The following is a 72,089-nucleotide window of genomic DNA, read 5'->3' as shown; positions in this document are numbered from 1 at the left end:
TCTGAGCTTCAGGTTCCACAGGGCGATAAGTAAAGCCAGATAGAACCTGAGCATGGAATAGAGGGTGCCATAGGAAAGGAACCACAAGCTTAAGGACTCTGCTACTTTTATAGCAAGCACTTTTATATGCTCGGGAGAGAGAGCAGATGTGTCATAGGACCTGTGATTCATTACCCTGCTTTCCAGGATTGCCACTTCAAGGATTCCCAGTCCAGGAAAAATGAGTAAAAAGAGCAAAAATTTAATAGAGGATAAATCTGCTTTAGTACGTAGTTTCAGGGATTAAACTGGTGAGCTACGATGTATGAGTAAGAGATAAGCTGATGATGTGCCATGGGAGCTTAGAAGACATACTGAGAGGTGACTGGCCAAATAGAATAATAGCAGAAAGTTATCAGCTCATTCATCACATGAAATACACTGAGACAACTTGGAGTCCATAGCAACATCCCCACCCTAAAACAGCATGTATCACGGATGGTCTATACATACACAGGCATGTATAGGAGTCATTGGAGTGTCATACGTTGCGACCAGAGGTATTAGACTGGAGTTACAGGGGGTAGAGGGAGTGGCTGAGTGTAGAACTGATAGGCTACTTCACTGAAAAACACTGGAGCTTAGGCTGAGTGTATGTGGTTGCCCAAAGCAAGTTTCCCATTGCAAGAGGATGGGGGAGTAGGGGTAAAGGCTTGGCATCTATATTCACAATGTAATGTCCTCTAACCAAACATCTTGGGTGGCTCATGTGGGTGTCGTGTAGGAGGTTCTCTGCTAAACCCATCCCTGAACTCTCGCTGCAAGCCATCAAGGTTGTCACGATCTGTCTCTCTTCTTTGAAAACCTTAACAAATATTTTTAGTATATTTGCTTTAGGAAAAAGTGTGGTGCATTATGTTTGGTTTTTACATGCAGCTACTTTCTCAAGGATTTTGTTGGACAGCAGGGAGGTCGGAAACGGAGGGGCACTAATGACATTTAAAAAGAACATCTTTTTATTTTTATTTTATTTTTATTTATGATAGTCACAGAGAGAGAGAGAGGCACAGAGACACAGGCAGAGGGAGAAGCAGGCTCCATGCACCGGGAGCCCGATGTGGGATTCGATCCCGGGTCTCCAGGATCGCGCCCTGGGCCAAAGGCAGGCGCCAAACCGCTGCGCCACCCAGGGATCCCAAGAACATCTTTTTATCTTTTGGGGTTTTATAGCAGCTTTGGTTACTTGTTTATCTCCTGAAATTATAGCTTCTTTTTTTTTTTTTTTTTTTTTTTATGATAGTCACAGAGAGAGAGAGAGAGAGAGAGGCAGAGACACAGGCAGAGGGAGAAGCAGGCTCCATGCACCGGAAGCCCGATGTGGGATTCGATCCCAGGTCTCCAGGATCACGCCCTGGGCCAAAGGCAGGCGTCAAACTGCTGCGCCACCTAGGGATCCCCTATAGCTTCTTTTTTATATAGAAATCTTAATTTCAATTCCCTGCAATATCAAAAGCAAAACAGAGACCATACTCCTTCAGATGAGCAATAAGCAGCAGGCTAAATGAACTCTGCATACTTCCTTGATGTTTTAGTGGTCTGTAGTTAGTTAATAAGTTGTTATTCATTTTAAGGAAAAAAAAAAAGACTACAACAGAAATTCAGGTGAAATAACCAAAAAGGAAAAAAAAAATGCTACAAGTCTCTCAGATTTGTTTTCCTGCAGAGTTATTTCCAGGTCTAGGATGTTTCTGTCAGTGCATTTTTTCTATGGAGATACATGTGTCATTCTCATAATTTTGTACATACAGGGTGACATCCTAAATGAGTTTTAAGGGTCTCCTCTAGACTGGGCCTTCTGTACAATGCTGCCACCAGTTTATTAGAAAAGCATGAACTGAGTAGTTGTTTTGGTTTGAGTCTCAAGATAAAATAATTACGAGTCTCCAAGACATTCCACAGATACAATTTGATAAATATGTCCATATTTGTTTACAGTATGTTAGATGACTTTGTTCATATACTGAAAAAAATAAATCTGATACTAAGAATTCCAAAAAGAAGCAAAGAAGCTAAATATCAGAACCATGAAATAAGATTTCTTAACTCCTAAGTATGCTTTTATCTTGATTCTCACTCAAAAGAGCCTTGAACATGTTAACATTGTCCCAGTCATAGATAATTCTATCTGGCATGCTTTACTACTTATCCAAAAGCCACAAGGTCTTGAAATACCTTAATTTGCTTAAGTTTCAGAGCATCTTCTTTCAAGTCTTCCTCCAATTGAATATCTTAAAGTGGAATGTCTTGTACAATAGGATGAACACCTTCAAAAAAAACCGCATTGCATAAGAAAGGAGTAAGCATTGCAAATATTTTCCATTTGTATTTTTCGTTAAGTATTGTACAAGTTTGGACAATAATTGTAATAAACTATATTCAAGGCCATCCATACTTGTTCAAAGGCAAAAAACTTCTGTAAGAAGGAAAAAGAAACATCTAATTTTCTTATGCACTGGTTAGAGGCCAGAGTGGCAAAAATTTGCATAGGAAAGTCTTTCCTTTTTTTGCCCAGGACAGAGAGAAGTAGACGAATCTGCCTATACATAAGATAGAGAAGTTGATCTCAAGTGACCTTGGAGGACCATGTAAGACTATAGAGAAAACACATATGTATTAGAGAAGATGGCTGTGACATAATTTGTTCTTTTAATTTCATATTTGAGGAGACTGACTCACATTTATGATCAAGCTTTACCTACCAGTATCTGTCACCTTAATCTGCAAAGAAATTTGCAAGTTGCAATCATAGAAATTGCTATGTCTTGGGTCTACCTCTCTAGTTTAAGATAATTTCAAGGTCTCTCTCCCTTTCCTAAATTGTCAATATTGGAAGGGATCCAAGGTTTTGATGAGAGTAAAATTTGAAGAGAGAGACTCTTACTTGGGCCAAAGAACATTCGGTTTAAAATAGCTCATCCAACAGGTATCAGTATTGCATTTAGCACATCTGAATCTCAACAAGGTGACTCATATCCACCTGAAAGAATCAAATTGTAAGTTTTGTCGCAATACGTTAGAAATAGGCCTTTCTAAGTCTCAAAAGCTCACTTGTCTTCAGACAGAGTTCAAGAAATCTCAGCTTTAAGGGATAGCCCTGCAAATGCAGATGACATTGAATACTGTCACACAAGAGGTGACGGAGGAAGATGCAGAAGGCAAGAGAAATGAAAGATAACTAATCGTTTAATTCTCTTTACAGTTTTTCTAAGAGTGGAGCCTGCTTCCATTCCTTGTCATTTTTACCTAGAGACTCAGTACTAAACAACTAATGAAAGATCATATCAGGAATGTTTTCTCCCTAGGAGATGAACCAAAGCTGGCTATTAAGCTTTAACTATAAAAGATTCTAAAGGAAGCTAATATCAGCATCAGCACTCTGTGGTGACCAAGACAAACAAAATTATTCTAAGGGCAAAAAGAAATATGAACCTTGCTGCATAAAGTGGGCAGTGCATCTCTGTGGCCACCGCTATAATTAGTTTACACAGGCATGCATTCTAACTGATTAGCAATATAAAGCCTAATTTAATGGCATACATATCCTGATGCTAATCAAGCTTGCTGATACATGTCTCAAGCATTATCAGCATGAAGAGAGATATTTTGCCAAATGTACAAGGGTGAGGAAATAGGGCTGTTGTAAACTCAGGGTAAGAGAGTTGGAAAGGCATCTGCATCTGGCCTCTTGCTAGCCTCATACCTCCTTTGCCACAATTTTGCAAATGTGATGCCCCTACCCTATTCGTCCGTGGTGCCTTGCACAAAGTAGGCGCTCACCTTCGTGCAGTTGAATGTAATGGTGAATAGAATGGAGTCAGAACTAAAAATTAGGAATCTCTGATTTCTTAACCTACCTTTTGCCAGCAGATTTGTGAGTTTCGAAAAACCCAGCTAACTTCTTTACCTCTTAGTTGTCTCATCTGTGTAATAACAGGTTAGACTCTATAAGCCCTGAGGGCCTCTCTTACCCTAAACTGTGATGAGCTATCCTTAGGAAAGATACCCGTTCAAGTGTACCTCTGCTGTACTTGTCTCCAAGCTTCCATGCCATGTGAATTTTTCCTTCCTTCCTCTCTCTCTTCTATGTGTTTTTTGATGGAGTTGACTCCCCTTGTTATTCCCGGGTTAGCATATGGTCAGCCCTGGCCAATCCAGGCTTCAAATACCTCCAGCCATTGTCATGTGTTCCAGTCAAAGCCAATAGATACAGTGATACTTAGGACTGTTGGGACAATTCTTGGGATGTAAGAGACAGGAACTGCTAGAATTAGATTATAAAGCCAACAGGCAGAAGGCTGAGCAAACAAAAAGGGAGAAACTGAGTATTGACAGCACCATTTGATCCCCTGACTCTAACTTCACCCAAAGCCAAAACAACCTGTAAACTTTTCTATTATGTCAACCCATGAGTTTCTTTTACACTTATGTCTGCTATAGGTGAATTTCTGGTCAGTAGAAATGGAAAAAGTGCTTACCAGTAATACTTATGCATGCCCTATAGAGTCTTCCTAACCCTTTGTAATCCATGAATATTTGGCAATAACAGAATGGACTAAATGGATCACCTGTCCGATTCATCTGTCACTACAAAAAACAAGGTCTCTATTAATGGGAAGAGAAGTCTGCCTCAAGTGTGTGTTTTACTAATGAAAGTAAGCTATTAATCCCTATCTCTAACTAAGGAAGATAAAACTCATATGATGAATCTTTCTCCAATAGGCTTGGTCTCCAACCCCCTGATAGGTTTCCAAAGACCACAAAGAACAGTTCAATAATGGCTGACTTAAGGGAAAGACTCCACTATTTATTGTGTATTTTTGGTATTCTGTGCAGTTATTGAAATATATAGTTGCATGTTATTTCATGTTTCCTTACTATTGTCCTTCTCTGTCCTCTCTTTCAGACATGTTTTAGCATATTTTTCATTTGATTCCCAGGTGTATCCTCTACCCTTCTTCACCTTATACCATGTTCTATGTGGTTGGCATTTATGGTCTTATGATCCATGAAGTTCCTTGCTTTCTAGCTTCAGGTTGGGTTTGCCCAATGAGAGCCACTGAGATATGGGCAGGTAGGATGGAGGGAAAGATACCTCTTGCCCCAACCCTCTCCCTTTGAGTTATACACAAAGACCACATTCTCAGAGCCCAGTTTTCACAATGCTTTCTCTAGTAAAGGGGTTCTCAACATTAACACCACTGACATCTTGGGCCAGATATAACACTTTGTTGCCTGCATCTGTTTAACAGCATCCCTGGCCTCTATCCACTAGATGCCAATAGCATCCCCTCAGTCATGGCAATCCAAAATGTTTCCAGATGTTGCCAAATGTCCCCCAGGAGGAAAAAATGCCCTCCCTTCACTCACCCCTACCATTAAGAACAACTGGAAGCTACTCTTCTCAGGTTTTATTAACAGTTCCCTCCCTTTGCCCCTTCAGGCCTAGAAGTAATAACATACCCCTCACTGCTAACACTACAGTGGGTCTGTCTCTATTCTGGTTCCTTTGCTTTTGTAAACAGCTCTTTTACTAAAATTGTCCTCAGTTGTCTCGGTTCAGTGTGTTAAGTGTTTGCTATTGGGACACTAACGGATATTCTTCCCCGATCCTACCAAACTATTTACTGTCCACCTCTTAAAACCTGCTTACTTTCTTTGCATCTTTGTACAAGTTCTGCTTAGAAGAGAAATAGAGGTGGCATTGATTGCAAGCTTACCACATGTCAAATATGGTGAATGTGGCTTACATAATTGTGGTAAATATTAATGATTGGCTGTCTCATCACCATCCATTTTCTCTTTTCTAAAAGCACTTTAATTTGGGTTCAAGTATCCACCCCTCCTAGACATAACCCATGTGCTTCAGGCAGAGCTGACCCTACTGCTAGCTTCAGATTGTTTGAGGGTTGTTAGGACTCACCATTGTAAGAATAATCCATTAAGCCTTCAGTGATAAGCATTAATTAAGACTTTGGCTCACAAATAAGCATGTGCCACAATTTGGCCAAATGAGACCTGAAGAGCAATTTGATGGCAGTTCTGGGAGCAATATTTCCTCACACCAGAGAGTTGCCTATAATGGCCTTTTTTTCTCTGAATTTTCCTTATGCATTATAAGGTCTAGAACTCTTGCAACCATCTCAATAGTGGTATGAGGAAGAAGTCATCACAGGCAGGAAGGTAAAATTAAAGAATTACAAAGAAATGAGGCCATCGATTCAATCCTACCTGACCGTTGCCAATCTTCTGGACTTTCTCAATTATGTTATCCAGTATATTTGTTCATTTTGAAGGGACTTTGGGTTAGGATTTCTGCTGCTTGTAGCTAAAATCTTCCTATCACTCTAAGAGTGAGATGTATGTGTCTGACGCTGACAAGAATTCTCAGCTGAGAGATGTTAAGCAACTTGTTTAAAGAGACCAAACTAGGAAGTGTTCGAGCTGGACTAGATCTGCTGGATCACACGGTCTTTCTATTCCACGCCTCTCTATTTGACCCAGCCATCTTAAATTATTCAGCTTCCAGTGCTCACACAGAAAAGACACAATTAGGTAAGTTTTGATGAGGGGGAGGGGGAGCAGTTATATAATCCAGGAGTCTGCAGTAGTTTCCATGAGTTTAAAGGACAACTAAACTAAATATAGAGTTGCCCTCCCCTGGTGACTTGGCCCTTTGAGGCACTTGCTGGTTCTGCAGGGCTCTCTGTGTCTTATCTACCATCTCCACCACATTGCCTTAGAACAGGCCAATGGCTCTCAACCTTGTGCTTCCCTGTGGGGGCCAAGAGAACATCTACATTTTTTCCGTGTCACATGAAACTTTGCATAATTATGTCTTGCTTCCACTTTTATTCCATCCCTATATTTCAGTGGGAGGCCAGTGTACAGATCTGCTTTTAGATTTCCTCTCAAAATGACTACCACTCTCCCAGATGCCCTCTTGGGTTTCCAACACAGAGAAGGGAAGGTATGTAATCATGTCTGACCAGTTGCTTTGCCGCATTTCTTAGCCTTTCCTCCTCACTCCCACATGGAGTGGAAGGGCAGGATTTACACTTCCTTTTGTTTGTGTATTCACATCTCTGACTTTGACCTCTTCCTGGGACCCTAGAGTGGATTGGGTATGGAGAGAAAAGCTACTTTTTTGAGCATATTTCTCATGAAGCATTACAGAAATAATTCTCCCATCCCATTACAAATGTCAGCACATTGACCGTATGGAATTGTTTTGAGAATAAAATGAGATTGGATAAAAGCTGTTGATAAAATGGAAATTACAATAAAAAGTAAGATGTCATAGTATTATTATTAAGTCACAAAGGAAACAATCCATGTAGCCCCATATTTCAATTGCAATATACATCTGTACTGAAAACAAATTATGGAGTTAAAAGATGCCAACTGTGTACTACTACAGTATGGAGCAAGAAACCAATCAATAAATTATATTAGTAGATTCTTAGTAAGTCTTTGACTCATGAAGTAGCATTTTAGAGTGAGACAATCTCACAGATTTTTAGTCAATGGTTCTCTGCCTTTGCTGTACAACAGAATCATCTGGGGAGGACAGAACTAATGCAGATGCCCTGGGCCTACGTTCAAATCCACTACATTAGATTAAATGTTCCTTCTTGAGAAGAATGACATTACATGAAAAAAAAATGAAAGAAGCTAAAAATTGTTAATATAAAATTTTTGGTATTAAAAGTTAGAGCCCTTCTGGAAAATCAGGACTTCCACATGGATAGGTTAACTAATGTAAAAACCTGAGATCACTTGCCCACCTGGCAATCTTATTTTCAGGGCCAGGGAAATCAGAAGTGATTCTATTTAGACCGTTTCATTTTTTGATGTGAAACAGGAAGACTTTGCCAGATTTGTCCAAAGTTGTCCTCCAGAGCCCACATTTTAAGTGCCCTGAACTCCAGGAGAATTCTCAAAGACAGCAGTCGTGTCTCCCCCAAATTCCCTGCCCCATGACTCTGGCATTTCAGTATCAGTATACACTTCTCTGCCCTTCACTCAAATGAAAGCACGACTTCAGAGAAATGTGAAGTAGTTCCAGTTCCTCCTCACACTTCAATTGGCCTAAAACACCAGCTGATCAGAAACACAGATGCCTAAGATAGAAATAGTCCTGTCTTCCTGGCTCCCAGGGCCAGAAGACAAATGGGTGGGGGCCAGAGCCGCGAGGGAGGTGCTGCTGGAGCCAGCCTCCTAGCAGCAAAGTGAATCACCGCTGCCATTCAAAACGTGTCCAAAAGAAACCAGGGTTTAGGGGGAGAGGAAGCAGGTTTTTTTATCCCGCGACTCTGTAGAGATGGTGGTGACAGCAGCTGTGCTTCCTCCCTTAGAAAGTCATTTTAGCGTTAGATTTTCCCTAAGGAGGAAGCAGATGGAGAGAAGCTTGACTTACACATATGTGACTGCTGCTGGCTTTCCTACTGCTGCTACTGACCCTGGATTATACGGAGAAACAGGGCTTTGGAGGGGGGGCGGGGATCATTATTTAAGGGGCTCTTTTTGGACCTGCAGATCTAAAAGCCCCAAGAGTGCATCAGTACTAAGGGGTTAACTGTGTGCTCTTTGAAATTCTAAAGCTGTGGCAATAGGCTATCATTTTACGTAAGATGATGATGTCTCCTGATTCCCTAGTAAACAAGAACAGCACAGACAGCTGTGACAGGCGAGATGACCATGAGGGCGAACAGCACAGAGTTCCTGGCCACAGAGTGGTTGTAGTCGAGCCCTCTAGCAGCACGATAAATTAAATCATAGGCTCTGTTCCAGCATAGTAACCAACATATTTCCTTTTTGCAGACACAGTACTTCTCACCCTCATGTCATCCTACAGAGAAGCACTGGGCGTATTACTTAGGAAAGCGACATAATTGGGTGAAAAAAGCAAAGAAGAAAAAAGTCTTTCTTCTTCCTGACTTTGCTTCCAAAGATTTAAGCCTAGAGGACACAGTGAACTCCTATAATGGATAAAACATTTGCTTCCTTTCTGAAGATGCAGAGACAGATTCTCTTTTTCTGAAGCAGGGAGGAGAGATGAAAGGGGAAAGGATGAGAGCAGAGAGTTTAATGAGAAAAAGAAGAGAACACCAACTCCATGAAAGCCATGTAAACTGAAAAGTATTCTTAGCGAAAGACAACCATGACATTGTTCAGGCATCCAAGAGATGAATGGGGGCTGACTTTACATCCTCAAACTACCAGGCCTGCAAAACACTGCATGCTCCCGAGATCACACTAGTACTTCCTGCCACTGGCACCTGCATCTGTGAAGGGCCTCCCTTCACAGGCAACTAGCACTTTGTCAAGTGGATACCCAGCATTTGACATCTGTCCCAACCCAGAGACTTTGCTTTTACCCTTTGATGTGCCTCACATAGACACCCCTTTGCTACATCCCGAAGAATGAGATGGGCACTGGTACCTAGCAGGGTGATAATGGGCCATAAAAAGTCTTCACATCTGTTGTTTAGCAATCCTTAAGAGGACAAAACAAAACTTGGTCAAAATTCTCCCTGAGCAAGGAGACTAGTCAATATATCCCATAGAAATGTTAGAGAAGAATGATACAAGCACAAGTAGAGTAGAATGGGAATGGGGGCGGGGATGTCATTCATGTTCCTGGGACAAGAAAAGTAACTGCTTCTTTGAGGAAATGACACTGAACTCTAGTCTAGGATGACAGGAGGCTTCCACATGGGGAGTGCAGCAAGGAAACCATGGTATCAAACTGTGGAAGGAGCCACGATGTCCTTCGACAGATGAATGGATAAAGAAGATGTGGTATATTACTCAGCCATCAGAAAGGATGAATACCTATCATTTACATCAATGTGGATGGAACTGGAGGGTATTGCTGAATAAAATAAGTCAACTGGAGAAAGACAATTATCATATGGTTTCACTCATATGTGGAATATAAGAAATAGAGAAAGGGACCTTGAGGGAAGGGGGGAAACTGAGTGGGGAAAAATTAGAGAGGAAGACAAACTGTGACTCTGGGAAACAAAGGGTTGCAAAAGGGGAGGTGGGTGGGGATAAAGGGTGACTGGGTAACTAGCATTAAGGAGGGCACATGATAAGATGAGCATTGGGTATTATATTAGATGTTGGCAAATTGAATTTAGATAAATTTTTTTTTAAAAAGGCATGGCATCCAGAGAAGTAGAAGAACCAGAGAGTTGTATGACATAAAATTCAAAGAGGGAATATAGAAGGAGTAGTCACATCAAAAGAAATCAGAAATTCTCTCTAGGAATTTGATGGACAGTAAAAAGTGATTTTTAGATTTTGCCATTGAATTTAGCCATAGGAGAACATAGGTCAGAGCACTGCCAGTGGACAGTAATACTGGAAGATGGATTGTGCCATACTGAAGAGTGGACTAGAGGAGAGGGAGTGAGAGAAAGTGAGCCATCCACATGGAGAGCTATGGTTCTTACAGTGTAGACCAGCAGCATTAGCATGACCTGGGAATTTGTTAGAAATGCAAATTCTCACACATACACACGTATCCCCCAGCCATCAGTCTGGGTTTTCATGAACCCTCCAAATGACTCTGATGCTTGCTAGAGTTTGAGAACTATTGGTTCTTGTGATGAACTTGAAGTATTTATTTAATTATAATGAGGAGGAATTTATATTGCATTTACTTAAGAATATGGGGAGTGATTACATTAAAAGTATCTTGGTAACCAGTGAAATATCCATTAATGATTTCTGATAATGGTTAAGGAAGCTTATGCAATAAGCAAGATTAATAATAGGTATATAAACCCAGAAAATTCCTGAAAACAGGTGACTGAGGAGTTGAGAAGCCCATCCCAAATCCAGGCAAGGTGACTCAGGGGAATTTCAAGATTGCAGACTTATAATTTGTTTGGTTCAGCTTACTCATTTTTGCCTTTTCTAGAAACAAAATGTGACTGTATATGCCAAGACTTCTAGGCAGAGTGAAGGGGCAGAGAGAGTGTGGGAAGCTGGGAATACTGGCAGGAAGGTGAAGGGGAGGCAGCAGTCAGGACTGGGGAGGGAGAAAGTAAGTGGTGATGAAGCCAAACTAGCAAGGGCTGAAACAAAGACAGAGCAGCTGAAAACTCTAATTAGTGTCAGGAGGAGTCCCACGTTGTGATCTCAGGCCAGGTCACAAGTGTAAAGAACCTGAGCCAACTGAAATCTCTTCTGGGCAATGGGGCTAGCTGTAGCATCACATTCTCGGTGCCCAAGACCCTAGAGTTACCTGCCCAAATGGCTCCAACTTCAAGAGTCTATACGGTTCTCCCTGGGGTCTCACCCCCTTAGGACAGGCAGAGGAATGGCCAATGAGTGAGTGACTGTTGGTGGGATGGACTGAACGCTGTGTCAGCAGAAGTCTTTCCCAACATGGATGTGAGACCCTTAACAAGTAAGAGAAAGAATCAGGGATGAGGACCATAGGATGGAGGCTGGGAGCCATGAAGCTGATTCCTTCCCAGAAGGAAAGTGAAAAATTCTAATCCTGTACTGGCCCTCTAGGTCATAATGAAGGTATATCTGTCAAAGTAGGAAGACAGGACATGTTTTAATTAATGATATGCTAATTAGTCATTTATAAACACTTAGATGGAATGTAGGCCTTGATTTGTACTCTTGCCCTAGGCTCCATACAAGTTAGAGGTGAGCCCGCTAATACTAGGAATGGTTTAGTCATAAATATTCTGGTCATGATAATAAATATTGTCTATTGTAAGTTAGTATAGTGGCCTTCTTATTTGTAAATAAATTTGTGGTGGGTTTCCTGATTGTAAACCACTTCCCCATCATGCAATCTCATGAGTTCCCTAGTCCTGTGTCCTTGAGAACTAGATCCAAACCATAGGGACCACATGAAGACAATGGCACCCACCCGATTTGCCTCAGTGCTATGTGGCATCTTGGATAATATTGATCTTGTCTCTAAGGAGGGTGAGAAAGAATAGCAGAAAAGAAGGATAAGCTAAAGGAGAGCTGAAGCCAGACATAAAGAATTCATCTTTCTAATACATAAAAAGGAAAAATGTCAGCTATTACTCAGTCTCATTTCAAAGGTTTAGTATTAATGGCAAAAAAGCAAAAGTTCTGATGCATCAATTTGGAAAAAGCTGTTATCAAGTACTAAGTGTCCCCTAAGTGAAATTATGGAAAATTGGAATAGAAATTCAATATATTGCGCAAATAGAAAATTATGTAGGAGGCATAAAAGAAACGTGTTGGAATCTACCTAGGCTCTAAAAATTAAGAATATCCTACTGAAACCATTTCTTTACTACTTACCAGAGACCACTCAAAGTGACTACAGCTGACAATCTATGTGGGAACCGTGGTGTCTTTAAGGCCAACTGCATTTGAAATTGCCCCAGGGCCTGAGGCTGGTGGTAATGCAGATCGTGACAACTCTTACAATCACAGGCAGATAATCTGCCCTATTCTCCTCTGGGGACTCTCCAAGCTGAGATTGTTTTTAATGGGAATTGTTTATTATAAAGATAGACAATTTTAATACTTTTCAAAGCTGAAAGGAAGCAATCTGAAGTTGTAACATGTCAGAATAATATGTTGGTCTCTGGCACACACACAGCTTGAAAACACAATTTTTCCACTTGAGCTAAAAATCACAAGGAATATTTTAGACCATGGCTCAGTTTTTTATGGATAAATATTCAAGCACGAGTAGCCACAGACTGAAGGAATACCGTCCATACTTGTCAACTCTAATTTTTAGAGAGATCCCAAATATCATCTACTCCACCCTGTGCCAGTTTCATCCGAGAGAGTAAGTAGAAGGTAGGGAAGAAGAGACGTAACAAATAGAAGAGGGGGCGGGTGGGAAGTACAGACAATATGGTGACACTAATAATATCTCCCACTTGGCTATAACACTTCCCTATTTAAAGGATTTTTACATAATTCTGTTATTTGCTTGTTACAGGCAGCCCACGAGGTTGGTGTTACTTCATTGATTTTGCTGGTGGAAAAAATCTGGGCCCAGGGACACATCACTTGTCCAAGATCAGCCAGAACAGCTGTATGAAGATTAGGCCAGAATCAATGAAATAATTCCCATCCTACAGTCATAACATTAATGATGATGATATTTAACATACTTTGATAGACTGCTAGATATTGGGCATTATAACACTGAATCTTCCAAACCAGTGGATAGGAATTGTCATTGGCTCAGCTTCACAGACGCAGGGATGAAAGCGTAGCAACTTGGCTACACCACCCAGGTAGCAAAGAGTCAAGGAGCCAGAATTGGGGGCTGGAACTTGCCTTTGCTCTTCATCCTCACAGTCCCATATGCAGTGTAGACAGGTAAAATTCCTCTGCCCGTCTTGATTTTTCAAACATGATGGAGGAACAAAATGGTTACATTTTTCTATTCCTTCACTTCAGTATTCTTTCCTGCTTTGTTCTACACGAGTCAACTTCAAATCCTTAAAAAAAAAAAAAAAAAAAAAAAAGGTTTCTTGATGTACTTGGGCCAAGCACACCTCTTTATGTCCCCAACTAAGATTTCCAACCATGCTTCCATCGGCCTACGTTTCCATCCAATATATTTTCTCTATCCCCCAAGCAATTAAATGCGGGATCTTTCAAAAAATGCAGTCTTCTATTCCACTCTAGACACACTCTGAGCGTGGGATCAAGTCTACCAGTTACCTACCAGTATCCAGCTCTCCTTCTTCTAAAAAAAAAAAAAAAAAAAAAAAGAACATTGGTTTTGTGCCCCACTCAAATACTCTATTTGCAAGCATTCTCAGAGTAGGGGTGGTCATCAGGCCGAGATCTGACTAACAAGATGTATGTAAGGTGACTGGGACTAATTGGGAGAGTTTTGCTTTCCTGATAAGGAGAAACACTACTCTTTCTCCTTGTAGATTTCTTTTTCTTCCACCTGCAATTCTCAGGGAAGGCCAGAGATCAAACATGTGGGATTCATGAGGTGACCATGTGGGTAAGTCAAGGGCCAAAGTGGAGGAGCAGACTGGGAAAGCACCTAGACTTTGATGTCACCAAGAGCCGCTGCAATGGTCCTGGATGACTGAACCCCAGTCTGTTCTCTGTGAAAGAAAAAGAAAGCCTTATTTGGATAATTGACTATGATTTGTTTTATGTGGGTGAAAACAATCTTATCTGACACAGTGCGCTAATGCCGACATAATAGTGTAACCGCACTGGTACAAAAACAAGAAAAGCAAATCTCATAGCAACAAAATCAACAGCAATTATATCAGAAGAGTACACACTGTGGTTTCAAAGGTGTGAGTTTATGCTCCAAAAATGAGAAATCAAAGCTGGTTCCTATGGGCTTGCGGGGGGTAAAAAAAAAAGAGACATTTATTGACAAGAGATACAATCAATAGAGAAAACAGAGACGTTAAATGAAAACACAAGTGTAAAAAGTGATGTACAATGTACAACTAACATGTTTATTTTACTCATGTGAAATTTTTCTACACGTTTAACCCTACATACCACTAAAGCAAAAATCAATAGACTAAATTATCTGGCCAGAATTCTGTAAAGGCAAAATTATGAATTTCAGAAATGCTTTCACTGGTGTCCCTAATTTCTTGCTACTTCTCTACCAATTTCTAATAGTCTCAGCCCCAAACCTCATGACTTTTCTTTTTTTTTTTTTTTAAGATTTCTGTATTTATTTGAGAGAGAGTCATATGCACAAGGAGGGGTGGGGCACAGATGGAGAGACTCTCAAGCAGAAGCTCCATGAGCCTGGAGCCTGTCACGGGGCTCGATCCCATGAGCCATGAGATGGTAACCTGAGCCAAAATCGCAAGCCGGAGGCTTACCCGACTGAGCCACTCAAGCACCCATCATGACTTCTAACTTAGTGCCTTTTATGTTTGCCCTGTCAGGCAAGGACAGCACTCAAAACTCATCTTTCAGAGCTGCCCCATTTTTCAAAACCCCAGGACCCTGCACTTTGCTAGAAAGGGCATGGATGTGCCAAAGTACCCTAATGGGTTAATTGGAAAATATGCCCTTCTCCCTACTTACATAAAGTATCCATAAACACTTAACAGCTGCTTCTGGTGGGTCATCAGGACACAGCTGACACCCTGACACCCCCATGAACCTTCCAGCTCCCCTTATACGACCCTCTGTAGGGATCTGCTTATTCCTATTTGCAGGGCCAGCCCTGTCGCCAGAGGAACAGGCCATCACACAGATGATAGCTTGGCAAAACAGCAGTCATCACTGACCCCTGTGCCACAGACAGACTCCTTCGGCGTACCCCAAAGGTGCCCTTTCCCGAACTTTCCCTAGTGAGCTCTGCATGGTTCTCCGGTGGGCACTGTGTGACTCTAACACTACCTTGCTTTGTATTTTTAGCACCTGGTCTCAAGCCTGGAAACTCAGCGGCTTCTATCATTCAACGCACCATTTTCCTTCACTAACTTTTGCATCGTGTTATTACACTTGTTTGCGGAGTCCCTTAGGATATCTGGATTAAAATGGCTATGAGAGAAACTTTCATTTCTATTTAATTGAGAGTTACTGGTCAGACAAGTGTTCTATGTAATTGTTCACATGGGATGCTGAAACAATCTGTACTGTGTTTTCCCAAACCTAAGCAGATCTGTATGATTTTCTTTAACTTTGATATGCCTGTCTTTTCCAAACCAACTCTGAACTAAGTGACCCCACCAGTCCAGTTAGAAGCTCTAACTGGGAAGAGAGTGTTTGCTCTTGAGGTCTTTTTGTGACTTCAGGCTTTTGCAGTTGATTAGTAGTCGAGAAATTTGAGCACTCTTTTAAAGTCTCTAAAGGATGGATGCTTTTTTAAAATCGAATAATTCTAATTCCATATGGTTCTTAATGACTTTTTACAACAGCAGCTATTTTATCCATTGTTCCCACTTGCTCCTCACTTTAGAGAATGAAATTCAGCATTTGCTCAAACGAAGTAGCCGACGAACAATTACACGTAATGTGTATTTTGTCTTTTTCTGTCTCACAGCATATTGAAGTTATGGATTCAGAAGGAATCTCTTTGCAAATGTGGACAGCAGACTGCACTCTGTCTTTTCATGCTGTCATATTCCTTTGTTGATATCTCTGTTTTAAGATGAGTTTGCCCCATGCATCACCAATTGTCTTTTGTTTTCACGCTGCAGGGAAGACTGGGCTAATCCATATGTCACTATGAAGCTTCAGGCCTCTCTGTTTGACAGGTAGCGAGCCTGACAGCAATCTATTGAAAATGCATTTTAGACAGCAATCTATTGAAAATGCATTTTAGACTATCATTTTTCCAGTCTAATTTACTCTTAATAAAATGACTTTGAAGACAAGGGGTCCACTCTGTGTTGGTTTGCTTCTTGCAGATAATTGCATTTTGAGAAAGACACATTGACAGTTTTCACAAATACAAAAATGATGAAATTCCCTTGGGAATAAAATAAGATAGCTTCACAGTAAATAGCATCTTTTAGCCTAAGTGATCCCAAAGCACTTTGGGACCTGTGGACATTCAGATGACTCCTCGGGGTAGGGAAACAGTCAAACACTCATCCAAGATCTAGAGTGAGACACGTGTCTTTCTGTGCAGTGGGAAAAACACAGCACCCACCCCCGTGCACCCGCACCTTGGTCAAACAACGGATATTTATGTACTTTGTGTATATGTATGTGCGTGTTACAATCGGTGGCAAAATTTTACAAAAGAGTACACATATAAAATATTATAAAAGTACCTACGTAAAACTAATAACATTAAATCTATTTTTAGCATGCCTTCCTTTTTAAAATTCACTTCATGATGCTCACTTATTCATTTCTCCCTTCTAAGGAAGAAGAAAAATAATAAAAAATTAATACCTATTGCCCCTTTATCCATTTTCAGTCACCCTAGCAAAATCATTCCTTACTTAGTACCCCCATCTCCAAATTTGAAAAACAAAAACAAACAAACAAAAAAACTGCTTATAGCTACTTCCTCACATGAAACTTTGTCAAATGGATACTTGATCGCCCAATAAAAAACTTTCATTTATAAAGCGTTGGGGGTGTTTTCTAAGCCATTGAAATAATAATAAAGAAAAATAATAAATAGTAATAATAAAATAATAAAAAACCCTCAAAGTTTCTTAAACCGCACATATCATCAGCAACAGAATTGTTAATGATGTTGCTTTAAGAAACAACTATCCTGCACTCAGAACATGATATGAGACGGTATATTCTAACTTTATAGTCTTAATAATTTAGGCGGCTCCCCATACTATTTTTGCTACATCAATGATAACTAAATTTTTGAAATTGAAGAAAAATGACACTAACATTTTAAAATAGGAGAAAATGGTTTTACTCTTCTGTTTAGGATGCCACCGGATGCATAGATTGGTTTTCACTTTTCTCAATTGTTATTTTGATAGGAGGGAGGTATTGCGTTTCTATTCTTCGAGATGCTTGGTTCTGTAACAAGTGGAGCTCTAGCGCTCATGAAAGAACAGGGAAGCAAGCACCGAGTGCAAATGACAGGGTCCCTGGGAATGTGATGTCCATCACAGCCTGTTGTTGGCCACAATATAAAGAGGAAAAACTCAAAAAATAATGATCTTTTCCTGAGAAGGTCTCATTCTCTCTCTCCGTCTCCTGAGAGAATCCAACACCAAATATTTCAAGAAGTTGGAGTGGGAATTTTAAATTCTGTTGAACTTGCACGTAGAGTCATCATCTAAGCATTTATTTCTCCACGGCCTGGGTTCTTTTCCTGGAAGGTGTGGAGAGGGCCTCTTACTTGGAATGTAATGTTTTGGTGCCATCTGGTGGATAATTGACAGTTTAGCAGCTTCACTTAAGAACCTAAAGAAATGTTTCCGAGGAAAGGGAATATAAAAAATAGTGAAAGGGAATAAAGGGGAAAGGAGAAAAAACAAGTGGAAATATCAGAAAGGGAGACAGAACATGAGAGACTCCTAACTTTGGGAAACGAACTAGGGGTGGTGGACGGGGAGGAGGGCGGGGGGTGGGGGTGAATGGGTGACGGGCACTGAGGGGGGCACTTGATGGGATGAGCACTGGGTGTTATTCTGTATGTTGGCAAATTGAACACCAATAAAAAATAAATTTATTAAAAAATAATAAATAAATAAATAAATTTAAATAAAATAAAATAAAATAAAATAAAAATAAAATAAAATAAAAAAGAGGAAAGGACAAGAAGGAAGGGCCGCAGAAAGGCGCAGGAGGGAAGAATGAAGAAATAAATGGTCAGTCTCCGCAAGTCATCACTGAGTGCCCACATCTGCAAATCTCAAAGAATAACTCCTTTTTTTAAATAAATTTATTTTTTATTGGTGTTCAATTTGCCAACATATAGAATAACACCCAGTGCTCATCCCATCAAGTGCCCCCCCCCGTCACCCCCACCCCCTGCCCACCTCCTCTTCCACCCCCCCTAGTTCGTTTTCCAGAGTTAGGAGTCTCTCATGTTCTGTCTCCCTTTTTGATATTTCCCACTCATTTTTCCTCCTGAAAGAATAACTCCTGATAGCTACTTCCTCAGGTAAAGTTTTGCCAGATGGATACTTGATTGCCCAGGAAAAAGTGTTACTTTATAAAGTGCGGGGTGTGTTTTTTAAAAGTCATTGAAATAATGCTTGGTGGGGGGGAGAAAAAAAACCCCAAACTCCAATTTTTAAAACTGCACATGTCATCAGCACCATGAGTGTTCATTAGGCGTGGGGTCTGCGGGAGAGAGAAGTCGTGGCCAAGGGGCGGAAGGGCACCAGGCAGGAGCCCTTGATGCTCAGTCTGTGAAGACCGAGTTACCCCAAGTGACAAGGACTGAACCGTGAGTGGGAAGATCAGAGGTCACGGTGTTGGCAGGAACTGAGTTGAAAAGTCAAAGCTAGAACTGCATCACCAAAGATCTTTGAGGTCTCAAAGGTGCCTTCACTCAAAATTCATGCTCTTCCCTGCCACTCTCAACCTAATCCTTAAAAAAATAAAAACAAAACAGAAACCTATTTCTAGTTTCCCCTTTTCAATGACAGCAAAACCATCCAGGTCAGCTTGATGCCACCCCCATATTTCGTCCCGCAAGTTGTGCTGATTTCACCCCCCTGTGTATCTCTTGAACCTGGTCTCTTCCTCGTTGCCACCTCCCGGTTCAAGCAACGACTCCTTCACCTGGTTGACTACCTCTTCACCCTTCCACCTCCTTTCACTTCTCTCACTTCCAATCTACTCTCAGTCCCGTATTTTCAAAATGCAAATTGACCATGATTCCACCCCAGCTGAAAATACTATTATCAGGACCCTTTCCCTTTAGGGTAAAGATCAAATTTTAACCTGAACTGCAAGACTCTATGTGACCAGACTCCCACTGTACCATCTTACTCTGCACGCTGTCTCCCTTACTCTGCAGGTGTGTCTCCCACACACACCGAGTGGTGTACTCGGCTCTGACCACTCAGGCTGTCTTTACTGCCCATTCTTCTTCCTACCACAGGACCTTTGCATATACTACTCCTGCCACTTGGGCACTCCTCTCTTCCGGCCTCATCTAGTTAACTCCTATGTTTCAGAACTCAGTTCTAGGTCACTGATTCGCCCCTGGCTTTTCCAATCAAAGCCCTTCATGTTAAGCTCTAGGAGCTCCAAATTCCTCTTATTGGATAAAAATCATACCTGTAATTTTACTCTTAGAAATAATTTGAATATCTATCTCCACCATTAGAATATAATTCCCAGGAAGGCAAAGACTGCATATGTTTTGCTTTACTGTTGTATATCCTGGGACTAACACAGTCTCTGGCTTAACATATATGCGATAAAGGAAGAAAGAAGGGAGGGAGGAAGGAAAGGAAGAGGAATGGCTGGAAATTATAAATGTGATTACTATCATAAAAAACTAAAGGTTTTTCTAAGATTTAAGTATGTAATTAATTTTTTTTTTCTTAAGAAGGCCATCCTGACCCTTCTTTATGATCCAGTATGTATTGTGTGTGAATGCCCTCTGTGGTCCCTAACTACTAAGAGTCCTGGGTAATGTAGTAGTTAGTCGTGGTGCTGCTCAGATCAGACAGCCAGAGGTCCAAGCCCAGCTGGGAGATCTGAGGCAACTACCTCCACCTCACTGTGGCTCCATTTCCTTACGCCTAAGAGGAAGATAATAATAGTACTTGCCTCACAGAGTTGAGAGGAAATCGGGTCTCTTTGGGCTCAAATGGAGCATTCAGTAAACCCGTCACCAATACTAGCTTTTATCATCCCCCATAATTGAACTGTGCTGTAACACATTGTCCCATGGACATCAGTCTAGACGCGTTACACTTGCTTCTGCTTCCGCCCCTTCCCCCTCCCAGCTATCTGGGCCTATCCTGGCAAAACTCTCCTCATCCTCAAAGGCCCAATTCAAATGCTGCTCCTTTCAGGAAGTCTCCTATGCCCCTTTCATGAAAATCCACATATATTTAGTTAAGGTATCCTGTGTTAGCCCATTCACACTTTGTAAACTCACACGTGGCACTTATGACAGATCCATGGGAAAAACACCACAAATTGTGAAACTTTTATTTGAAAAATCCTTAAAGTGTACCTATAATACAAGATGCCTAGTTTGGAACTAGATAAATATGCCATTTTTGTATAGTTCTTTTAAGCTATTATTTCCAACTCTAGTAATAATGCTTCACCTGTATCAACATGGGACTATTTGAAAACCTACCTTTAGAGGATTGTCTGGGGGAAGTAATAGGACAGCAAGAAGTACAGTCCGCACTGTGGGCCACCAGAAGAAAAAAGAAAAAAGAAACCAAGGACAGTGAGAGGATGTAGCTGGCGGAGGACAGTGTGTTGCCTGCATCTCTAGAAGATTCTCTCAGTGGAGGCCGCTAAGGGACCTATGAAAATGGCCAAGAAACAGTCCATATATAGCTGCCTGCAGGCCCAATGGGCACAATGCCATCTTACAGTGGGACCAAATGACAGACAGTTTTCCTTTCCCCTTCCCATCCTCCAGATGACAGAGGAAAAGATCCAATTTCAAATCAAATTTGGAGCTTTTATTTCTATATGGGATCAGACCATTTTCAGAATTGAAATAGTATTTGAGGGCAGCCTGGGTGGCTCAGTGGTTTAGCGCCACCTTCGGCCTAGGGTGTGATCCTGGAGACCCGGGATCAAATCCCATGTCGGGCTCCCTGCATGGAGCCTGCTTCTCCCTCTGCCTGTGTCTCTGCCTCTCTGCCTCTCTCTCTCTCTCTCTCGCTCTCTCTGTGTGTGTGTCTCTCATGAATAAATAAATAAAAACTTTAAAAAAAATAGGGAAAAAAAGAAATAGTATTTGAATAACTGAAAAACTTAATTTCTAAAATGAAGCAGAGAATTCATTGAGCAACCTCTATTTTTAACCAGCAGGCAAGCAAGGACTTGCCTGTCAAATAAATTTGAAAAGGACGACGGGAGATTAAAATAAAGATGATTTCTGAGTATATCTCGAGTCCTGCTTGTTTAATGTACCAGATATACACTAATATTTACCTTAATTCTCATAATACTGTGAGGTAGGCCTAGTATTATTATGCATCATTTCCATTTTAAAGATGAGGAAACTGAGGGGCACCTGGCTGGCTCAGTTGGTTAAGCTATAATCCAATCCTTGTTTCTTTTTTTAAAATTTTATTATTAATTTTTTTTATAAATTTATTTTTTATTGGTATTCAGTTTGCCAACATATAGAATAACACCCAGTGCTCATCCCGTCAGGTGCCCACCTCAGTGCCCGTCACCCAGTCACCCCCACCCCCCATCCACCTCCCCTTCCACCACCCCTAGTTCGTTTCCCAGAGTTAGGAGTCTCTCATGTTCTGTCCCAATGCTTGTTTCAACTCAGGTCATGATCTTAAGGGTGTGAGAGCAAGTCCCATGTTGGGCTCTGTGTTCAGCAAGGAGTCTGCTTGGGATTCTCTCTCCCTCTCCCTCTGCCCCTCTCACTCATTCTCTTTCTCTCTCTCTCTTAAATAATTTTTTTTTTAAAAAGATGAGGAAACTGATACATTGAGAGTTTACATAAGTTTCCTCAATACCTGAAACCAGGTTAGGTTAAACTGCTCTGCTGTAAGTAGTTGAACTTACAATAATAATATTATTGTATACAATCACATTAAGCATTTTAAGTTAATTTTTTATACTCATGGTTTCTTTTCTTTCCTTAACATGGGATTCCATACCAAAAAGTCTTTTTTTGGTTGGCTGAAATTTTTGGAGTCTTCCCCGGAAATCCCAAAGCCTGAGATCCCTCCTCCATAGAAAACCATGAAGCTGCTTTTCCCTTCTCAATCCAAAGTGGGGCTGCCATGGGGCTCTGGCTAAAGATCTCTATTTCTATGGAAGTCACAAAGTTATATATCTGAGTCTAGGAAAATTAATATTTAGTCTTGGAGAACCTATCTCTTTGTCTAATTCTCTTCTCCCACGAGGGCTGGCGCTGGAATTTCTTTGTATTAAAAAAGCTGGATTTCCAGTTTCCCTTTAAAAAATTGGAAGTCTGGCCTTTCTGGGCTCACATCCCACAGAACAAAAGTTGGGACAGTGCAACAGCTGCCTTCTTTATCCAAACCACATGCCCTCCAGCTCACCACAGACCCTTCCAGCTCACTCCTCCCATCATTTTATCTGCCAGACCCTTCTAAGCGTTTGGATTTGTTAACCTTGGCTTAGGCTTTTGGAAACAAAATCCAGGAAGGTTTGCTGTGACTTCTTCTTTGGAAAGTGTCATAATCCTCCCTGGAAGGGATGAAGCAAAACAAACTACCTTTCTGGATGACAGGAGGAAAAAATTCAGGGTGAGGAGGGAAAAAAAATCCCTCAAAATTTGGTCTACTACTTCTCCCTAGTAAAGAAAGTTCATTTCCATTCTTGTACACCCTAACTGGGTATCTGAAATGCACACCTGCTCCCACTGAGATATAAGGGCTATATTCAACATTCCGCAACGAACAAAGTAGGCCTTCAATAAATATTTACTGAATCAAGTTGTTCTGCTGTTCCTGAGTAGATTAGCACAAAAATATTAAAGATCAGCATCCATGCCTACACACAAACAAGGATTTGTTCTAGGAATTTTAATTGTATTCTAGATTCACACGCACTAACAAACGTGCCAACTGTTATCCTTTGGAGTTGTAAAGCACACAAGTGAAAACGACATCTTTGATTGCTGGCAAAGTAATTAGTTCTCTGGGCCCTAGAACATTATTTAAAAAAGAAGTCTTTAGAAAGCTGTCACTTTATCCCAGATGTGCCATCTGTATGGGATCAAATCTAGACAAAGTCACAAAGGATTCTGAAAAGGGACCTGGAGAAATTCAGTAACCTGGGATTTCCTCTGGGTATCAATGCTCCTGACTTGTCAGTAAAAGGAGCGTCCATGCTCTTTGGCTAAATTTTCAAAGTAATTCGATGTATGTATATCTGGACCCACGAAAGAGAAAAGGATAGCAGGGAAGTGTCGAAAACAAGAACACTCTATAAAATGAAGATGTTTGAAAGGATTCGTTGCCCTCACAGTTAATTATAGGCTGCTTATCCAAGAATTCTCTCTACTGCTGGCTTTTGCTACTAGTGCAGCTCAGCAAAAGCAACCTACTGCCAGCTTTCCAAACCACCTTCCTTCATCCTTTTTTAGTTTTTCCACAGGACAAAATACTTCAAGGATTGAATCATAGGTGGCTTATAAGAACTAATATGGGAGTCTATATTTTCAGATCGCACTTGCTGTTTGGAAGCCCAGATCCCTTAGCAGACATAGAAGTTGTAACTGGCTCGTCAGCTGGACTCAGCAAATACAATGGTATCTACCCCACCGATTAGCCACCAATCGCTAAATATTTTGCATGTGTTTTAAATATCGTCTCATCAATTCTTAACGACTCATGTTTAATAAAGGTGGGATCAAAACTCAAAAACGTGAAGTGACTCGTTCCAAGTCACACAGTCATTGAACGGAGTTAAAAGCATCTCATCGGCTTTTAACTTCTAGTTCAATTCAGAATGTGTCCCTAAACCCAAGACCTTGCTGGTGTCTTTAAAACTCTAGGGAGGCCTAGAGATAGGTAACGGCATTAAGACTTTTGAACAAGAGATAGGAAGATGCTTTGTTCTGGTGTTTGTTCGATGGATGAAATGAAATTTGAAATGTAAGATCCTGGGACGCCCAGGTGGCTCAGTGGTTGAGTGTCTGCCTTCGGCTCAGGGTGTGGTCCTGGGATCCAGGATCAGGTCCCTCATCAGGCTTCCTGTGGGGAGCCTGCTTCTCCCTCTGCCTGTGTGTGCCTCTCTCTGTGTGTCTCTCATGAATAAATAAGTAAATCTTTAAAAAAAAATGTAAGATCCTGAGGATTCATCACACACACACACACACGCAATACTTTGACCCATTAGGCTCAAGCCACAGCCTTGGCTGTGGCTGTGTTGTGGAGGGCTGGAAGTGCACACGGGCCTTTTTGTCAAATCATCGTAAAGTACTTAATTAGCATCACCTAATCACACACGACAACCCTTTGAGACAGATTTCATTATTGGTCCCATTTTACAGGTAAAGAAGCTAGGAATTAGACAAGTGACATCACTTATAGGAAACACACAGCCTGGGTAGCGCGGTGGCTCAGCAGTTTAGCACCTGCCTTTGGCCCAGGGCCTGATGCTGGAGGCCCGGGATCGAGTCCTTCATCCAGCTCCCTGCCTGGAGCCTGCTTCTCCCTCTGCCTGTCTCTCTTTCTCTGTGTGTCTCTGATAAATAAATAAAATAAATAAATAAAATCTTAAAACACACACACAGCCTAAGGGATTGTACAGCCCTGGGTTCAAATTGAGTTCCGACTTTTCTGGCCCAAAGGCGAACTCCCTCCAAAAAGGATGTGTCCTTCTCCATACCCCATTCCTCGCGCTCAGCCCCATATCACTACTGAATCCCACCATCCAGAATTAGTTTCTGTGGGGAGGGCGATTGCTAACCAAGCATCCTCGTTCCCACCTGCATTAGAGCCCTGACGCGGGCGGCTAGGGCCCCGCCTTCCAAACTGAAGAGTTGCCCGTGGAACCTGTGCCACCTGCCGAACTGATGAAAGCAAAGCGCCTGAGAGGCCGAGGACGGAGGCAAGCGCGGCACAGGCCCCCCGGCTCCCACCGGGTGTTCGAAGCCCGGAGCCCCGGGGCCGAGCGCGGGCCACACCCCCAGTCCTAAGGGAACCGCTGGGGTCGCCTGCACTGGGCCGCTTGCACCAGGTGCTCTACTTTCAAACACAGGCTTTAAGAACTTGGGCCTTTCGTGGGCGCCGGGGAGAGCGGAGCGCGCTGTGGAGGCCTCTGCACGCTGCCCCCCCTTCCCCGGGCCTGTGGCCACCCCGCCACCTGCAAAGGCAGCCCCCTCCCCCCCCCGCCTACCTCCAGCCCGCTCACCTACCCCCACCCACCCTGCTCACCTACCCCCAGCCCACTCACCTACCCCCCCACCTACCCACCTACCCCCACCCACCCTGCTCACCTACCCCCACACCCACCTACCCCCACCCCACTCACCTACCCCCACCCACCCTGCTCACCTACTCCCCACCCACCTTGCTCACCTACCCCCACCCCACTCACCTACCCCCACCCACCCTGCTCACCTACCCCCACCCCACTCACCTACCCCCACCCACCTTGCTCACCTACCCCCACCCCACTCACCTACTCCCCACCCACCTTGCTCACCTACCCCCACCCCACTCACCTACCCCCCACCCACCCTGCTCACCTATTCCCAGCCCACTCACCTACCCCCTCACCCCCACCCACCTTGCTCACCTATCCCCACCCTGCTCACCTACCCTCAGCCCACTCACCTCCCCCCACCCACCCTGCTCACCCCCCACCAACCCCCTCACCTACCCCCCAGCCGCTCACCTCCCCCAACCATCACATGCAAATCTTTGCATCGCGTCACGTGGTCGCCCCCGCTGAAGACCACGACGAAGTCTTCCGAGGTGTTACCCACCGCGGACAGGTGTGCGGGACCCGGGCCCAGGTGGAGGCCCCGCTGGGGCTCGGGCCGCGGAAGCCACAGGTGCAGCCTTCCCCCCCCGCCCCCCCTGCGACCACCGTCACGAGGCGCGGCCCAGACCTGGCCCTGCGGGGCGCGGGGCGGGGTCGCGGTCCGGGTCAGGACGCGGAGGAGCCGCCCGGCCGTCCCTGCTGGGCCCCGCTGCCCCCGGGCCTGGGTCGCCCCCAGCGGCCCCGCCGGCTCGCGGCTCCCGAGTCCTTACAGGGCTTATTCGTGAGTTTATCTGAGAGGGAGACGCGGAGGGAGGCCCCGCGGGACGGGGGTGGGGGTGGGGGGGGGGAGCCGGCGCCCCGCGGAGCCGCGAGCCCGTGCAGGGTCCGTCCAGGCCCGGCTGAGCCCCCGCACCCCCCCCCCCGCCGTGTAGGAGCAGGGCCTCCCGTCCCAAGTCGCCCCAGACAAACCCCTCGGTAAAACCAAACTGGGGAAGGTAGTTTTATTTTTATAAAAATAAAAAAATGTGGGCAGCCCGGGTGGCCCAGCGGTTATCGCCGCCTTCAGCCCAGGGCGTGACCCTGGAGACCCGAGTTCGAGTCCCGCGTCGGGCTCCCTGCGTGGAGCCTGCTGCTCCCTCTGCCTGGGTCTCTGCCTCTCTCTGTGTCGCTCATGAGTAAATAAATACAATCTTGAATGAATGAAAAAACCTGAGGCTTGAGGCTTGCCTCCGCCCCGTTCCAAGTGGGTCAAGTTGGCCAAATCTGTCCCTGCTGCTGGAACCCGTGCGTAGTGGTCAGGCTTAAGGTCAGGAGCTGTGGTCGACAGTCTTAGGAGAGCACATGGCCCCATGACACCTAAGGGGAGCAAGCTGGCCCTACCTTAAGGCCGACTCATAAAAGGAGAATTTCACTAAAATTTAATTGATGAGAACTCACCCACTTTTTCGATGTTCTCTCCTGTAGCTCCCTAATCTCTCTCGCGCGTCTCTGCCAGTTGTCATCGCCAAAGTGAACACCAGTGACTAGAAGCTTCTGTGGCTTTTCAGAGCCTCGTCTCTCCAAACTCCACAGTATATAATGTTATTGAAAACAAAACAAAGTTGAGAAAAAAAAAAAAAAAAACCAATAGCCTACAACCAACCTTAGATCTTTTTAAGTTATTTAATTTTTATATAAGATGTAGGAAACTTAGTTCCCTACAAGGGCCATAAAATGATGCAGCTAAGCAAAATATAGAATATAATATTATATAGTATAATTCTAAAGAATTAGTAAAGAGCATAGAACAGCTTGGGATTTAGAATCAGCTGACCCCGGGTTGAACCCTGTTTAACCATTTACAGGATGTATAATCTTGGGTAAATTAGTATCTCCAAACCTACACAGTTTCTGTGTCTCTATGAACCTACCACTCAAGTATCCTGATGACTAAAGTGTTAATGTCCATCAAATGCTTTTTATACAGCCGGCCATAGAGTGAGCACTCAGTCGATGGTGTCCCATATTCTTAAGAAAAGTAAGTCAAATGACAAACAGCAATATTTCTCCTATCCCACCCACAGTTATGTATCTTTATCCACTTACCAGGAAGAATTATGGAATATTCATCATAGTCTCATTTCTCCACAATGTCTTTTTATGAGGCTTTGGGTAATAAAGTGATTCACCTCAAAAAAATGAGAACATATGAAGAAAATTATCCTAGCAATCTGATCTGACCTTTCTCAATTTGCTCATCTGTAAAAAGGAGCAAGAACACCTATCAGTGTTTATCAGCAGATAAACTTACTTCATTATGTGAAAATACTCCCTAAATTACATGATGCAGGGACACCGGGGGGGCTCACTGTGTTAGGAATCTGACTCTTGATTTTGGTTCGGGTCATAACATCAGGGTGATGAGATCAAGCCCTGTGTGGGGCTCCTCGCTGGATGTGGAACCTGCTTAAGATTCTCTTTCTTCTTCCTCTGCCCCTCCCTCCTACTTACACTCTCCCCCCACCAAATAAATAAATAAATCTTTTTAAAAAATTACATGATATTTGGGGCACCTGGGTGGTTCAGTGTTTGAGCGTCTGCCTTTGGTTGAGGTTGTGATGCTGCGGTCCTGGGATTGAGTCCCACATTGGGCTCCCCACAGGGAGCCTGCTTCTCCCTCTGCCTCTTTCTGTGTGTCTCTCATGAATAAACAAATAAAATCTTTTTAAAAAAATTACATGATATTTTTATTTCTTATTTGGGACAGAAGGGATGGATTGAAGGTATAAGAAGCAATTTTAACTAAAGAACACTGAATAGCTGCCTCATCAAAAAGTGGCACTTTCTAATTTTATCCCCCTTATTACTCAAGGTCAACCTACACCACTTTTTTTTTAACTTATCACTGGCAATGACAAATTATGAGATTAAAAATATATTAACTACTGGGAAAGAAGGAACTATTATCATTACAGTGTCTCCTATCTTTATCATTTGGCTTCCTAGGTAAGTTTGATGAGAAAAATCACCTAAACCACCATATGATCTTACCTGCCAGACCCTATATTTAGCATTCCGGAACAGACCGACCAAAATCCTTCCTTCAAAAGAGACTGAAATATATACTACAATTAATATTTTAAATGGATTTTGCTTAGCTTTTTATATTGATGGAATGACTTCTCTCTGCAGGTATTTTACTAGCATTGATTTGAAATTATATTTATGTAGAGATGCCTGGGCGGCTCAGTGGTTGAGCATCTGCCTTTGGCTCAGGTTGTGATCCTGGGGTTCTGGGATCGAGCCTGCTTCTCCCTCTGCCTATGTCTCGCCTCTCTCTGTGTCTCTCAGGAATAAATAAAATCTTTATTTAAGTATGCTTTGTATATATATATATTGAAACCCAGCAAAGTGAGCATTTCTACAGACAAATGAACTTTTATCCTATGTTTTTACCAAAAAAAAAAAAAAAAAACCCCACAAAAAACAAAAACCCTATGCTTCCTTCCAAAAAGGCTATTTTGATTTCGTACGTAGAACTCACATGGTTTCCTTGAGTAGGTCTTGGGTAGGACTTGCTTTGCCAGGCTGATGAGACTATTATAGCCCGTATGTAAGACTTGAATATTTATATATCACAGTTTATTTATTGAAATGGGTGAAATATTTTTAACTCCCACTCTGCTTTATAGAGGGAACAATTTCCCTTAGAAAGAATATTATTAGCATGGAAATTAAAAGGTATGATGATTTAAAAATAGCAGAGGAGTGAAAAGAGTAAGTTCTAGGGTCAGACTGCCTGGGTCTGTGGCAGACTCTGCTTGTGGTGGCTGTGTGACTTTAGGCAAGATTTTTTTTTTCTTGAAAAACAGCTTTATTGAGATATAATTCACATACCAGACAAGTCTCTCACTTTAAGTGTACAATTCAGTGGTATTTATTTATTTATTTTAATTTGTTTTTTATTGGTGTTCAATTTACCAACATACAGAATAACCCCCAGTGCCCGTCACCCATTCACTCCCACCCCCCGCCCTCCTCCCCTTCTACCACCCCTAGTTCGTTTCCCAGAGTTAGCAGTCTTTACGTTCTGTCTCCCTTTCTGATATTTCCCACACATTTCTTCCCCCTTCCCTTATATTCCCTTTCACTATTATTTATATTCCCCAAATGAATGAGAACATATAATGTTTGTCCTTCTCCGACTGGCTTACTTCACTCAGCATAATACCCTCCAGTTCCATCCACGTTGAAGCAAATGGTGGGTATTTGTCATTTCTAATAGCTGAGGAATATTCCATTGTATACATAAACCACATCTTCTTTATCCATTCATCTGTCGATGGACACCGAGGCTCCTTCCACAGTTTGGCTATTGTGGACATTGCTGCTAGAAACATCGGGGTGCAGGTGTCCCAGCGTTTCACTGCATCTGTATCTTTGGGGTAAATCCCCAACAGGCAAGATTTTTAATAACTCTGTGCCTCAGTCTTCTCATCTTTAAACTCTGTGGCATGTATGTGCAAACTCGTGCAATGCTGCCGATTTAATCCTTAAGCTGAGTGATTAAAAATAAAGGATGTAAAGGACAATAATGAGGCCCAGCAGAAGAATTTATATATGTGCACAAACTCTTGGTACAACCAATCTGACATATTTTTCCTTTCTAGTAAGAAGGTAATACTTTATTCAACTTGGCTCAAGGTAGGCTTTTCAGTTGGTGTCTAAATTTAGCCCTAGAGTTCTTTTTTTCCTGGTGGTTTCAGGAACATTCATACTCCATGAAATATGAGTATTTATATATTGTCTTCTGGGTGCCCTTCACTACCCGGGTTTATGTTTTACATTTCACCTATAATTCTTCCTTCAAGGTGATAATGGTCTAGCCCAGAGGTAGGTAAACTCCTACCAAATTGAGCTCACCACCAGTTTTTTATATGGCCTCTGAGCTGAGAATGGTTTTGATTAAATGGGTAGAAAAATCTAAAGAAGAATTATATTTTGTGACATGCGAAAATGATGTGAAATTAAAATTTCAGTATCCATTTAAAAACGTGTTACTGGAACACAGCCATACTCATCCACTTACATATTGTCTATTTTCTTGGCTACCTTTGTGCTACCACAGCAGAGTTGAATAATTAGTATAGAAATCATATGGTCCACAAAGCCTAAAATATTTATTTTTTTAATTCATTAATTTATTTATGATAGTCACACAGAGAGAGAGAGAGAGAGGCAGAGACATAGGCAGAGGGAGAAGCAGGCTCCATGCACTGGGAGCCCGACGTGGGATTTGATCCCAGGTCTCCAGGATCGCGCCCTGGGCCAAAGGCAGGCGCCAAACCGCTGCGCCACCCAGGGATCCCAAAGCCTAAAATATTTAGTATCTAGCCCTTTAAGAAAATGTTGCTGACACCCCCCCCCCAGCCTAAATCTGTCCCAGAAAGAATGGAGATTGGCACACTAACAGGATTATAGGTAAAGTTCTATTAGGCAGAGGACAAGCTGGTGTTTATCTGATGACTGTAGAATAATCTTCTGCTTCAAGACAAGAGAGAAAAAGAAGAAAGACCAGTTATTTGCCGACTAAGAAACTCCACGTTAGGATTGCTCATCATAAGAACTTTTCCAAATTTTCTATAGTGATAGATGGATCCTAATTATATTAAATGGGTTATTCCATTATGATATTACACAGAAGATGAGTCAGAAATTCAGGCAGTTGAGACCAAACACAGGCCCACCCCACATCCCAGGCAGTTGGTGACATGTTAAATACCCACCAGGTTCACAGCTCTTCTGGGAAAGTGATGTAAAGCATTCCTCCCCCAGGAGGAACTGCCACATTTGGTACCTCAACATTCATCTCTTCACTTCCTGCTCTGTTGCAGGCATTTCGGTCAGTTCTGAGGATACAGGGATGATCAGGAAAGCACTCCCGGTGCTCTCACGGAACCTAAGATGCAATGCAGGTGACAAACAATAAGCAAATGAATAAAGGAAGAAATGCGGAAAAGTGCTCTAAAAAAGCAAGATATAAAAAACCATGATTCCACTCATATGAAGTACTTAGAGCAGTCAGATTCACAAAGACAGAAAGAGAATGGTGGTTGCTAGGAATTGAGGAGAGGTGGGAAGAGTATGTCATTACTTAGTGGCTACAGAGTATAAATTTCAGCAAATGGAAAGAGTTCTGGAGGTGAATGGTGGTGATGGGTACACAATATGCATGTACTTGATGCCACTGAACTGTAACTTAAAAGTGGCTAACATGGCAAATGTCATGCTATTTGTATTTTACCATGATGTTTTAAATTGGGGGAAAAAAACAGTAGAACGTAAAGAAATGGTTCTAAAAGTTTCCCTAAAGAGGAGAAAAAAAAAACAAGAAACAAAAAACAAAAGACAAGTCACCCACAAAAAAAAAAAAAAAGAAAAAAAGAAAGAATATTCAATTTCTTTTTTTTTTTTTTTTAGAATATTCAATTTCTAATCAGAAACTGGATACTAGATAATAGGGAAGAAAAGTGTATTCAAAATTCTGTGCTTGGAAAAAAAAATTCTGTGCTGAAATTATCTTCAACTTAGCCTTCTATACTCAGACACATTAATTACCTGTGAAAATGGAAAAAGTCATTTTCAGAAAAACACACACATATGCACAGGTATAGTCATGGTAGCTAAGGGGGCAGATGTTCATGTTAATGTATTTGCAGTTTTAAAAAAATATTTTGAATAGATAATTCACATGGTTCAAAAATCAGAATACATAAAAAGATATATATGGTAAAACTCCCCCTCCAATGCTCACTCCCATATTCTCAAATTGTTCTTACTGCTTATTTCCAGAAGTAACCACTGCTGTTAGACTCTCACGTAACTTTTAGAGTATCACTCTGCATACATAAGCAAATTTGAATATGGATTCTTTCTCTTCCCATCCTTTAAAAGATTTAAGTGGGGTCATTAGGTAAGTAAGGCATGAGTAGTAGGAAGACAGCCTCGTGCAGACCCAGGAGGAAAATGTTCCAGGGAGAGGAAAGAGAGACCAGAGGCTTCAAGGCAGGAACTGGTGTCATGTGTTTAAGGATCAGAAGTAAAGTCAAAGCAAGGAAGAATGTCAAAGTGAGGCTCAAAGTGAAGGTCAAAGGAAAATCAGACTGCATGAAGGAGAGTGTGTCAGGAAAACAAGGCAGAAAGGAAGGGAAAGGCCAGGAACCTCGCCTAGAATAATAGTTGATCCCTGGCCAACCCTAACTCATTGAGAAATTGCCTGCCACGGTCACCATCCCTATCTATCACCAAAGGACCATTATGATAGTTTGACATCAAAAAAAAAAAAAAAAAAAAGGATTCCATGGGCCCCCACCTGTTCCAGGAAATGGTCAGCTGTGGTACAGCCTCACCCCTTAACACTGAACAATTCACCTCTTTTGAGATGTCCCCAGATGGCTCACCTGCCCTTGAGGCCAACCAAAGAATGCGGAGTATTCCTAAAGTTCAAATAGAAAGTCTCCCCTACTTCCAAAAAATCCCACCAGAATAGAATGTTTGTCAATTAGAGACTGTTTCCTCTTTTTATGCCATAAACTAACTCTACTTTTTGCCACCTTAGAACTCCTGCTAAACAAAAGTGATGACAGCTGGGTTCCCTTGTCCAGTTTAGGAAGAAGCAGACTTTGCTCATTTATCTCTGACACAGTTTGGTCTTCGACATCATGAGACATTTACACCTTTGGCCTAAGTAGGGGATCCTACCTTTCCCCAGCTCCTGAAATGGAGAGGGAAGAGGGGGAGAGATCAGCAGATTCTTATTTATTTATTATTTTATTTTTGTATTCTCTATGCTTCTTAAAGTCTGTTATCCTTCAGTACTAAATCCAAATACTTATTTCATTTTACCCCCAATTTGACTCTTAGAGGAGTTCTTTTTTTTTTCCCCAACTGATCTTTATTTTGCACAATACATGCCTAGACATAAACTCATGAAACTTTCCAAGTTTTATTAAAAAGGTATTAAAAATCTCTTTGATGTAGTTCCCATAAAGCAATATTATGACTCAGGGTGCATTTTTAGAGAAATTACGATGAATTCTTTTAAAATTCTAATTATAGTTTAAATAACTTAATTGCTATTCAATATCAACACATCATACATCCAATTCAATATACTTCTTGAAAATATTGCAAAGGATTAAAATAAATTATCGTGTATACTGTGTAATTTCACCTTAATTATGTATTTCTGTGATTGGTTTTCAGTTTCACTATTTCTGTTTTCTTTGTAAATCATCTTTCTTCTCCACGGTATTTCTTGCTTGATAAAAGGATGATGTCAAAAGATGAGATTCTAAGTTTTTTAAATGTTTCTATTTTAAAAGTAGACTTAGAAAAATTTAAAGCAGCAGAAAGTGGATAATATGGGTGAAGTTTGTCTCTGTCCCCTTGAATTCTACACCCATGAAGTAATTAAAATATGAAGTGTGTGTATGTGTGTGTGCACATGCATGTGTGTTAAAAAAAAAAGTCAAGAATGGGACTCTGTGAAGAGTTTTAGCCAACTACAAAACTAGAGGACACATAGTCCACACAAGACTGCTCTCACTTCTGACACCAACCTTAAGTTTGTGGGTATCCCAAAGCCACCTTCAGATTTGAAAATTTTCTAGGACTTAGAGCTCACTGAAAGCCATTATACTCATAGTTTATTTCAGGGCGAGGATACAAATAAAAATCACCCAATGGAGGAAGCACATAGGGGGGAGTCTGGGGAAGTACCAGATGCAGAGCTCCCATTGCCCTCCCCCTAGAATGTCAGGTCACTTTACTTTCCTGGCATCAAGGTGAGACAATATACATGGAGTTTTGCCAACAAGGGAAATTCACCCAAGCCTCAGTGTTCAAAGTTTTTACTGGAGTTCTATCATGTAGGTATGATGGATAGGCTCCTTGCCCGCATAGTTGAGCTCAGCCTCCAGGTGGCCTGACACAGCATGACCCTAGGTAACGTTGCTGGGTTGTCTGGTGTGGCCAGCTCCTGGGCACAGCCAGCCTCCACCACACATCGTATTGTTAGACCATCTGGTGAACGAAGGTTCAGGAAAACAAAGGCACTCCTTTCTGACCTGTCATTCCAAAGGCTTAGTGATTAATCCCCACGAAGCCAAAGTTAAAGGCCAGAATTTGTGGGGGAGGGGGCAAGGTTAAATTCTTTACTACATAGGCCTCTAAGTGAAAAACTATTAGAGTATGAGCACCCAGGCTTATTTTTTCTTTCAGCTGATTTCAGACATTATTCCATTATATATACGGTATTATATATATACAATATATGTAATATTTCATAATATTACATATATATATTTTAGAAGAGGGAACAGTAATTGTCTTTTTTTGCCATCATAGAATAGTAGGGGCAGTGGGAGAAATGGGATACTATTCATTTTATGCTTTTGCTGTTTGTCTTTTTTTTTTTTTTTTTTTTCCTTTCTGTCCCTTGGCTTCCTCCAATCCACTGCAGTTAGTTTCCATTACTAAAATGTCACTCTGAGTTAGGGATCGCCTATACAATGTCCACAGAGGTAGATAAAGGAGTAAATCTCCCATTTGAGGTTGGCTCAACATTGATATACTTTGTTCACGTATTACACATAAAAAAATATACATTTTTTCCAGAAAGGAAATCTGTTTCCTTCCTTCCCCACTGAACCTCCCCTTTTTTTTCTTGAAAGGGATAGATCTTTCAGCAAATCTTTTCTTTTTCTTCTTTTGTGGCACATGCAGAGAAATAGTTCTCTGCTATAATAAAATTTACAGCTGGGATGAGTAGAAACTTGTCCCTGACTCTTACTCTAAGGTGTAAGTCAACAATAGAACCTGGTGATGGTGGTCCTTAAAACACATCTTCTCATCTAAAGGAGTAGTGTCCACTCAGCTCTAGCTAATGGTTACATGGTAAGTATAAGAAAAAGGTAGAAAATCTGAAATAATTCTGTTCATTCATTCATTCATTCATTTGTGTAAAAGTCACACAGCATAAAATTAACCATTTTCAGGTGAAAAATTCAGTAACATTTAGTATATTCACAATGTTGTGCAATCACCACCTCTATCTAGTTCCAAAAATTTCCATCGTTCCAAAATAAAACCTTGTGCCCATTACACAGCTCTCTATTCCCCCTTCCTTCTAGCAACTGGCAGTCACCCATCAAATAGGTAAATAGGTGGATTTACCTATTCTGGGTAGTTTCTACGAATGGAATTATACAATATGTGATCTTTTGTATCTGGCTTCTGAAATAACTCCATTTTAAATATGGTATCAATGCTAAAAAACAATAAACAACAATATTGGGTTAGATAAACGTGTCAGGGTGGGTATGGCCCGCCCATCACCAGTTAATAGGCTCTATTCTGATGTGAAGAGAGAGAAGAGGCATAGATAGAAGTTTGATTAAAAGAAGGGGCCTATCAAGATGTTTTCTAGGAAGACAAGGAATTGAACTAGGTCATCAAATTCATAAACCCAGTCAAGGACATAGAATCCTGTGGAGAGAGCCTGTTAGAATCATGGTTTTGACAGGAAAACTAAGCCCGATGTTCTAGAAAATCCTAGAAAGTAGAGAATAGAGAAAAGAACTTCAAAGGTGGAAATCAAGTAGTCTGTAGACCTAAAAAAACACGGAGGATTTAAAAAAAGAAAAAGAAAGAAAGATATAGGGTAAAATAGGATGATGTCAGAGATGATGCCAATTGGAACTCAGCTTGAAGCTCAATACTTAATGTTTTCGTCTCAGATTCTTCCCTAAGAAAATCAATAGAATTACTCATTGTGCTTGATTCTTGTTAGAATTGTAGAATTGTAGATATTATTTCTATAATACCTGGCACAACATAAAAATTATTAACTATGAATTATTATAATAATGAGACTGGTATCGACAGTTATTTTTTTGTTTTCAACAGAGTTTAAGTCAATACTCCTAGGATAGACATTTGCTTTCTGGACTGCCTTTCTATTCCCTGCTGGGTGCAGGTAGGACACCATAAAGTGGCATGGCACATCCTCAAGGGGTTTAGTAGACCCTCAATAGAAGGAGAGAGGTGTTCTTACAAACGTCTATGAAGCACTTTACCACTAGTTGAGAGGAATGGTCATGGATTTTTAAATTAAATCTAAATAATTTTACTCATTGGAAAGGATGACAGATGGACAGTGTGACCCCCTGTAATCCCTTTTCGTTGTGGAAATGGCAGTTAGTGGAGGGATTAAGCCTGTCAGTGTCACACTGCCAACTGGATAGATCTCAAATTGAGAAGGACAACTTCTGTGTCAGACTAAGTAGGTCAAATTTTTGTACCTTTTCCATAAAGTCCTCTGCCAAGCAGAGAGTGAAAATTCAGGGGCACTTGTTGATTTGACAAAGTTTAGATTTCACTTTTTCAAATATCTTTAATAATCATCTAAAAATTTAAGACCAACAGAGAATTATACCAACACCTCCATAATACAAACAATGTTTTTGGTCTACTTAAAATGAATTTTGCATCATAAAGAAAGATTTAAAGATATGACCCCAAGTCTTAGCTGTTATATAATCTTAAATAATCTCCATGTTTTTGAAAAGGAACGTGCTCTGTTTAATGTGAAATGGGGGAAAGGGCCATCTTTTACTCCTTAAAATTCTATTTTCTGATTAGCTCTGTGTACATTAATGATAAAAATCTAACATCGTTTCCAGAAATTAAATGTCTCTCTATTTAAATAATTGACTTGAATTAGTTAAGGGGAAAAAAATCTGATTTTTAGAACACAATATACCAAAGGGAAAAACAATCAAGTCTGAAACTGTTATTTCTCTTATTAAGTCTTTTCCTTAGGGTTTTCAGTGAGCCTTGACTTGCATGGAAGTAGGTGTAATGTTGACAAGAAGGATGTGATTCCTACAGAACAGTTCTGGACTCGGTTCCCTTAAGCAGGGAACTTGAGTTGAGCTAGTTTCTATTAGATCTTGAGTGTCAAGAAATTAATAAGGGTATTGATTCCATAGGTGTAAGAACAAAATTGTGGGGAGTGAGGTCCTAGTTTCTGATTGATTGCTTGATTAGGCAATGATTTAGCAGGGGAGCAGGAGGCAGGAATCATTTAAACCAATATTTCCAGAATTATAGCACTTATTAAACAGATGAATTAAGGTCACCTATATATGATATACTAATATTTTTAATTACCTTTTTATGACAAGTGATACTGACCTTCTACTTATATTGATGACATGCGCTTTCGTTTTAGATTTATCTGACCAAATGAAAAAAGTTTTAATTTAAAAAAACAAAATGGTAAAGTTTTATGAAACGTGCCAAACATTGCAAAGGTTGTGTATGAAGGACCGGTTTGTGAAACATTCATTTCAATTACGAAGGCAGGTAGTTTTTTAAATTGAAGTACATCTAACCCTGTGAGGTCCTAGGCATGTGAATTGACATTCTAAACCTGTCAGAACCACTGGATTTGGCAGGGAGGGGTGTCTGGATTTTAATTTTTATCTTTGTGCATCTAAATTCTTAAGTTCCTATAAAGTAGTCTGACTGATAATAAACAGAAAAAGATATCATCTCTCCAATGTCTAGAATGCAAATGAATAAAGACAATCAAAATTCATCAGTCCAGGTGTGACAACTTTAAATATTAGCTAGAAACAGATATAATGAGTCAGCAACCCATGCGAAATACAGACGTCTTGGTATTTGCTTGACACATTTACACCTTACAAATTGAGAATTACATCTACAGTAATACAAAATCAATTCCCAATTAAAAGCGAGGTTTAATTCTATTTAATTATATTAGTCTTCTTTCGAAAATAAATTCACATGATGGTTTCAGACACAAACAACACAATACCATTTTTTAAATGCAATTAAGCACATTGGCATAAAGGAAAGACATCATGGATATCATGGTATATAGTCTGCAGACCGCGTGGTCCATGCTGGCAGTAGACTGCAAAGTTGTGGATAAGCTTCCTAACAGCCAAAATAAACACAAATGTGTAATTAGTTACAACGGGGGTGGCAAACTATGGCCCTTGGGCCAAATCCCATCTGCCGCCTGGTTTTGTAAATAGTTTCACTGGCACACAGCCATGCTCATTTGTTTCTATATTGTCTATAGCTGTTTGTCCACGATGGGGGAAGGATTGAGTGGCTGCAACAGAGACAGTACGACCCGTAAGAAAAAGTTTGCCAAGTCCTGAGTTACAACATCACAGCAATTAAAAGATTTTCAAAACTCTACTGGCTTGGTGAGTTTTTTATTTTTTTAAAGATTTTATTTATTTATTTATTTATTTATTTATTTATTTATTTATTTGAGACAGAGAGAGAGAGAGAGAGGCAGAGACACAAGCAGAGGGAGAAGCAGGCTCCATGCAGGGAACCTGATGTGGGACTTGATCCCAGGACTCCAGGATCACACCCTGGGCCAAAGGCAGGCAGGCGCTAAACTGCTGAGCCACCCAGGGATCCCCTTGGTGAGTTTTTTAAAAACACAACCATTTTTGTTATTAAAAGGCATTGATATTAACATGTTTATCTTTCTCAAAATGGATGTGATATTTTTGCATAAAATTTGTGTCTATATTTCCATATAACAGATTAGCTGCGTTAAGCTGCGTTGCCAACTTTAGCTAGCTAAAGCTCATCTCTTGTATAAATTAAGTACTACATACTCATACTCCCTAAAATATGAGTCTAAAAAGGAACTGCCAGCAAGGCCCAGATCTAAAATAAATCCATTCCCTAACAGCCATCTTTTTACACAAGGATTTGTAAACACTGTCTCCTACCTTTTACGGTGCATCACATTAATCATTAACTTCAAAGGAAAAGCAATCTCTCGATAAAGAACATTTCCTTCTGCTCAGTCTTTAAGTCCAGATCAGCAGCAACTATCATGTAATGGATTTAGGACAATGCACCATAAGCAAAGGATGAGAATGTCAATAAAGCTTCTTTAAAAACCTTTCCAACTGCTTGGACTTCAGAGAAGGCAGCAAATGAAAGCAAAGGGAGCCAATCCCAGCTGTGACTATGTGAAGAGTGTCCATTCCCAGGTTTGACTCCTAGGAGCCTAAATTTGAGGCTGACTTTACTATCGGGCCATACTTGCTTGATCCAAGAGTGGACCTGGTATGGGTTGGCTATCAGATTCAGTCTCCAGAGAATTGGGAATACCCTGGAATGTTGGTTCTCAGACTCACAAATGGAATCCCCAGGAAAAGGAGGCTTGAGCTGTGCTGCTGAGTGAAAAACCAGAGCTGCCCCGATTCCTGCCTCACTGAAACCTCGTTGTCCAGAATTTCCTTAGCTCCTGTGAATTCTCCATCTTTTCCTAATTTCTATTGCTTGTATCCAAAGGAACTTAATAACTTGTCCAGATGGTACCTTTTCAAACACTTAAGGATAGTTATTGTAGCCCTCTAAATTTTCTTTCTCCCACATGAAGGGTACTTATTTTATTAATTCTTTCCTCAAAATAATTTTACTGGGGAAGAAAAATCCCAGCTATCTAAACAGATACATTTTTAAAAAATATAATCTAATCCTAACCTCTAACCCTCTAACCTCAGCCTCTCCAAATTCTTGTGTCAAGAATTGAACGCAATGCTCAGGCATGGTATGATCAGCACAGAGTAAGACAGTACTATCACCTCCCCTATTGTAAGTATTATATTTCTTCTTCTCTTCTAGGATTTTGATGGATTCTTATCTCACATTTACATCTTTCATTTGAATTTATTTCTGTGTATGGTATAAGAAAAGCGGTCCAGTTTAATTCTTCTGCATGTTACTGTCCAGTTTGCCCAACACCATTTGTTGAAGAGACTGTCTTTTTTTTTTTTCCATTGGGTATTCTTGCTTGCTTTGTTGAAGATTAATTGCCCATACAGTTGGTGGGTTTATTTCTAGGTTTTCTATTCTGTTCCATTGATTCATGTGTCTATTTTTGTGCAGGTACCATAGTGTCTGGAAAACAATATGAATGTTCTTCACAAAGTTAAAAATAGAAATACCACACAATCCAACAATTGCACTACTAGGTATTTATCCAGAGGATACAAAAATACTGATTCAAAGGAATACATACACCTTGATGCTTATAGCAGCATTATCAACAATAGCCAAATTATGGAAAAAGCCCAAATGTCCATCAATTAATGAGTAGATAAAGAAGCTATAGTATACATACATCTAGATATATATACATACATACTTACAATGGAATTTTAGCCATAAAAAGAATGAAATCTTGCCATTTGCAATGACATGGATGGAGCTACAGAGTCCTATGCTAAGCTAAATAAGGCAGTCGGAGAAATGCAAATACTACATGATTTCACTTACATGTGGAATTTAAGAAACAAAGCAAATTAACATAGGAGAGAAAAAAAAAACAATAGACAAACCAAGAAATTCTTAGCTCTTAATTATAGAGAATAAACTGTTGGTTACCAGGGGAGAAATGTGGGGGGGTGGGGGGGAAGGATAAATAGGTGATGGGTATTAAGAAGGGCACTTGTGATGAGCACTAGGTGTTGTATGTGGGTGATGAATCACTCGATTTAACATATGAAGCAAGTGTTGTGCTGTATGTTAACCAATTGGAATTTAAATAAAAACTTGAATAAAAAAAGGTTGATATCTTTATTTTAATCAGTACCCATGGGTGCATTAAATCCACTTTATTGAATCCAGTAATACTGAAATAGTATCTACTCTGCATTTCTAAGCTTTTCCATAAGAATGAAATAAGTCTTTTCCAAATCCTTGTTCAAGTCCACTTACATTGTGCCTACAATTTTCCCCTGATAGAACAGTCAAATTACTCTGTCAAAAAAGTTGTATAACCTTTCCAGAAAACAATTCAGAAGTACATGCCAAGGCTCACAAAAATGCTCTTATTTCAACCATCTCATAAAATTTCCCTTCAGAAATATGTGCCAAGGAAATAATTCAGCTTTTTGTACATAAGTCTTTTTTCTAGATTTCAGATTCTTTTATAATATTTCTATTTTTGTATTCTGTGTTATTTAGAAAGGTAAAACAGCAAGCATAGTAAAAGCAGAATTACAAGTCATGTTGCAGCACATAATGAATTGCTACACAGACTTTTAAATATTGATTTTGAAAATATACATTGACATGGGCAAAATGCTCATAACACAAGTGAAAAGCAAAGATGCAAATGCATAAAGTTTGATCTAATTTCTAATGTATATTTAATATGTATAAATGATGTGTATTATGTACATACACTAAATAACTAGACTTTCCTATGTTTCATTAGTCTGTAGCTCTAATGAATATATATATTCATATACATTTTTTACTGGATTATCCAACCTCCTGCAAAGCTGTCCTCAAGTATTTCCAAAATACTAAAAGTATTTCCAAAATATATATCTATATATTTCTGAATTCAAGTAATTTAAATATATTTCTGAAATAAACAGTTGACCCTTGAGCAACACAGGTTTGACTGCTCAGGTCCACTAAGCATGTGGATTTGTTTTCAATAAATACTGCATAGTATTGTAAATATATTTTCTTTTCCTTATGCTTTTCTTAATAACATTTTCTTTATTATAAGAATACAGTTTATAATACATTTAACATACAAAAGATGTGTTAATTGACTTTATATCATCAGTAAGGCTTCTGGTTAATAGTGGACTATCAGTAGTTAAGTTTTAGGGGAGTCAAAAGTTATATATGGATTTTCAACTATGCAAAGAGTCAGTACTTTTAACCCCTACATTGTCCAAGGGTCATCTGTATATTCAAGTACTTATACATATTCAGGAAATTCAAGTATTTCTGATATATATATATATATATATGGTATTATCTAGCCCCCTGCAAAACTTTCCACAAGTATTTCTGAAAGTTGTATGGAAGTACACAGGAATATGCTACTTTTACCACCATGCTACTACATCCACTATGTTTTCTCTAGGGCTGCCCTACTAAGCATTTCAGTCTTCTGCCAGAAACTGCCACCACTACCTTTCATCAGACACTATTCTCAAGTGACTACGTAATGCTCAAAATAGAAAAAGAAAGCTTGCAAGCTTCCAACAGCTCCAATGGATAATAAGTTCTAATTCCCTAAAGTAGTCTAGTTGCCTGTTTTCAGATATTATTTTCATGATGGTTTGTTGATTGTCTGGAACCTATAGTTCAAGCTACTGAAAGCCCTAGCAAATCACTAACTCTCAAAAATGTTTTGAACTCTCAGACATTTGTTATAGGGCATGGCAGCAAGATTATGAGCTCTATTTTCTTAGGATTTGTGCTTACCACCTATTTGGACACTGACCATCTTACATATTTTATGGCATCATTCAAGGAGCAACACTGAGGTTATATCACCAAGATGTTTATTCACATGCTGGCAAGATACTGTTAATATAATTATATTATCTATTTAAACTTATTCTTCCCATTAATTCACAACACTAATATTTTCTCCATGAACTACTGGGAGGTAGCAGGAGTCATTAAGATTTCTTAGAGCATCTTTTAAATTTTGGTAGAGCCCCATAGGCATGATGAATAACATCTTGACTATTTCTGTCTTAGCCAGTAGGATATGAAATATTATTCTGCTGTTGTATAGGTTGTGCACTGCTTGACAAAAGATAGCGTGATATCTAAGAGAGTGCCATTTATATCCTAGTCACTAGATTTGTGTAACATGTTTCATTATAAATAATAATTACAAGTTGAAATTATTATACCTTGTTTTAGGAAGTAGAATGCCTCATGTAAGGGAGTGACTTTGTCTAATTTACAAAAAGACATCGTGTGAACTTCTAGCAGCCCTAGGACTAACCACGGTCACTTATAAATTCAACTTTGAAATGCCCTAGCAAATACTTCGATAACTAAGAGAGGGTGTGTTGATATAGAATGATGTCACTAACTGAGAAAGAGAGGGAAAGGAAGAAAAGGATAAGTTATACTTCACAACTGGAAATATGAGACTGGAACTCAGAAAAAAAAATAGGGGTTGAAATTCTAGAGGGGTGAATTTGTGAGAGTAAATGAGACCAATAAAATAGATGATGTACATGTGAACAAAAATACAAAAATATACTTGGAAATAAAGAAATCAATAACCTAGCCCTGAAGAGGCAGAAGGAGGGGAAATGTAGTCAGAAACACAAATAGAAGATGGTCAAAGTATTAGGAGGACAGAAGAAATAAGATCATGGAAACACCAACAAAAAAAAACTCTTACAAGGAATAGACAATCCATACTGTCAAGAGGAAAGACAGGTCAAGGAGAATGAGGATTGAAAAGAGTAAACTCTATGGAGGAATTGGTGTGGGAATTAAATTGCAATGAGTTGCAGAGGGAATGGAAAGTGAATATCTAATAATAATAAATATAGATTGGATTCTTAAGAAATCTGGTTTTGAATCAAGAGAGACTATTGTTGCAAATGCAAGTTTTCACCGGGAAAAAAATGCTACAGTAGAAGTCAGCCTCCAGCACTTATTTAGTCCATTAATGAAACGCTGAAAGTGCAGATTTAGAATTAATGCTAGAGGAGAGAGATGCTGTTGCAACTCTTGCAATAAAACAAAACAAAAAATAATATATGTTAATAACCAATTACTTTTTATGTGTCTTGAACGCTGGTCACTTGGGAAGAGAGGTTTTATTTAAGGATTTTGAGTTGGCAGATAGTTTATATAAAAACTCTGATATGAACTTCCAGCAACTTCTAAGGCCTTAAGTTTATTTTTTCATTGTGTTTAATTTCACTTCTCAACAAATGACTGTGCTTTACTTTGATTTATCTCCGTCACTGGCATTAGTCCATAGTTTCCAGCTTTATTTGGAGTTGTTTAGGTATTTATGGGTATGAAAGAGGAAGAGAAAAAAAGATGTGGTAGTGAAAATGTATATAAAGAACACAGCTCAAGGTCGGTGTAGAGAAAAGTTTCTGTGATTCAAAGACATTTATTTTCTTTAAGTACCTGTATAGCCAAGGTGATCACGTCTTGAAACAGTCTATGTTCTAATTTTTACTTAAAAGTAAAATGGCAGAAAAAGTAAATGGTGAAAGAGTAAGTTGCAAAGAGTCAACAGTGAAGGAAGAGTGAGAAGAAAAAGGTCAGCATTCTGTGATTCAAAGACATTTATTTTCTTTAAGTACCTGTATAGCCAAGGTGATCACATCTTGAAACAGTCTATGTTCTAATTTTTACTTAAAAGTAAAATGGCAGAAAAAGTAAATGGTGAAAGAGTAAGTTGCAAAGGGTCAACAGTGAAGGAAGAGTGAGAAGAAAAAGGTCAGCATTCAACTGACCAAGAAGTTAAATTCATTTTTCAGAATAGATGAGTCTTGTAAGCTCTTATCTTGCTGCTGCAATAAAATACTTCAACTTCCCAGTGGGTAAAATGAAAGGTGATGAAGGCTAGTCACCCACATTGTCATGGAGAGAAAAGTCAACTGTCAAGGGGAACTTCTTCTTGGATCTTAATGGTTTCCCAGCCACAGGAAAACCAGACTTATTTAAAGACAAAATTGAGTGTGGTAGTATTTGGAAGACCATAAATATGAGGCATTACAAAGAAAAAGAAAAAAAGAAAAGCTGACCAAAGCAAATTGCTTAATGTCTACAAATACTGTACTGTAGTAAAGGTCTCAACCTCAAAGAATTTAATGGGCCTGAAAATGTTAACACTAATGATTGCTGCAAAATATAATAGGAAATATTAAGGTAACAATTAAAAAGAATCTTCCTTATTACCCCTACCTCTCTCCTCCCATGATCCCCCCCCAAACCCTCTAGGCTCAGATTCCTTCACAGAGGCATTCTACCTAATATTTAAGGAATAGATAAAACTAGTTCTGTACAAACTCTCAGAATATAAGGTAGGAGGAAATACTTCTCAATTCATTTTATAAGGCCAGAATTATCCTAATCTTAAAACCAAACACACAGATGATAAGAATAGAAAATTACACACCAATATCCTTCATGAAAATATGTAAAAATCTTTAACAAAATATTAGCAAATAAAAATCATCAATATATAAAAAGATAATATAGTTTGACAGCTGGCATCTATCCCAGGAATGTACAATATTAACAAACCTAAAAAGATCAGGTGATCATCCTAATAGATACAGAAAAAGCATTTTTAAAAATGTAAACCTAGGGGATCCCTGGGTGGCTCAGTGTGTTTAGCGTCGCCTTCAGCCCAGGGCGTTGATCCTGGAGATCCGGGATCGGGTCCCACATGGGCTCCCTGCATGGAGCCTGCTTCTTCCTCTCCCTCTGCCTGTGTGTGTGTTTGTCTCTCTCTCTTTCTCTCTTTCTCTCTGTCTCTCATGAATAAATAAATAAAATCTTTTTAAAAAAATTAATAAAAGGTAAACTATTTCTGATTTAGAATCCTCACCAGGGACACCTGGATGGCTCAGCGGTTGAGCGTCTACCTTTGGCTCAGGGCATGATCCTGGTGTCCGGGATCGAGTCCCAAATGGGCTCCCTGCATGGAGCCTGCTTCTCCCTCTGCCTGTGTCTCTGCCTCTCTGTGTGTGTCTGTGTCTCTCATGAATAAATAAATAAAATCTTAAAAAAAAGAATCCTCACCAAAGTAAAAAGCAAAAGGAAATTTCTTTATTTAACATAATATTCAATGGTGGAAAATTGAATACTTCACCCCTAAAATTCCAACAAGGCAAGCATATGAACTTCCACTCTTTTTTTTTCTTTATTTTATTTTTTTTTTAATTTTTATTTATTTATGATAGTCACACAGAGAGAGAGGCAGAGACATAGGCAGAGGGAGAAGCAGGCTCCATGCACCAGGAGCCCAATGTGGGATTCGATCCCGGGTCTCCAGGATCACGCCCTGGGCCAAAGGCAGGCGCTAAACCGCTGCGCCACCCAGGGATCCCTCCACTCTTTTTTTTAAAGATTTTTAAAATTTATTCATTCATGAGAGACAGAGAGAGGCAGAGACAAATTGTCTCTGTCTCTAAAAAAATCTTAAATCCTCTGCAAAAGAGGTGTTAGAACTAATGAATTTAGCAAGGTTGCAGGACACAAGGTTAATAAAGAAATAAATTATAATCTATACACTAGAAACCACTGGAAATTAAAATTTAATTTTAATAACATATGCAATAGCATCGAAAACCATAAAAACTTAGGAGTAAATTTAATAATAATGTGCAAGACATGTCACATGAAAATTACAAACCATTGCTAATAGAAATAAAAGAATTTCTAAGTAAATGGGGAGATATACTATATTCATGCATCAGAAAGTTCAATTTTGTTAGGGTGTCAATTCCTCCTATATTGATCTGTGGATTTAATCTCAAAATCCTAGCAGGCTTTTGTTGTTGAAATCGGCAAGGTGATTTTATAACTAATATGGAAATACAATGAAGAATAAAGTTGGAGGACTTTTGCTGGCGTAAAGGTAAAAATATAGATCAATAGAACAGATAGAGTCCATTGGTGAATTGATTTTTGACAAATATCTGGAGGCAACTCAGTAAATAAGGAAAAATCTCCAACAAATGGTGCTGGAACAACTGGATAGCCATATGCAAAAAAATGAACCTTGATCGCTACCTCACAGCATATACAAAAATGATTGTGAAATATATCATGAACTAAAATATAAGCGCTAAAACTATCAAATTTCTAAAAGAAAACATAAGAGAAAATCCATGTAGCATTGGTTTAGGCAAAGATTTCCTACTTAAGATTCAAAAAGCACAAACCATAAAAGACAAAAAATCTATAATTTGAACTTCATCAAAAGTTTTTAAAATGTTTGCTTTTTATTTATTTTTTAAATATTTTAAAAATATTTTATTTACTTACTCATGAGAAACACAGAGAGGTATCCCAAATGTTTGCTTTTTAAAAGACACTGGTGAGGGGATGCCTGAGTGGCTCAGTGGTTGAGCGTCTGCCTTTGGCTCCAGGCCTGATCCCAGAGCTCTGGGATCGAGTCTTGCATCGGGCTCCCTGCTAGGAGCCTGCTTCTCCTGTGCCTATGTCTCTGCCTCTCTCTCTGTGTTTCTCATGAACAGATAAATGAAATCTTTAAAAAGAAGAAGAAGAAGAAGACGACGACAACGACAACACTGGTGGGTGGCTGTGTGGCTCAGTCAGATAGGCATCTGACCCTTGGTTTTAGCTCAGGTCATGATCTCAGGATCATGAGATGGAGCCCTGCTTCAGGCCAGTGCAGAGTCTGTTTAAGATTCTCTCTTTCTCCCTCTGCCCCTCCCCCACTCTCTCATAAATAAATAAATAAATAAATAAAATATTTAAAAAATAAAAATAAAAAGACACTTGTACACTTCTTGTCCAGACAAGATGACATAGACTCATTTCTCACTGCTCCTCAACCATATACACTACAACTATAAACACTGAAATAATACAAGAGGCAACCAAAGGAGAAACCTGGAAGATAGTAAGGGAAACTAGTTTGAGATCATAGTACTGGAGAATGACACAGGGAAAGGACATCTCACCTCTCTTCCTACCCAACAAAGAAGGTAATCAAGATCTGGTGTTTCCCAACTCCTAACCTAGCAATGGGAGGCAGCCCAGATAAGCCTATTCCAAACCTGGATTGAAATGAAGTCTGGATGAGCCTGGCACCATTGGAGAGGAGGTTAGATCTCAGAGCCCTATTCACAATAATTGGCCAAGGAAGCACTTTTCCTCCCCTCCAGGCCTGAGACTTCCCTCCTACAACTTGGTAAGACAGAGTAGCAGGGAGCTTCAGCAAGAAGGATCTGCCACAACAAACTGTCCAAGCCTGGAAGCCTCTTTGCCTTGCAGCCCTGAGATGCTTGCTCTCTTCCCACCAGGAGACACCAGCCTGCCCAGCCTGGGGAAGCACTTTTACTCCCTCAGCACCAGCAGAGACCAGTGGGAGCCCCAGATAAACAGAAAGAACAAAAAAACACCACAGAGTGCCTGAAACTTGAATTGTCATTGGAACCACAGCCCACAAAAGTAGCCTGTGACCTGGATTCTAAACTAAAGCCTGCTGAAAGAAAAATCTCAAAGGAAATTTTAAAAATGCGGAGAGTTGAATGAAAATACAACATATCGAAAATGTAGAATGAGGCTAAAGCAACGCTGAGAGGAAAATTTATTACATTCAATGTTTACCTTAAAAATAGGAAAAGGTCTCAAGTTAATCATCTGATTTCTTACCTAAACAAACTAGAAAAATGAAAGTAAAATAAAGGCAAAAAGATGGAAATATTAAAGCATGACTAGAAATCAATAGAATTGGTAAAAGGAAATGGGTAGAGAAAACTCAACGAAATAAAGCCTAGTTCTTTTAAAAAATTCGATGACATTGATAAACTTCTAGCAAGTCTGACAAGAATCAAAGGAGAGAATACAAATCACAGTCTCCATCTAAAGAATGAAACAAGCATATCCATGACAGGTCTTAAAGCTATTACAAAGCATAATAAGGGAATACTGCAAGCAACTCCTCTATTCAAATATTCATATATTCATTAAAAGAAATGGACCAATTTTTCAAAACTCACAAACTACCAAAACTTAACCTAGATGAAATAGCTTAATTTATTTTTTAATTATTAAGTTAATGTATTAGTAATTAAAAGTCTCTCAAGAAAAAAAAAATCTCCAGGCTCAGATACTTTACTAGAGAATCCTACTAAACATTTAAAGAATTTTTTTTCATTTAAAGAATTAACACCAATTTTACACAGTTTCTTCCTGAACAGAGAACAGGAAACATTTCCCAGCCTATTTTATGGGGTCGATATTACCCTGATACCAAAACCAGACAAAGAGAGTACAAAAAAAGAAAACTACTATGAACTTCAATGAAAAAGAAATCCTCACCAAAAAATCAGCAAACCCAAATACACCAATGTATGAAAAAGAATCATACACCATGACTAAATGAAGTTTATTTCAGATATTCAAGTCTGGTTCAGTATTCAAATTTCAATAGATGAAATTCATACCAATAGTAAGTATCCTATTTACTATCCTTCCTTAATCATCAAATTATAGATAAAGGAGAATTGTCTCAACCTGATTAAAAGCATCTACAAAAAATCTACAGCTAGGGGTACCTTGGTGGCTCAGTCAGTTGAGCTTCGTTCTCTTGATTTCAGCTCAGGTCATGATCTCACCATCATGAGATCAAGTCCCATGTCGGGCTCCGCACTGGGTGGGAAGTCGGCTTGAGATTCTCTCTCCCTCTCTGAAAATTGCAAAATGCTGATGACAGAAGTCAAAGACCTAAATAAATAATATCCTGTGTTCATGAATTGGAAGTCTCAATATAGGTATAGTTTCAGTTCTCCTCAAATTGATCTATAGATCTCATGCGATTCCTATTAAGATACTAGCACATTTTTCTGTAGACGTAGACAAGCTTATTCTAAAACTTATAAGGAAAGGCACCCAGGTGCCCTGGAAGGATAACCTTTTCAACAATTAAGCATCCATAGGCAAAAGAAAAAAAAAATCTCAAACTGAGCCACATAACTATACAAAAATTAACTCAAAATGGATCATTGATTTAAATGTAAAACATAAAACTATAAAACCTCTAGAAAATAGGGTCAAAATGGATCATTGATTTAAATGTAAAACATAAAACTATAAAACTTCTAGAAAATAGGGATGCCTTGGGTGGCTCAGTCGGTTAAGTGTCTGCCTCTGGCTCAAGTCATGATCCCAAAGTTGTGGGATCGAGTCCCACATTGGGCTCCCTGCTCCCGAGGGAGCCTGCTTCTCCCCTGCCTGCCATTCCCCCTGCTTGTGCTCTCTCTCTGACAAATAAATAAATAAAATCTTAAAAAAAAATCTTTTAGAAAATAAAGAGAAAATCTTTGGGCTCTAGCATGAGGCAAAGAGTTCTTAGGCTTGACATCAAGAACATAATCCATAAAAGGAAAAATCCATAAATTAAACCTCAACAAAACTAAAAACTTTTGCTTTCCGAAAGACTGTGTGAAGAGAAAGAAAAGACGAGCTACACCACAGGAAAAACATTTTGCCCATCGCTTATCTCACAAGTGCCTGGTATCTAGAGTACATAAAAAAACTACAAAACTTAGCAATAAATCAATAATCCAACTAGAAAATGAGCAAATGGCATGAACAGACATTTTATTGAAGAGAATGTACAGATGACAATTAACACCCGAAAAGGTGTTCAACATCACTAAGTCCCGGGAAAGTACCAATTAAAACTCTGATATCACTATGCACCCAGCAGGATGACAGAAATAAAACACAGTGACAAAACCCCAGGCTGGTGAGAACGTGGAGAGCGCATCACCCATGCACTGCTGGCAAGTGGTGCACCCATCCTGGAAGGCAGCTTGACAGTTTCCTATAGGGCGAAACATGCAATCACCGCATGACTCAGCAATTACGCTGTTGGCGTTTATCCCAAAGAAATGAAAACTGGATCAACACAAAAATCTGCACACGAATGTTCATATCAGCTTTACTCCTTTTCTTTTTTTAAGATCTCATTTATTCATGAGAGACACAGAGAGAGAGGCAGAGACACAGGCAGGGGGAAAAGGAGGTTCCCTGCAGAGAGCCTGATGCAAGACTTGATCCTGGGACCCCAGGGTCACGCCCTGAGCTGAAGGCAGACCTCAACCCCTGAGCCACCCAGGTGGCCCCATATCAGCTTTACTCCTAATCACCACAAACTGAAAACAACTCAGGTGTCCTTCAATGAGTGACTGGTTCAAGTAACTACAGTACCAGCATATTGTGTAAAAAAACCTCAGCATTTAAAAGAAGCAAAACAAAACAAAACAAAACAAAAAAAAAAAAAAAAAAAAAATTAAAAGAAGCAAAACTAGTGATACATAACAATCTTTAGAGAATTATGATGAGTGAAAAAAAAATCTCAAAAGTTTCCCTACTGTATCAGAAGGGGAGACAGAGCATGGAAGACTCCTAACTCTGGGAAACGAACTAGGGGTGGGGGAAAGGGAGGAGGGCGGGGGGTGGGGGTGACTGGGTGGTGGGCACTGAGGGGGGCACTTGGCGGGATGAGCACTGGGTGTTATTCTGTATGTTGACAAACTGAACACCAATAAAAAATAAATTTATTTAAAAAAAAAGTTTCCCTACTGTATGGATCTATTTATGTAACGTTTGAAATGACAAACTTTAATGATTGTCTAGGGCCAGGCGGGGTGGGTAAGGGCGGGGGTGTCCGTGGATATGGTTTTAAAAGAGCCACACCTGGAGTCTCTGGTGACCGCAGTGCTCTGACTGGTGGTGGATACCCGAAGCTAGACACATGTAGAGCTGAACATTACAGAGTCAAGCCACACACACACACACACACACACACACACACGGAAATACGTACAAAAAATAAAAATAAAAGAAAGGAGAAAAGGGTGAGAGACAGATTTCAAGTTCTAGTTTGGAATAAGGTTTGGAGTAGGGCCATCTCTGCAGGTTAAACGAGAAAGAGAGAGAAAATGCTGGGGAAGGAAAACAGAAAAGCAAGTCACGGAGAGTGAGAGGATATTTATGAAGCACGTATGTGATAAGAGACGTATCTAAAATATATCTCAAAGTGTGATTTAATAATGGGCGACAATAAACTCCATAATATACATTTTAAAGCTTTCTGCTTAAAACTGCCTGAATTTCGGACCAAAACATCAGAAAACGGCTATGAGAGATGCTAGAGACTGAAATAGTCTTCTGATTGCAATGCACTTAACACAAATTCTCTAGCATAACAGATAAGATCTGTTACCACCTGGCCTCAGTTTACCCCGTTGGTCCTACCTGCCTTTGCTGTCCAACACGCGGACCGTGATTTAGCCTCACAGGGATATTTGAACGTAAGCAGCCCTTCCGTGCTTCTAGAACATGGGGCAGAAGAAGCCCAAGGGACATCTGGAGACTCTGAGGTCAAAGGGACCGGTGACTCAGTTCCTAGGTAAAACCCAGGGAAGCATCAAGACGCCGGCACGGAAGCGAAGGTTCCATGTGCCTAATCGCACAGCGCAGTCGAGAGGCTTCTAGAAGCAGCAGAAGGTCTGGGAAGGCAATGGACTGGCTGAGACAGAGGCAGACGTGGAGAAACCCTGAGAGGGGAACAAGAGCAGATTCAGCGATGACCTGTGGGCCGAGGCCAAAGGGCAGACAGAAACCAGGACAGGTCAGCACAGAGCCCTGCCGGGACACCTGTCACCAGCTAACGCCCAGCCTTCAGGCCTAACCAGGCACGAGTGTAGGGGCGCTCAAGGGGCTGAGATGACTCTTCATCACCGAACAAAGTGGAGGGTTTGTGGGGTTTTTAAAGATTTTATTTATTTACTCCTGAGAGACACACAGAGAGAGGCGGAGAAGCAGGCTCCACCCAGGGAGCCCACGGGGGACTCGATCCCAGGACCCGGGGATCACCACCTGAGCCCCAGGCAGATGCTCAACCACTGAGCCCCCCAGGCGTCCCCAGAATGGAGGCTTAATCTAGACATTAATCATGTCACAGGAAAGCAAGCTTAGAATTCTTGGTTATTAGCTGTGTAGACTCAACTACAAATAATTCCTATAACTTAGAGCTTCCTAACGTTCTCAGTGCACAGCAAGTCCTCGATGGGTGTTTATTGTGAGAATGAATAAAAGGCATAATAATGATTTTAAGCCATCCCCCAGTTCTGAAATCCAGGCATTTATTTTGTTTTTTTTGTTTTTTTTCCCAAAAACCTCCAGGTCCCCACCAGGTGGCGTCCAGCATCTGGAATTCTTCACTTCCCGGGTTGCTCCCGGATTTTTCTCCCCTGTGATCCGTGCTTCCTTGTTCACAGTTGGCAGAGATGTTTCCGACTATTTCACTAGAGACTTAAACTTGCTCTTCTCATGCAAAACTGCTGGGCTTTCCCCTCCAATCTTTCCCAGCTTGCTTCTGCAACTGCAGAGGGAGGGAAAAAAAAAAAAAAAGAAAAAAGAAAAAAGAACTATCTAGTTGCAGCTCACCTAAGCACCAGAGCAGCTGCTGAGGACAGGTCCATGGCACTTTCTGGAACATGTTCTTCGGACACAGACTTTAGGGCATTGTCCTCCCTTCTGCATACGTCTCTCGGGCCCATCTCAGTTTTGTGCTCTCCGCCCCCATTACTTCGTGAGAAGTAACATTTAAATACGTATTTTAAAGCTTTCTGTTTAAAACTGTTGGCATTCCGGACAAAAACATCAGAAAACGGCTACGAGAGATGCTAGAGCAGCTTAGAAAACCTTCCTTGGGAAACAAAGCTTCTCAAAAAAAAAAAAATGACTTAAATTTTTCGAACATTGAAAAATATCCCTCTCTGAGAAATAAAACAAAGACGGATCTCAGGGACTTGAAGATGAGGAGAAGGATCCTGGGAAGAGGAGAGTGGGAGACGAGAGCCTGCACAGGTTTACTTTCCTGGCCTCTACTTGGGAGACACTAAATGGTTGTCCGTGAACCTCGTGGACTGTCACCGTTCCTGGGGCTCCTGGGCTCTTTCTAGGCATCATCCCAGGCAGATCAATCACCCCAGATTCCAGTACCTGCAGGCTGTTCCTGGGTGACTGCCAGTCATCCTTCTAGAATAGCTCTTACTCACCAGCTACAGACAACCTACTGCCCACCTCCACCTCCCGGGGAACTAAAATTCCCCAAGCCCAGCGCTGGACCCTGCCACTACCACCACTGCCCCCTTGTCCTTGGTGGACAACGACACCGCCACCCACTCAAGACAGGGACATGGGAATTCATCGCCAATGTGCCTTCTCCCTGCCTCCTACCTAATCGGTCACCTGGCCCTGGCACGGGGATCTACTCTGCAGTTCCCACTCCCATCCTTTCCACTCGAGTCTTAATATCCTCGTCTTGGTTTAAGCCCTGGTCTCTTCTACTCTGAGTAATGCTGCAAGCTCTAAATGCGCTTCCCTGCCTCACCACCCTCCACTCCTCACCCACGGCCTCCAGACTGGTGCCAACACAGGTGTGATGGTGCAACCAACTCCTAGAAGTCCAAACTCCTCCTTCTGGAGTCAGCCCTCACCTCCTGTAACATCATCCACCCCTCCTCCTGACCTGAACCCTGCATTCCAATCTTCTTAACTACTGACGTCCACCAAGGGGCCCCCTTCCTCCATGCCCCACGCTTTAATTAGTGCTCAGGCTACATCCCCTCTCCACAATGTCCTTTATCTCCTCCCTCCTTCATCTAGAAAACTCCTTATCATTCTCCGAGACCCAGATCATCCTCCCAGTTGACCATTCTTTTCTCTGTCCTGTGTTGGTACCTTGTATATAAACCAATCCGAGTGCCATTGTCCTCTCATGCCAACACTATGAGTCCCCTAACAGCTCCTTATTTTTGTGTTTAGTGACGAGCACGGTGCCTGGCCCTACTCAGGGCTCTGAATACCTTGAACAGGGAATAAATGAAGAAGGCAGGATATTAATGATCAAAATTTACTGACTGCTTAATGAGACAAGCACTTTGCGAAACCTTCGGAAGCTTTATCTCATCGAATTCAACAGTCCAACAGTCACAGGTTCTGTAATTACTCTGTTTGGCAGCTGATACATTTCAGGAAGTTAAGAAATACATGCAAGATCAATACATGCAAATTAAGGGCTCAATTCTTTGTTTAGTTTGCCTCCCAGAACGGAATCTCTTCACTCAGACCTATGCTGCTTCTCCAAGAACCCGGATAGAAGGAAATACTATTCTGACACCCAAAACAATTTTTTTAAGAAGAAGGTCATGGCTTCTGTTAAGCTAACCACTTGAGAGCTTGACCCTGATTCTAGAAAAAAGGCAAGAGTGACTTTTAAGCCTGGCTTGTGAACATTTAGTGAGGGGATCTCACTAATACCCTTGGGCATTGCCAGGAAGCAGCATGGTTTCTCTAGAAATAAGCAATTCCCAACCAGCTTCCTTCTGTTCTGGGAGGCAGGATTCCTTGAACCTAAATCTAGGGAAGTAGAGTGACTCACCCCCATCCTCCCCAACCCTGCCCCATGGCACAGCAGCCATGCCACTTTGGATGTTGAAGCCAACTTTAGGGGTGTGTACTGTCTAAACTAGACGAAACTAGAGTTTCTCCAAGGACTGGTTTATAGGATTATCTGCATGCTTGATAAAAATTCGTTTCTTGGGGCGCCTGGCTGGCTCAGTTGGAGGAGCATGCGACTGTTGATCTCAGGGTCATGAGTTCAAGCCCCATGTTGGGTGCAGACATCGCTTAAATAAATCAAACTTAAAAAAACTAATATCTTATTTCGGTGCTTAGAGATTCTGAGTCAGTAAGTCCAGGTGCCCGGGAATCTTCTCCCAGAGGAACTGACAAAGGTAGGCGAGAACTACACTTCAGAAACGTGTCTCGAAACCAATCACGAGAACACCACCCCTTGCTGGGACCCTCAGTTTAAGCCAATCAGAATCTGGTTTTATCCTGGTAATGGTTCCTGGTCTAGGCATAAGTGCTAGGGTGACTCACTTCCTTTTTTTTTTTTTTTTAAGATTTTATTTATTTATTCATGATAGTCACACAGAGAGAGAGAGAGGCAGAGACATAGGCAGAGGGAGAAGCAGGCTCCATGCAGGGAGCCCGATGTGGGATTCGATCCCGGGTCTCCAGGATCGCGCTCTGGGCCAAAGGCAGACACCAAACCGCTGCACCACCCAGGGATCCCGGGTGACTCACTTCCATGTTTGCTCCAGATTTCCTTGGTTTTGGTGCTGCAAGCCCACATCCCAGGACACTCCTCACTCCCAAGCAACTCGGGATTATTGGTCACTTCAGAGGTGATCTAGGAGGTTGTCCAACTGGAAAAATACTCTTCTATTCACACTTTCTTCCCTTCTCACCCTCCTCTGGGCACAAACAAGGCAGCATGTTGTCCCCCACTGCTGTTGGCAGCCATCATACAACCGCAAGGGAAGCTGGCCCGAGGACAACACACGGGAGAAGCTAGAACAAACTACAAACAGCAGAACAGAGTTGCAGGCCTGGTGGTACGTGCCCGGGGCCCTCCCTACCTCTGTGCGCTAATAAAGGTCCTTATTGTTTATTCCAGGTTGATTTAGGGTTCCACCCTTGCGTGCAAAAACATTCTAACCAGTGCAGTTTGGCAAATCGAGGTGTTCGGAAGCACCATGACAAAGTCGCTTTCAGACAAAATGAAGGTGTGGGCTGAGAAACAGGATAGCAGGGCAAATCCGTCACTTTCCAATGTGCCTAAGTTCTTCCGGGTTCTGTTTTACCGGAAGTGATGGGGGAAAACGTATGAAAACCTGAAGGAATATGTCAAATATTCTATGAAAGCTGGCATAAGGACCTAAAGGTAACAAGATGAAATTTAATGCCAATAAATGTAAAGCCCTACATTTAGGCCCAAAACAGTCATTACTTTCACAAGTGCAAGATGGCGGAAACATGGCTTAAGAGCCGCACGTGTGAAAGATTTAGGGATTTTGGTTGACTGTAAACTCAATACAAGCCAACGGTGTGATGTGGTTGCCAAAAATGCTAATGCTATTGTAGGCTGCCTTACTAGAAGTGTAACAAAGATCTCCCTCAGGCCACACCAGCCATAATAACCTTTTACAAAACAGGATTTTTCTACTTTTATAACCACCTGTGTTCTCCTGTTTAGCCCATGGAAATTCTAGACGACCTCCCCCACCATCTCTTTCTGAGAATCTTTTGGAATCTTATTGTGAGCCTGTCCCTCTACTTTCTTTTAGAAACTATTTCCACCATGGATGAAGCTAGCTGGCTGGCTGCTATTTCACATTTTCATACTCAAGCTACTAAATAAACACTAAAGAAAATAAATGATAGCACTACAAAGTCACCACCGTTACCTCCAGCTAGACCCCTCCATACTATTCAACAGCCTTTCATTATCCCAAGACAGGGCTCTGTCCTCTTGCTCATTACCTTTCCCTCCTTTTCTCGAGACCCACACCTCCCTTCTCTCTGTGGACCTAACCTCTTTCTTCATGAAAATATAATCTGAATTAACATAGAGCCCTTGTCTTCATCTCTCTCAGGAACCCAGCTACCTAATTTTCTGGACATCCCCATGGGGTTTCCATCCCAAACTGAGAGATATTGAGACCTGTGGAAGCCAACAAGCATCTCCAACTGGGCATCCTTGGAGGACCTCCATGTTTTTCATGAATCCCTTTGGTTCCAATACCTCTGTCATTGCAGAATAAACAACCAAAGTGCCAGGGTCCTCTGGGTTACAGGCACAGCTGTGTTCCAACCAAACTGTTACCTGGTGCCAGCTAGTGCCTCCCTATCTCAAGAAAAACCAATCCTTCAGCTTTCGCTGGTGGAATCCCTTCAGAGAGGCTGGACGTTAATGTATCTTCTCTTTTTTACCATCCCACCTTCATTGCCACTGATCCCACACTCACCTTGGGCAACCAAAACCTTCTTCATCATTTCACCAAATGATAGAGCTTTCCCAGAAACTGGCTTATATAACTGATCATGCCATAGGGTCTATTTCCCTATTTCTGCATCATGCCTAGGCATGCCTCGCCCCTAGCCGCAAACACAACTTAGGCCCAAGGTGAATCTCTTCCACCTGGAAAACTAGGAGCTAATGAATAAGAAGTCAAATTCCTGGCCAAGCACATCTGAGCCTCTCCTCCCTGCTCTTCCAACTCCTCAGGAGGCATCTCTCCCTATCTTCACCACTGTTCTGTGCCCGACACCTCCTACCTGTTCAGAGCCCATTTCTCTCCAGAACCTTCATCCTCTTGGGGGATAGGGAGGGATTTTTCTCTTTGTGCATATATGCATACTCGAATCTTGCCAATGCCCCTAAGAAATAATAGAACAAGATTTTGTTTTTAAATTTCTTGACCCAGTGGCATAAACTAATAAAAATGTGCCCTGGAGTAGAATCTAATGTAAATCCTCCTCCATAAATAAGCTCATATCTCTCTTTTTCCTTTGAGTATTAAAAGTAGAATTGGCTATGCAACAGCAATCTTTTTTTTTTATTTTTTAAGTGTTTGATGTGAGGAGTATAGTAAAGTGAACAGAGATAGAAGCCAACCGCATATTTTCCATCTTCTCCTCATCCTTCTACAGTATTGGAGTGGGATTACAAAAGACAAGAATATAGGGTCTTCCAGCCTAAGTGCTCTCGGACTGCAGCACGGGGTGGGCTTTCAGCTGGCCAAGATTGGCCAGCCCTTTCTGTCTGTTCCAGGGGGGCTCAGCATGGACAGAACCTTGTCCTCTTTCATTCCAGCTCCTGGGCCTCCCCAGAAGGGCCACACTCATCCCAGCAGGCCCCCAATTCACAGCTGCTCTACTGTCAGTTGGTTTTGCCAATGTTGCCACGGTGTGGCCCTCATCAGCTTCCCAATGCCCTCACCTCTTCTCTCCTCAGCCAATTTCACATTCCACCCCCTGCCCTGTTCCATGGGAATCTCCATCACTGAGGTTCCCCAATGACCACATTATTGCAAATTCAATTAACATTCTCCAAGCCCTTTCTTACTTGAATTCTCTACAATATCTGTTGCTGGGTTTTATTGGTCGTCTCTTGAACGTTTTCTTCCTTACTTCCCATGAAATCACTGGGTTTAGTCACTCTTTCTGCCCCCAGGCCATTTAGTCTCAGTGTCCCTAGTCGTCATCTCTTATTTCCTCAAGTATTAGTGTTCCCCAAGACTCTGGTCTTTTCCCTTTCCTCTTCTATCTTTGTCCCACTTTTGAGTGATTCAACCCCCCTCCATGATCTCAATTAGCCCCTACAGATTGCCAACTTCCAAAGCCATACCTTTAGTGCCCATCTCTCTTCTCAGGTCCTAACCCAGCCCCCTACCCCAAATAAACATTGGATATCCAGTAAGAGACTTCAACCCCAACATGATAAAAATTGAACTCCAAATAACACTCACCCACCCCAACTCTAGGCCTTCTTCCCCTGTGATCTTTATCTCAGTTAATGCTACTATGTTCACATACCTGAGGGCATCTGAACTTCTCCCTTTCCCTTACTGACCCCCATTTCTTCTATGGGTTAAAACCCTATGCCTTCTCTAAAGGCCCAGTGTCTACTGATCTAGTTCAGGTTTTTATTATTGTCTGGGTGGTGGCAACACCCCCCCAAAGGGTCTCCTTCACCTCAGTCTAGTGTCCCACTCCCTTCCTACTGCCTGTCTATTCTCCTATTTCCAGATAACTGTTTTTTCTAGTGATATGATAATCTCATCTCCTTGCTTAAGATTCTTCAGTAGTGCCTTCTCACAGACTTCAAGACAAATGCCAAATTCCTTACCATGAACTATAAGGCCATTATTATCTGCTCCTGCTTTGCTTTCTAGGCTCTTTACCAGTACCCTCCAACTCAGTCCTCAGGCTATAACTACAGGAGTTATAGCCTCAGTCCCATGAGAATATTCTGCAGCAGGAAAGAATATATATATATATATCAAGAAAAAGCAGAGAACAAAGCCTTCCTTCCCTTAAAAACCATCAGTTTAATTCCAAACATCATTGTTCATTGTGTGGTCCCTGAAGGCAGTGGAGGAATTTTTGTTCATATTTTTATCTCGAATGTTTAGCATGGTGCCTGGCCTATTGCAATGTTTCATAAATGCCATGGAAGCCAAAACCAAACAAAGGGGGATAGAAATGAGAGAAAATAAAAGGAAATGGTGCAAGAGAAAGAAAGAAAAAAGAAAAAGAAACTGAGAGAGAATAAAAAAAGAAAGAAAGAAAGGAAAGGAAGAGGGGAGGGAGAACGACAGTGGGAGCAGAGGAAAGGAAGGAAGAAAGGCAGGAAGGAAGGAAGGAGGGAAGGGCTGTCTTTAATTGCACTATTTTATACTGTTTCAAACCACATTCTGCTCTTGGCCTGTCTCTGTCTGTCTTACAAAAACATGCGGCACCCAAAACTTACCACATAATTTTTTAATTAAAAAAAAAACTAATAAAAGAATTTTTGTTTGAGAAATAGAATATTTGTCCTAAAGCATCAAAGAATCTTGTTGGAAAGCAAGCATCTAAGCATCTGCAGACAGCTGAGGATTTTTTGAAGAAAAGGAGAAATGTTAGGAATTGAACAGAATTATTAACTTTGTGTCTCATTAATGTTTAATCCTAGGTATATCTTAAGAAAACAGAAGAGAGAATATTAAAGTTCCCTGTCCTTTAATTGAATATTCTAAGTATCCTAGACTCTCGACTTAGATAAAATAAGGAGCCTGGAGTAATAAATGTCCCAAGATTAAATAACATTAAATCCCTTTCTTCCTGTTTTCTAATCTATGCTGACACCGTGCTCTAACCCTTTCCCTTTGTCTTAAGTGCTATCCCTCTCTCCCAGCAAATATGTGAGACCTAGGATATCTCGGATAATGTCCCCATGAGGTGAGGCTGGTCATGGGGGAGGGTATTTGTGCTAAGGTAGCTAAGAAAAGTCCCCCCACTGCTAAAAACACTGTTTTTAGCCACATTTGCAGCTCATACAAAGATCAGAGGGACTACCCAGGACAAATTCACAAATCCAAGGTGAAAAGCCTTGGAATCAAGATAAAGTGTACTCTCTCTTCCAATAGCAGTCATATAATTTGGGAGCTCATGAACTGATGTTAAGAGGAAAAATATTACATTTTTAACCTTTAAAGCCTTGGCCAGAAATGCATACTTTTGAGGGATTTGATTTGCTGCATTGCCTATCTCTAGTCAATGAGGAAGAAATAGAGCGATGAAATGTCATGAATGGCTGCATGTACTGGTGTGGTGGAAGGAGGCTTCCGGATGCATGTAAGAGAGCCAGTGACTGGAGTCAGGAGAGGAAGGGTCGGCAGGAGCCAGGGTATCTTCCCTGGATGGACACGATTTTGGACTTGACTCTGTACAGGCAACTCGAAAGCATTCATTGGGGATCCCTGGGTGGTCCGGTGGTTTAGCGCCTGCCTTCATGCCCAGGGTGTGATCCTGGAGTCCCGGGATCAAGTCCCACACAGGGCTCCCTGCATGGAGCCTGCTTCTCTGGCTGTGTCTCTGCCTCTGTGTGTGTGTGTGTCTCATGAATAAATAAAATCTTAAAAAAAAAAAAAAAGAAACCATTCATTGAAAGGGTTAAGCTCAATAGTGAAACAGATCTGGTTTTAGGAAGGGGACATGGGCAGCAGATAGAATAAAGACCAGGAGAACAGTTGGGATGTTTTGGCAAAAATCCAGAGTAGATATTCTAGAGTCCAAATTCAGGCAGCAGGAAGGAACAGTTTGGTGGTGAAAAGATCAATGAGAGAAAGGGAAAAACTAGATAAGAGGAATGGTAATGGTAGTAGGAGATCTTTCTTCCCTAACTCCAACCAGGTGGTCTAATTTCACTTAGCTTCCCCAAAACCTAACAAGCTTACAGGGTAGGACTTCTTTTACGGGCTCTACAGATCCAGCCATTTAAAGCAGAGCTTCTTACCAGTGTCATCTGTCAGCATCACCTACGGAGCTTTCTAGCATTTAACGCTTCCCGGGTACTGCGCCACGCTCTTCTCGTTGCCAATTCTGTTGGGTGCTCTTGGTCAACAAAATTGCTGCTTTGAGATGAAACCACACTGTCAAGCACACGCTCCAGACATTAGAAAGATAAATTTTCCTTAACTCTTCAAAGGCCTTGCTAAACCACGCATTTTTAAAATGTCCAACATAAAAATGAGCAGCATATTTTCCTGTTCAAATATTTGAAATGTACTCCTTGTTTTATGGCTATTTATAGTGTTCCACTGACTGCTTATGACATGTTTTCTTGGGGATATAATTAAAAGGAGAATTCGCAAAGAATAATGAAAAACATAAACTTGTCAGATGAATAAAACGATTTCAGATAAAATAGCGTACTGGTTCTGTCACCCTCCCATCTGATGTCCATCAGAATTACAGCTGGTAGATGCTGAACACTCACCTTCTGGAGTCTGTTCTCAAATTCTTAGTAAAATTAGAGAAGGAGCTGGAAACTGAATTGCATTTAGCTTCCTCAGGTACTTATGTGAGTAGCCCATAAGCCATGCTTTGGGAAACCTTCTTTTGCACTTGGTTACTAGCGCCTCCAGCCAAATGTTTCTGACCTCTGTGTCATCGACATCGATTTTTCATTCCCTCCTCCCTGAATCCATTTGGAAATCATGCTCATCAAAACTGCAAAGGAAAATCTTTTGATGTTTTATTTATTTTGGGGAGAAAATTGTGACCTCAAATACCATGGGTAGGGCTACAGAAAATTAATTATGACCTCAAATACCGTGAGTAGGGCTGCAGACTATTAGACGCCAGGAGGCCCCTCTCTCAGGCTGCTATGTAGCTAACTTCCCTGACTGTGGGCTGGCTCTGGCCCCGGCATGGAGGGATTTGCACGAAGAGCCCTCCATGCTCACGGAGGTTACAAGAATATGACATTTATCATCAGATTTAAGTTCAGGTTCTAACAGATAACAAGGTTAAGATTAATGCAAAGAGTGGCTCTCAAGTCTGGAGCAGAAAGCTACGTCAGGAACCAGAAGTAACAGTCAGAAGATACAGACAAGAGGGAAACCAGGTAGGCACATGAGAGCTAGACTGGTGTTAAGTGGACACTAGGGTCACCTGCAGAATTTAACAGCAACAACAGCAACAACAACAAAATAATAATACTAGTGCCCAGGTGCCAGGTGCACTACATCAGTAACCCTGGAAGTGGACCCAAGGATAGGTAGTCTCAAAGTGCTCCAGGTGATTCTACGTGAAGCCAACGTTGAGATCCACTCCTCTAAATACCTCCTTTCTCTGAATAGCCTGTTGCCCTGACTGATGACATTCATTGGCCCAACTGCAAATGAAAAGGCTCAAATTCCAGTACCTTTGGTCAGGACTTACTGGTCTTTCAAGACACAGCTCCAATATCATGCTTGTAATGATGTCTTTCCTGATCCCCACTCCAATCTCTTTCTTCCCGTGTGCTGATATGTAGATATGGTGTCATCACGGCACCTGTTAACTCTATGCACTTACCTGTCTCCTTCACTGGGATCCCCAAGGGCATGACTCATATGGTTTCATATCCTGGTCCCACTTGGCATATTGTCTGGAAGGTAACAGACCCTCAATAAAAGTTTATTGAATTCTTAAGAACCCAGTAAATACTTATTTATTCTTAAATACATATTTAACCACTATGTAGCTTATTTTCTTTTTTTTTTAAAGATTTATTGATTTATTTATTTATGATAGACATAGAGAGAGGGAGAGGCAGAGACACAGGAGGAGGGAAAAGCAGGTTCTACGCTGGGAGCCCGACGTGGGACTCGATCCCGGGACTCCAGGATCGCGCCCTGGGCCAAAGGCAGGCGCCAAACCGCTGATTCACCCAGGGATCTCTATGTAGCTCATTCTCAACATTTATTAAAGTAAAAAATCAGGGCACCTGGATGGCTCAGTCGGTTAAGTGTCTGCCTTCGGTTCAGGTCATGATCTCAGGGTCCTGGGAGGGAGCCCCCCAACTCAGTCTCCCTACTCAGTGGAGAGTCTGCTTCTCCTTCTCCTTTTCCCTCTGCTGCTTCCTCTGCTTGTGTTCTCTTTCTGTCAAATAAATAAATAAAATCCAAAAAGCAAAAAAAAAAAAAAAAAAAAGATTGAACTGTGTTGTCTCTAAATCTTAATCCCTTTGAGATCTGAAACTCAGTGATTTTTTTTCTCTTTATATCACATAAAATATATACATATGATTCCAGAAATAATGCATTAGGCTTGGACTCCTTTGCATTTCCCAAACTTTCATATGTACTCTATCTGCCTAGCATCTTGTTAAAATGCAAATTATAATTGGACAGGTCTGTGGTGAGGCCTGAGGTTCTGTACTTTGACTAAGCTCTCAAGTTGTTGTATCTGGTCAGCGATGACACTTTGGGTAGCATAATTTTAGGGGATGGAGGCAGATCCTAGCCTTCCCTGAGTTCCCATCATACATTATAAGGCAGAGAAGGTAATCCTTAGCACCAGACTGCCTGGGTCAGATCCTGGCCCTGACACTCCCATTAAGACCATGAGTCATCCTAACATATTTGTGCCTCAACTTCTTCATCAGTAGCAGAGGGATAACAATAGAGTTTTTTGGTGAAATTAATGAGTTAATTCATGTGCAATCCTTACAATGGTGCCTCACATGTAATAAGCCAATACATATTAACACTATATATATATATATATATATATATATACACACACATATATATATACTTCTTTTCAGTTAATTAGTTTCAGAAGGGATCAGTTCTATTTGTCAAGAGCACTGATTTTTCTTTTTTTTTTAATCTTGAAAACAGTGAAGAGAAGATATTTTTTCTTCCTTTGACTGAAAAACAAATACTAGATCCATAGGCAAAGAAAAGATCAGAAGAGAGAAAAAAATTCAGCTTGCCACTCTTCAGTCCCATCATTTTCTGCTTTTTCGTCACTGCCCCATTGCAACATTGAAAATACAGAATGTTACCGTGTCAGAAAAAGTGACTTGCAAGGATTAAAACCCACTTCTGGCCAGAAGATACAAATGGACACTCGGTACAGCTTAACTCTCAGCACAAAATCACACTATTCTTTGAATAATAAGGTTCAAAGCTTATTTCCTGACACTAAGATAGCAGTTCTTCAGCAAGACAATTGGGTTTTCAAAGAGGAGTGTGAAAGTTTTGGGGAGTCGTCAGAATGCAAGAAGGAATCGCCCCAACCTGAAACACTCTCAGAGCAAGCATAGGGCTCAGTTCCAAAGAAGAAGGAAGAGAAGCATCAGAGAGTAGAAGAAAACAACAAAAACAAACAAACAGGCAAACAGAAAATCTGACATTATTAGGAGCCTTGTGTTACCTTAAATAGGAGAAGGAGAGGGGCGCCTGGCTGCATCAGTCTGTAGAGCGTGCAACTCTTGATCTCAGGGTCGTGAGTTCGAGCCCCGTGATGGGTGTAGAGAATTACCTAAACAAATAAATATTTATAAAAAGAAAGGGAAAGGGGGATAAGGAAAAAAAAAGAGGTTCAAAAACAATCATTATTGAGTCCTTACTATGTGCCAATGGCTTCAAATATATTCAAGTTGTAAACGTCCCGTAACACTCTCTGCGGAAGGCATGGTGAAGCTCACTTTACAGTTGAGGAAGCTGAGAGGAGGGTCGTCCTTGTCAGACTCTGATTTGGCAGAGCTGGGATCCGAATCTCCTGTCAGTGTACATTCTGTTACTAGTTAGTCCCGTCTCCTGAAACAGACTTCGAAAGAGCCTCCAGATCTGAGCTTTCTCAAGTTAAAATCAAGCTTAAGGTCACATAATAACTAACAAGCCAGGGCAAAGCGAAGCAGGAATGAACATATAAAACAGCTGAAATTGTGCCAAAGACACATTCCCCCTCTTAGTTTTATGGAGAGGGTAAGTCCTGGGACGTGACCAAGGTAGTCGACCTCCTTACCTGCCAGCCTTGTAGGCTTGATGCCAGCCAGGTGTGCAACGTCCCTTCTTTTGTTTTAAGGCATGTTTGGAGAAGAATGTCTGCCCTGCAGAGCAAGTCAAGGTGAAAACTCAACCAATAGCTTGAATTCCGCCCCTGGCTTCGTCCTGTACTAGAACAGAGGTTGCTGGAGTTGCCAACACTGCTCTCATGAGTGTAAATCCCATCGGGCCACTGAGCTCCTGTTAGGTGAAGGAGGTTTACCCAGTGGGAAAGATGAATCCAGGGCCTTGAAAGACGGTTGATGTAACACTCAGAGTTTAGTAAATCTAAAGTTGGATCTATTTACTTACTCATGTCTGAGCAGAACAGAATAGTCTGAGCAGAACCCCTGGACTGTGGGTTTAATCTCTGTCTCTTTAGGCCATGAGACCCTTTGCATATCCCGACTTATGTAATTCACTGATTACATTTCCTACTTTTAATGTTGAACCTAACACGTTCCTCTTGGTTTGGCTACAAGAAAGAAAAAGAACTTTACCCCTAGTTAAAATTTTCAGAAAATCTAGTTTTCACACTTGGAAAAGTCCAATTATTTCTTATTCAGTTAGAAGTCCCTGTGTTAGAAGAAAGAAAATCACTGATAATGATACTCTTAAGAGAACCAAGTCACTCAATAGTGTTTCATCACTTGGGGTTTTCCTAAACAGAAAACTATTGAAACCTTTTTATTTTAACTGTATGCTTTTCACAGAATATATGAATAGAATAAAAGGAAAAAACATAGTCCTATTCGTTAATTAGTATGTTAGGAATTTACAAAATGCTGTGAAGAAGTACTTAAAATGGAAAATGACTGCGAATTCCAAGGTATTTTTTTTAACATGGCCTAAGAATAAGGTATTTTTGATAAACAGATTATTGTCTATACTGTATATGAATTAAATACTTCTGAAGAATTAGAATTTTCTGAACACTGAGGTGACTTAGAAAATATGATTTAATCTTTCTTTGGTGATCCGAAGATATTTTAAAACTTTTTAAAAAAGATTTTTTATTTATTTCTCTAAGAGAGAGAGAGAGAAAGCAGGAGCAGAGGGGAGGAACAGAGAGTGAGGGAGAAGCAGATTTTCTGCTAAGCGGGGATCCTGACCCAGAGCTCTATCCAGGACCCTGAGATCATGACCCAAGCTGAGGGCAGACGCTTAACTGACAGCCATCCGGGAGCCCCAGTATTCTAAAATTTTATGCATTTTCAAGGTCACCAAAATAAACACCAATTAACACAATTTAACTTGTTACTTCCAAAACACAAGCGTCATTATTAAGAGAAATGCAAAGTTAATAGAGTGACCAATAAACCGTATTTCACTGTAACCCATAATGTTTTGGAAGATATGTCCACTGTGTGTGTTTTTATTAAAGTATATTATTGAGAAATAACTATTTTAATGGTTGCGAACCTCCACACTCTACAGCTAATTAAAATGCAATTGCGTAGGATTTTTTTTGTCGCCTGCATACGGTCATTACAAAAGTGGCCAAATCTGGCACAACAAACATTGCCTCACTGAAATCCCATGTGACATGAAGAGCCAAACAAGAGCAGTGTCTCAAGTATACAAAAGCAAATCTGAGAATTTAATATTTTCTCATACATGGATTCTCAATCTAAGTAGAGGAAACTTCCCATTCAACATAAAATTGGTAAAGAATCATCCAACTGTTCTATATAAGCTGGAAACAAAAAACAAACTTAAAACTGTTTGAAGTCATCATGAGTCTTGAGAGAAATGTGTTTCTGCAGTATCACAAAAGAAAGCTCAACTTTCTCATTTGGGGGTTTGGAGGATTTATTTGGGAACTAATATAGCTATACTGACTAGAAAGTGCAGTTATGTTTTAAGTGGAGCACATTAATGCAATCAGTAGCATTCATCAGGTGCATTAAACATCCACCAGAAAAAAAAAAAAAAAAAACATCCACCAGGCTTTAAAACAGAAATATTGACTAGAACATGTGCATTCATCACGTTCATTATAAAAACAGACATATTCTTAACATTTCTGTCATAGAGAATTCTAAAATGTTAAATTCCTTAATACTAAAAAAATAATCAGATGGAAAACTGACTGGAGGGTGAAGAATAATAAGGACAGAATGGATCAAAATGGATCAAGGGGAAAAACTCACAAAACCCCCACAGCTTTTGGGGCACCTGGCTGGCTCAGTCAGTATTGCATGTGACTCTTGATCTCAGGGTTCTGAGTTCCAGCCCCACATTGGGCATAGAGATTATTAGAAAGCAAAACAAAACACAAAAAACACAGCTTTTTTAGTATAGAACAATGATGACAAAAATCAGAATTGCCACAGAATCATGGAAGGAGGGACGCCTGGGTGGCTCAGCGTTTTAGCGTCTGCCTTCAGCCCAGGGCGTGATCCTGGAGACCCGGGATCGAGTCCTGCATCGGGCTCCCTGCATGGAGCCTGCTTCTCCCCCTGCCTGTGTCTCTGCCTCTCTCTCTCTCTGTGTCTCTCATGAATAAATAAGTAAATAAAATCTTAAAAAAAAAAGAATCATGGAAGGACTTCATGAAACTGGATCTGGGAAGAAGTTCTGTAACTGTGCTTTTAGCAAGTCTTCATAATTTATTTGTGTACTAGTTATTGATCAATTATCCCTTTTGTCATATAAGCTACGTATTTCTACCTGGGTTTCCCGAAGCCCACCTTCAAAATATACCTTTGTTAAAATACGTTTATAACCTCAAAAAATCCTTGAAGAATATAATAATGTGTGTATAATCCACCTGAAGAGATGTATTGGTTAATCAAAAGTTAAAACATACAAATGTTACCATTTTTCTTTTTTTTTGCTCTTCACTTTATTTTTGCATAGCTAATTCATTCACATAGTATGAAATTCAGAAGCTAATAATATTTTACAAACTTTTATCTATTATTGAGAGACATGACTATGCCCCAAGCAAGTCCTAAAAATAGCAAGCATCCTTATAATATCATGTCTTATCTCTTCCATATCTTGTTATAATATTTCAGTCTCTAGTTTTTACTCTGTGTGTATAACTTTGATATTCGGAGGCATAATTTCAACCAATATGCAGAATGTCATTATGACATGCTTTACAAACTCTGTAGCACTTAAATTTATATTTATAGACTTTTACCATCTCTATTCTAACGTGTCATCCCTTTTAGGCACCAAATGACTACTAAAGCAGGTTGCTTTTCCCTCTCATTTGGAGACCATGGGTAAGGGGTGTAACACGAATAGGTAGGTGGTGGTTTATAGGAGAAGGTGTGATAATATTGAGGAACATGCCCAGTTTTAAAATTCTTACGCTAAAAAAAAATGTATGCCTTTAAAATTTTATAACCAGAAACAGTACCCTGAAGAAACAAATTAAAGACAAATTTAGAAAGCACCTAATTGAGCATGTCGTCTAAGCCCACCTGGTTATAGATGAGGAGATTTAGGCCCGGAGAAATGAAGCAGCTTGCTCAGTTTCACAGAACTTATGAATCCAAGATCTGAGACTGGAACCTAGTTTCTGGACTCCCAATCCTGATCTCATTTTGCCGTCCAAATCACTTCCTTTCATGCACTTTGCCTTGGAATGACCTACAAAGATGGTCTATTTTCAAGTTATGAATAGACAGAGGTTCCCTTGTATCTTTGTGAGAAGAGATGAATTGGTTAATGAAGGAATTAGATAAATTCGTGGATGATATAATAACTTCCCAAAGAAATTAGAGATGTTTGCAGGCTATCATCAAATTTGCCACCCAGTTACCGGCCCTCTCTACTCTGTTAAATTGGAGCTCTCTTGGGGATGGCCATACCTTACAGTCCACTCAGGGGCGGCTGGCCCTCAAAGCTGACCATCTCCACTCCCTGCTCTCTGTACACTGTCTTGTCTGGGCCATCTTTTTTGACTCTTTTCTTGACTTCTCTCCCTCTCTGCTTCCATGTTTATAGCTTTTCACTTAGGCCATCTGCTACTCAAACTTTCTTTCATTAGGATTCATGCATGTTTACTATATTTTTCCCTATAGATGTTGTTCAAATTTCCCCTTCCTGCCCTTTTGTTGACCTTCATCCCGGCTTATACTTCCAACTGCCCATGGATAGCCTCCGTCTGAATGTCCTGCAAGTACCTCAAATCCAACTTGTTTAAAGTGATTTTTTTTTCTCCCTTATAAAAGGTCTCCTAACTTCCTTGCTTCTTTTGTCCTTCCAATAAATCAGGTTCAAAACCTTGGAGTCTTCTTTTATTCTTTTTTTATTAATTAATTTATGTTTTTATTTTTATTATTTTTTATTTTGAGAGAGACTGCAAGGGCCATTGCAGGGGAGGGGCAGAGGAAGAGAGAGGGAATCTTAAGCAGGACCCATGCTCTGTGCGGAGCCTAACATGGGATTCAATTCCATGACCTTGAAGCCATGACCTGAGCCAAAATCAAGAGTCGGATGCTTAACCAACTGAGCCACCCAGGCACCCCTCTTTGATTCTTTATCTACATTTCCAAAACATATTTCAAACCTAACCTTTATAGACCTTCTCCATAAGTTATCTTTATCTCATTGTCCTCTTTTTTCTCCCAGCCCAGTTGTCTAATACTTTTCTCCCAGCCCATTTAATACTTTGAATATTATATGAAACTCTGAAATTGTTGTCTTCCACTTTTTACCCCCACCCTTGGTTAATAGACCCATTCACATTACCTCCAGGTGCACCTTTGTGTACAATACTTTCAATCGCTTGATATTCTCTTACTCAAACCCTTCAAATTCCCTCACTCTACATCCAAAGCATTTAATCTGGCATCGAAGGCCATGCACATCCCAGTGGTTTCATCTTCCATGTAACCTTTGAGCCTTTTTTTTAAAAAGATTTATTTATCTATTTATGATAGAGAGAGAGAGAGAGAGAGAGAGAGAGAGACGCAGAGACACAGGAGGAGGGAAAAGCAGGCTCCACACTGGGTGCCCGACACGGGACTTGATCCCGGGACTCCAGGATCATGCCCTGGGCCAAAGGCAGGCGCCAAACCGCTGAGCCATCCAGGGATCCCCAACCTTTGAGCTTTTTGAGGTCTGCTCCATACCACATAGCTAATATTCAATAACAGTGAACCTACAAGACACTTAGTCCTGAACCACTTTATCTGACCCATCCCAGCTGATTCACTCTGGCGTGCTGTGGTCCTTACAGCATTTGCCCTTGCAATTAAATTTCCCTAGAACTGATACTTTTTGCCATTCCTGTTCTTTCAACTCTCCAACCACCTCTCCTCAAGTTTTTGGCTTTGACTGCTAAATTTAGCCACACAAGATAAACATTCTTCTTTATCCTGGAGCAACAATCTAGCCACTGTACTGTCATATTCTTTCTCTCCTATCTACTCTTGACTTTGTCCTGTCTACTCACAAACTTTACACACTACTACTTCTAGTAGCCATGAGCCCTCACTCCTGGATGTGTAGGCAATGCGATGTCCCCTATGTTGGCTCAAACATCTCTAGTTTTGATTTTAGTTAACACAGCCTGGGAATGTCCTCCCTAACTCTCTTCATTGAGCACACTTTTTTTTTTTTTCACTTCAGTGCCCATCAAAATTACCTGAATATTACCCATAAAGAATACTTTCTTTGAAATATATAACTGCTTCAAATAGAAATAGGATGTGTGTCACAAATATAAACCATGTATCTAATTTAAAAATTGTAGTAGCCAGGGTAGCCTGGGTGGCTCAGTCCGTTGAGTGCCCAAGTCTTGACTTCAGCTCAGGTCTTGATCTCAGAGTCATGAGTTCAAGCCCCACACTGGGCTCTATGCTGGAGCCTACCTAAAAAAGAAAAAAAATGTAGTAGCCATATTATAAAAGTAAAAAGAAATAGCTGAAATGAATTTTAGATTTTATTTTATCCAATGTATCCAAAATACCACTTAAACAT

The 72,089-nt window shown here is 40.8% G+C and overlaps 1 long non-coding RNA gene across 5 annotated transcripts; it reads right to left on the bottom strand.

Moving 5' to 3' along the window:
- Positions 1-29,651: 29,651 nt before the first annotated feature.
- On the bottom strand, positions 29,652-69,927 carry LOC140622271 (uncharacterized). Of its 5 annotated transcripts, XR_012022037.1 has the most exons (8): positions 69,584-69,927; positions 66,127-66,211; positions 65,729-65,880; positions 65,533-65,640; positions 63,685-63,757; positions 62,603-62,835; positions 62,120-62,234; positions 53,328-53,587 (listed from the first exon to the last, which is right to left on the bottom strand). It is a non-coding gene; the product is annotated as an uncharacterized lncRNA (long non-coding RNA). The 5 variants fall into 5 exon arrangements; XR_012022040.1 differs by lacking the exons at positions 53,328-53,587; positions 66,127-66,211; positions 69,584-69,927 and adding exons at positions 29,652-30,121; positions 31,350-31,522 and having other exon boundaries at positions 65,729-66,039; XR_012022039.1 differs by lacking the exons at positions 66,127-66,211; positions 69,584-69,927 and adding an exon at positions 58,396-58,497 and having other exon boundaries at positions 65,729-66,032.
- Between the last annotated feature and the right edge of the window lie 2,162 nt (positions 69,928-72,089).

The sequence above is a fragment of the Canis lupus genome, chromosome 31 (assembly GCF_048164855.1).
Source record: "Canis lupus baileyi chromosome 31, mCanLup2.hap1, whole genome shotgun sequence".
Lineage (NCBI taxonomy): Eukaryota > Metazoa > Chordata > Mammalia > Carnivora > Canidae > Canis > Canis lupus.
The sequence above is the reverse complement of the archived record's forward strand: the minus strand, read 5'-3'. Positions and strand labels throughout refer to the sequence as shown.